We start from the raw sequence: 52,473 nt of genomic DNA, 5'->3' as shown, positions 1-52,473 counted from the left end.
AACTGTGGCCATCAGATACTGTTCCCCCACTGTAAAACAGGGGGAACACTATCTGATGGGTGATTTTAACATAGGGGGAACGCTATCTGATGGGTGAAATGTCTCCATCAGATACCGTTCCCCCAGTGTAAAACAGGGGGAACGCTATCTGATGGGTGATTTTAACATAGGGGGAACGCTATCTGATGGGTGAAATATGTCCATCACATAGCGTTCCCCCACTGTAAAACAGGGGGAACGTTATCTGATGTGAAATTTATGGCCATCAGATAGCGTTCCCCCACTTTAAAACAGGGGAAACGGTATCTGATGGGAGATTTATGGCCATCAGATAGCGTTCCCCCACTGTAAAACAGGGGTAACTGTATCTGATGGGAGATTTATGGCCATTAGATAGCGTTCCCCCACTGTAAAACAGGGAAAACGGTATCTGATGGGTAATATTGAGCATTAAATTGCATTGCCCTGTTTTTAATTCATATAGCATTATGCTATCTATCTATCTATTATAATTATAATATATACAACATATTATAATTATAATATATACAACATATATATATATTATAATTATAATATATAACATATATATATATATATATATATATATATATATATATATATATATTCATCACTTTCTCACCATATGTTAGGAATTAACCTTTGACACCCTTCAAAACTAATTTTGACTCCAATTCAAAATTAAAATAAAGAAACTAAATTGTTTTTACAAGCTGTTAAAAATGCCAACATTTATACCTATAAAAAACTAAAATAAAAAAATGCAATAAAATAAATTTTGAAACCACAAATAAGATAAAATGTTTACAGATTTTTTTTTTCTTTGCATGGTGAGACTAGATAATTAAGTTTTGGTTAATATTTAATTATCATCAGGACTTATACCCTAAGTCTTGATGTCCAATGGGATGGACATTCAGATTTGAAAGAAATCTTGCAATTTAATGATAAGAAACATTTTAAAAATAACTACAAATACTATCACTGGAAATATTTCCACATTTATTAGGCCATGTTGAGAACGAGAATCTCAATCGATGAATCATAATTTGTATTGACACACGGAGCATAAAATCAGCCAAGAAAAGCATTCAGACTTTACTTATTTTATTAACTTTCAGCGCTGAAAGGAGACGCTTTACCATTACATCCGAGAAGAGTTTCTAAAAAAAGTCTGTGCAGCGTCTCAGGAGAAAGAGGAGGGCAGCTGATTATATGGACGGAAGACACTCCCTGAAATCACACCATATCTCTGTGGCCTGATAAGTTTCCATTTCTCGTGAGAAATGGACCTTGGTGTCTAACAGAATCAAAAATGTAACTCTTTACTATGGGCCCTTTGTCTAACAGCGTTCTCGGCCTTGGTAAAGCATCTCAACAGCTACCATAAACTTAAATTTATATTTTTGATGGAAAAAAGACACTTTCTCCTCCTCATCTCTAGTTTCAGAGCAATGCTTGTCTTGTTTGATGCCTATGTTCAATATCACTGGTCGATAAGAAGCTAGTCAGTAACAGAAATCATTCAAATGACATAATCCCCATTTATTTTATTGGTTCAAACCCATAAAAATATATTATGTTCATTCCATTATTATTTTTGTTTGCTTTATTTTATATATTTTATTTTCTTTAAATAAAGAATAATGTGTAAAATAAAAAAGGAAGGCATATAAAAGGAAGGATTAAATACGTTTATACTTCTGCTCCCTCTTTTTCTAACAAATAGTTATATAAATATAATATATATTTTGGTATTTGATTTTTAAGAATGTTTGAATCAAATAAATAAAATAATAATCAATAAATTATTTACTAGACTAAAATAACTTTCATTGGTTTAACTAATAACGCGCGTTTAAACCTTCTTTCGGTGTTGTAGTTTGGCCACCATCCAGCAGAGGGCACCGCTGATCACCCAGTAGCGGACCCAACTGATTCAAAAACAAAGATGGCGGCGAAGTCTCATAACGGTAAAGAAACAGTCCAAACAGAATCCAAGAAGAGACGTAAAATTCATCTTATGCATTTCTCTTTTGAAATATAAGCACTCGACAAGCTCACTAAGTTTCCGCCGTAAATAGCGCTGATTCATGGCGGATAAGGCTCAACTTCTCAACCAAAAATTACTGGTGTGTAAAGCGAGGATAACGCAGATAAAAATGCAACAGGATAGAAAAAAGACGTGACGTCAATAAGGACGGTTTATTGTGAGGGCTGATTTTGAGTTAATACACTTCATGGAGCGAAGTTTTAACATTCCCTCAAGAACCACAATCAGCTGTATTACAGTAAACTTTAGATTAATTCATGTCTCCTACCTTTACTCGGGTTTCCCAGCACCGTGTTTTTGCTCCGACCGACAGTTAGTCCCTTCTCACAGAGAACAGGCAGCTGCAAGAGTAAAAAAAAAAAAAAAAACCTTAAAATTAAATAGACAATAGAAAAAGCTGAATTTGTTCTCTTTATTATGAAAACATCGCTGCTTATTTGTCCTACCTTGACTGAATTAGTCATCAGGAAGCAGTAGCTCTCCTCCAGCTCCTTATCCGTCCTTCCGTCTGCTTTCATCTCTCTCCGTTTTTCCGCGAACTGAAACATAAACCATCGATTTTCTCAGCAGGTAAAAACCAAGGAACTAGTGTAATTGAGCAAAAACTATTCTTAACTTTAACACGTTTATTTCTCTCCTTAAAGATCCTGTACACTTAACATAGGGCTGCACGATATGGCCAAAATACTTCTCAGGATATAAACATTTCATTTCAGTCCATATTGATAATTATTGATTTTTTTTTTTTTTTTTTTTTGGCTTATATATCTGAAATACTGCCATACTGGTGGAGCTATTCACAACACTTGGAATATATTAACCAAATGTTATTAACCAGCCTTTGCTTTATGAATTTTGTAATGACAACATATATGGTGCAGCTTTAATTTGGTATATTTCAGCCCTTTCTGTCAAGTCGCCAGAGTTCAAGTCCATCATGTGTTCCTGCTACTAACAGTTCAGCTGATCCCTTTGCTTCTGCAGCACCAGCTTGTTTGTTTTCAAGGCTTATATATGTTCAGGAAATCACTGAAAATATTTGAACCAAAACATCTTTTTTTAAAGCTGATAAGTAAAAAGAGACTTTTTGATGGATTCTAGTGAAACAAAAAGCAACAATGAGGTCGTTGCTCACTTCCTTCTCCAGCAGCTCGCTGTGGACGAGCCGAGGGTTGCTGTAAGTGAAGCAACCTGAAGAGTTGCTGTCGATGTAGCCGGACGTCAGGATGGTCTTCATGTCCTCATACTCCCTGGACTCGGTGGAGACGAACTGGAACAGAGCTGAAGAAGAAGAAACATTTATCATGTTATTGACTAAACTGCAACAACAGCATTCTTTAGTGAAAGCTGACCATCTGCAGCTATTAAATATTTCTACCATCATGAGAAAAACTCAGCTGTTTGTGCTGGACTGAACATCAAAACAGTTTGAGACTGATCTGATTATTTTGTAATTAAATGATTAATAGATAGCAAAAGGTGACTAATAGGAGATTTTTTTCACAGAATTTAAATCAGTTGAAGCTAAAACTGCCACTTGTGGAGTTTTGTGTAGTACATATTTACAGTCAAAAGCTTATTTTTTTTATCTTAAATGAAAATGTATATATTTCTGTACTGTATTTTTTTATACATTTGATTAGTTCTATATTTATTTTTGGTTTATTAAATTTGCTTATTTGTAGTGTGCCCACTAAAGCCGATAGCAGTAAAACTGGTCTGGTATAAAAAATTAAAAAAGAAATAAGCAAAACAATTTAAAAAATAAAAACAAATATAAAAATAAATTAAATGATGTAACTAAAAATCTATATAACTAAAACATTAAGTAAAAACTGAAATTATATATAAAAACCTTTTCTGGATGATTCTTTTGTCTTCCAACAAGACCAAAAACATTCATCACTACAGGTGAAAGACCAAAGTGAACATTTCTGACTGTTCATAACTCTCTGACTTGAATAACAGATCATTTGTGAGGTAAACTGAAGACAAATGATTATATGATGCCTGAAGGTCATCAAATCTGGGAAACCTTGAAAAATAAGGAGCAGCTTTGATTTCTCAAATGCAAAAATTGCAAAGCAGACACATGAATAATACCATCAGGCAGGGTCATAATATTAGTTTTTGTCTGCGTGCAAAGTAAAACTTAGGAAAATATATTTCCCTCAAGGTAAATAAAATAATCATGGCTTACATTGTTTATATGAGTTACTTAAAAAAATCAACAAAACTAGTTTCTCACATCCTTCCATGTGAATATAACCCATTTTAAGGCTAGCGTAATGTTTATTTGCCTATTATCAATTATTACATCTATGGTACAGCAAAATAAAAATGAATTTGAGATATTCTGTAATATCGTTTTGTCATTAGCTGCTGCATCCATAACCGGATACTCGTGCTGCTAACTGCTATAATAATGTAAACATGGAGGCGGTTACCTCCCTTTAGCTAGTAAAAACTACAATCTACATGAAGCCAAAAAACAAGCTTTACGGTAAAAATCAAAGTATAATTTAGTACCTACAACAGGAAAATAAGATATAATTTTAAATAAGTAAATATTACCACATGGTAAAACGTTTATAAGCTTGTAACTAAAGCGACTTACCGCTAGCTGTTAGCTTTGCATTATTCCGTTAGCCGCTAGTTTAACAACATTAAATCTTTGAACTGAACATAAAGATTGGAGACTAAACATAATCTTTTTACATAAGAGCAGAGTTACATAAATGACACCATGGTGATAAGCATCTAAATGCCTTGTGGCTAACCAAACTTGCAGGAAAGATGGAGGTGTCCGAGAATGGATACATACTTGTCTGATAATTGAACTCTTATAGATAGAACACCATTAATTCGGAGCATCATACCCTTTTTCTCTTTGGTTTTCCTCGGTATGTGGAACTTCTTGGGCTCACTCGGCATATGTCGCTGGTGGACCAGTTGCGGTGCCGATTTCCTCCGCTCCATGATCTTCCCCGCGGCCGCAGAGCTCAGCCTGGCCACGGCAGGGTAGCCTCCTCGGCCAGGGGTCGAACTGAGCAGCTCGCAGTCCCGGTAGCTAAAGTCCGCGGCAGCCGACACTCTGCTCATCGGGCAAGCCTCTCTCCGGCTAAAGCCGTCCTCCATTGTGAGCTCCTCCACTAGATCGACGCTTGCTCACTGCTGTTACCTCCAGAGCCCGCAGCGGAGGAAGGCATCCCCGCACAAAACCCGCGCCATGCTTCCGCCACCGAGAACGGATCTTCTTCAGTGTTAAAGCAGCAGCCAGTTCAATAAAAAGTGCTTTATTGCCACCTGCTGGACAAATGACGCCGCTGCAGTTTGATCTCAGAGTACTTCGTGAAAATAGAAACACAAAAATCAACTGATGTGAGCTTATTAATTGGTTCAAAAATGTTGAATATTTTTTTAAAATGTTTATATTCAGGATTTATCGTTTGAAAAATAATAAAATATCTCCGTGTATTTTATCTATTCTGATTCGTTTGAAAAACAATAAAATCTCACTATACATTTTAGCCAAACCACAAGGATAAAATAACACCAGAAATGTTATTTACAGGTCATTTGTTGAACTTTTTAAGGTAGTATCTTATATTTAAAAAAAACGTTTATTTTTGTGAGTGCTAAGAGTTCATTACAAAATTAAAGTTTATTTGTATTTGAGATGACTTCTTATGAAATTATCAATATCAATATTAGTTGAAAACAGTCTCAAAACAACAATTTTACCATTTATCAAAATCATTTCTGCGACATTACGTTGATTAGACTGATTCCAAATAATGTTTAGGATTGTCCTGGTGCTGTTACATATCAATCCCCTGGGGCGCGGCAAATCAAACTACGTGCGATTGCGTCAAAATCTTTCTGACGTGTAAATTGGTTAATTAACCACGTGCATTCACATCGATTGACACTGGCACAGCTGCATACTGTCTTTGTGACCAATTTCTTCGAAAACTGCGCGACATTGAGAAAAATTGCAAGAAATGGACCCGTTAATATTTGGCAATGTTATACAATATCTATCCTTTGGAAGATACCCTGAAGGCTCTTCTAAAACTCAAAAATACAAGATAAAAAATAAGGAGCAGCAGTTGACTTCGCAGTTGACGGTGATTACATTTTCAAAAATTAAATCTATTTTTTTTACAAATGAGGTCCAACCGACCCACACCCGTAAAACTTGGATCGTTTNTCACGCCTCTCCTTAGTAGCTAAAACTTAATTACTAACAACCACAGTAGCATCAGGGAACTGACTTTAGTTCTTTACAACATAAATATTCACAAAATCTAAACTCAGGTTGAGTTGACACAATCTCTGTGGAGTGAAAATAGTCTGAAAATATCTGTGCATGTGTAAAAGTATTTGCACATGTGTAAAAGTATTTGCGCATGTGTAAAAGTATTTGTGCGTGTGTAAAAGTTTTTGTATGTGTGTAAAAATATCTGTGTGTGTAATACTGGATTTGTAAACCTTAAATAAACCTTCTCCTACGCCTATAAATGTTGAAAAAGTACGCACAAGCCACCTTGTACACACATACAAACACACACACACACACACAAAACTGCATTTACACACAGATCCGGTTATGAGTGCATGAGTATTTTTGAGACTCATTTGTATGGAGTGAATGCATTATAATCTTTTTACCCATCCTTTTACGCATGCACAAATCTTTTTACACACGTACAGATATTTTCAGACTATTTTTACTCCATAAAGGGCAACCTTTGGAGAGTTCAACTCTCACTGGATGTGACTTTTTTTTATGTTTCTCCAATCCGAATGGTTCACAAATTCAACTTTTCTAAAAATAAATACTACATTTTTTGAGGACAATTTACAATGGTCAATCACCCCAATTTACATGATTTGGGAAATTTGGGGGGAACCGGAGCACCCGGAGAAAACCCCCACTAACACGAAGAGAACATACAAACGTCCACAGAAAGAGGCGTTGGTTAAGAACCAAGTCCTCTTTTCTGTGAAGATGCAGTGCTAACCACTGCAACACCGTGCTGCCCTTTTTTTTGGTTTAAAATATGAGATGTAATTTGAGGTTTTGGAAATGGTTCAGGACTGACCTGGACCAGTTCTGAACCAGTCTTGGTTCAAATGACACCATAATTCAAGTCTAAAACAAGAAGCTTTAGACTTCTTGCATTTCTCAAAAATCATTTGACTTTTTGCATTTCTCACTCCAAATTACTTTTTTTGCTTCTCTAATCTGAAATGTATGCAAATAAAATTTTCTAGAAATTAATACGACCTTTTTGAGGACAATTTACATCATTTTGGAAATTTAGAGGGAACCGGAGCACCCGAAGAAAACCCTCACTAACACGGGGAGAACATGCAAACTGTCAGGGAAGGTTTTTTTTAAGCAAAGGTGAGCCAAAAGACGAACGGCGTTGTGGCATCTTGCAGTTTAATTTTCCCTTTCTTCAGACACGAATTGGCAGTACAAGGGTGGCACCGGGTGGACCACAACACTGACAGACAAGAATCCTGCAACAGACAAGGACTCAAACTTAAATACCACAGGAAACAGGTGAGGGGAATAACTGATCAGGAGAGACAGGTGGCAAACATGAGCTAAATTAACAGAGCTGGAGAATGACCTAGATCCAAATAGACAACAAGTAGAACCTGACATCTGACAGAAAACTAAACCCATGAAACAAAAAAAAAAACATACAACACATCTCCAAACACTGACATTGTGGCACAAAGGTCCACAGAAAGAGAACAGTTCCTGGATTGAACCGGTTCAATCCGGTTCAATCCGGATTGAACCAGGACCGGATTGAACCGGTCCACCAGTCCTCCAAAACAAGCTCCTTGCTTTTCTCACTGCAAATGACTTTTTTTGTTTCTCCAGTCTGAACCATTTGAAATTAAATGTTCTAAAAATTAATACTATCTTTCTTGAGGACAATGTGCATTGGTCAATCATTTACTTGATTTTGGAAATTTGAGGGGAACCGGATCACCTGGAGAAAATCCCCACTAACACAGGGAGAACATCCAAACAGAAAGAGGACAGAAAAAGTCCTCTTTTCTGTGAAGATGCGGCACTAACCACTGCAACACCATGCTGTCATTTTTTTATTAGTCCAAAATATTACTAAAATATTTAAATGGTTCAGGACGACTGAACCAGGACTGAACCTGTCCTGGTTCAGTCAGGACAGATCCTCTACAACAAGCTTCTTGCTTTTCTCACTGCAAATCACTTTTTTTGTTTCTCCAATCTTAAACGTTTGCAAATTAAAATTTCTAGAAATTAATATGACCTTTTTTGAGGACAATTTACATCATTTTGGACATTCGTGGGAACCGGAGCACCCGGAGAAAACCCACAGACATTTTTTGTTTTGGTCCAAAATATTAGATGTAATTTCAAATGGTTCTGACCTGGAAACTTTTTGCTAGGTGCTGGAGGTTTTCTTGCTTCTCTTCCTTTTGTTGGTGTTTGAGTTTCAAAGGGTGTTGTATAGTTTTCCAAACTGAAGATTTTTCTTCGGCGACTGCCTCCACTGGTTCAGGCTCTTCTTTTTCTAGAAGAACCAGATGTTCTTCTAGAAGAACGTCTGGTTCTTAGCTCCTTGGGAGGTACATCTTGTACCTCAATGACCTTTGACGTGGATTCCTCCAAAAGACTGTCCATAGCCATGGATGCAGCGTCAGAGATGTCATTGTCAAGGGTAGCATCGTTCTCATTTGGTTCAGTTCGCCTGGCCACTTTCCTTCTTGGAGGTCCAAGTTCTTCCTTGTCTTGGAGCTCCGTTTTCAAATTTTCCAGCTGTGTTTTGTATTTAATCTCACAGCTGGAGTACATTTGTCGGAAGGCAGCCAGTTCTTTTTGGAGAGCAGAAACATCTCCTTCATATCGAGTTTGAAGTTCCTGGAAAGAAACTCTAGTCTGCTCCAGTTCACTTTTGAGATGTTGAATCGTCTCAGTCGATTGCTGCTGCAGGCAAGTGAACTCTTGTTCTGCTCTCTGCTGTACATTGTGCTTTTCTGATCTGAGAGTGTTGATCAGATGATGGTCATACTTTGCTCTTTCCAAATTTAGTTCTTTTTCACAATTCAGCTCGTACTGACAATGTTCGGCTTTTTGTCTCAGTACAGAAATATCTTCTTCATACCTCCTGTTAAGATCTTGGTATGACACCTGAATCTGTTCCACCTCAGTCTGTAGATTTCTCTCATTTTCCTGCAGGCAGGCGATTTCCTTGGCCATTTTGTCTTGGAGATCGTTCTTCTCCCCTCTCAAGTTTTCGACGAGTTTTTGCTCCTGCCTGATTTTATCTTCGTAGAGTACCTGCATGTCTGTTTGCAGGTTCCTCTTGTCTGCCGCTTCATATTTTGACTGAAGCTCCTCGTACCTAGTCTTCAGTTGATCCAGCTGTAGTTGAAGGACGTCACTTTTTTCTTTTTCTGCCCTCAATGCTTTCTCGCTGGCAATATGCGCTGCCTTTAACTGCTCGAATTCCTGCTGCAGCAGGATTTTCTGCTTCTGCTTTATTTCACTTTGCACCTGAGAAGCGAGAACACCAGGGCTCAGAGACTCTGACTTTGAAAGCTCTTCTGCTGTTGGTCGTCGTCTCTTCATTTCCTTTAGCTTTATCTGCCTTTGTAACTCTGCCTTGGTATTCTCCAGTTCTCTCTGGACGTAGGCGACCTTCTGGTGCTCCTCGAACCATCTTCCTGTCTGAATTTCTAGAAGAGAGCCAAGTCTTTGGATCTCTCTCTGGTATATGTTGTTATGATATTGTTCAGCTCTCCAATCCCTCGGCTGGGGTCTCATCCTGCCGTTAAAGTATTCTGGCCTTTCATGAGACATGTTTGGACAATACTTTTTCAAATTAGTCTTGCAAAAGAATCTCAGTGTTTGACTTTGAAAGGGCTTTGCGTATGTCTGAACTTGTCAGTACTGTAGCAAGCAATGACAAGAAGGTAGAAGTTTGCTACTTATATAGTGCTGATGACATCACAAGCATGACTCTAGCTGTGACATCACAGAGCTTTCCTTCATCTTTGGAATGATGATGTGAGTGTTTGAGAACTCTACTACACTCACCAACCAGCCTCCTCCCCTCCCCCCATATTGAAATTGGGCATGTGAGGGTTTAGAGGGGGAGGGTTATACAGTGTTAGGGTAAATCTGATTTATTCTTTCTGTAGACTTTTATTCATGGTCATTTTGTATTGAGGCATTGTGTCTTAGGACAGTTGTCCTGTCTTTTTTTGCTCCTACTTTTTTAGTTTCAGGCAGTTGTTATGATGCATATCCATGGCAAAGAAGTATTATTTTTACTGCTGGGAGAAGCTAATCATCATCTCAAAAGCTCAAAGTGAACTACTATCTCCTGTACTACAACCACAAATCTCATTAGACTTGAAAAGAAGGCTTTGTGTTTGTTTGCAGAGCAGAGAAAATTTCTTCTTCCACAGTTGTTTTGTGAAATTTTAGACAGGATCGGAGGTGATCGGCAACAAGAATGAGTCAACACGCTGGTCTGGTAGAATAAATGTGTCTTTTATTCCCCACAGATTACAGCAAAGCAATGCTGCACAGCAAAGCAATCATTCACACACTGATACGTGATGCTATATATATTGTCTTCTAATATATCTTTCCCTCTTATCTTGACACATGGACCAGAGAGCCGTCGATCCAGGCAGAGTAGCAATCACGTGGCCGGGCGTCCGTACGCGACCCACGGCAGACTCTGCCAAGACCGAGAACTCCTCGTCTATTATACCCTCTAATCGCGTGAGAGCGAGGAATGGCCATTTCCTCTCTCCCAGGCAGATTCTCCAGGAATAGTGCAGCCACTTCACACTTCATGTCTAGCCACCTACTCCCGCCATTGTTCGAATCAGGTCAAAATGACCCCTCATGGTCAAGGGACGACATGACCCTCACTATCGAACTCAGGGCGAGCAGACCATGAAACACAGAATAACCATTCTATTATCCATGCATCCAAAAATATCTAGCACGAACTTAGAACGTGATCAGCTACGTGACAACCGGCCACTGTCCACGCTCCCAAGTCGTGTACAACAATACCTATCACAAACTTAAAGCATGAACAGATTATGAAGGTTATATAAAGAGTACATAAGACATTATCAAAGAACAAATATAATATTTATTTATCATTCCACCCCTTGGTCTTTGATCATTAATTTTGAAAATACTGTCCCCAAGGCTCCTCAACTCCATACAGTCCATTATTCATAGACCACTGGGAGCTTGTATATTGATCCCATAAATTTACTACCCTATTCAAAAATTCCACTCTATCACTTTCCACAGACCCCAAAGTTATAAATTGATGCTGACCTACCCAATAGTCGATTTCAAACACATCTCTAAGCTCAGAAGAGTCCACTATTAGTGTCGCTACGTCAGTGCCATACCAACCGTCTCGAATACATAGAATAATTTTCATTCTAGGGCTACATTATAAATTCTATTAATTAGGGTCTTTTTAACATGCAATACATACAAACAAGTACAAAGGTTACATGTTGTCAAAAGCACCAAACATATTGCCAAAGCAAGGATGAGGGGGTATGAAGTACGTTTTGGCAGTTACTGACATTCCATTAAAAATGTCCCACCAATGATATGCAGAAGATTGCTCAATAATTTTTGCCGCATGCTTCACCTCTCCTGAGGTTATAAATGTGGATATTTTGAGACTGGAAACATTAGACATATGTGACTGGATCATTTTCTGCAGGACTGTGGATCCATTCAACGCGCGCTTAAATCGATCCAGAGAGACCTGCCACGGTACTTCCAGGACTTGCCATTGCACGTCTGTAAATCGGGAAGCACTAGTGAAATTGGTCAAACGACATGTCTGGTTATTCCAATGCCAAATATACACATTTTTCAAACACCCAGAAAATGGTACAGTAGGTAATTGAGGATGACTCTTTATTGTAGCTATGCACAGTGTATGTGGACTTATCTGCCATAGCATGTCCCTAGGTTTTTCGTGAGTCCAATCGCACAACACCTCGTCTTTGTTTAAGCATGGGTTCAAATGTCCTTGTTGTAACATACATACCACCCCTTGGTCAGCTTTATTACATTTTTGCAAGTCATAGGTGAGGTTTGTCTATGGCTCAAACCACTCACCAGTCATGTGTAAAAACCAATATCCCGAATATTTAGATGTTAGCATGTCATGACAGCAACACTGTCTTTAGATGACTGCTTGACACTGGAGATGATCCTTCCTGCCCACAGCTACAACATCCATAATAATCATATACCCTTTTCCATTCAATAATTTGTAACATAGTCTTCCCATTTCTCATATCCCTTCTAAATAGAAACAGCTCCTCAACCAGATGAAAAAAGTACATACACACAAATATACATATATATACACATACACATCTAACTGCATATATACATATATAATGTATAACTATATACGCAAACACACACATTTACACACATGTACACAAACGAACACAATCGAACCTGCGACGGCGTGTCGAGGACTCAGGCCTCCTTATGTGGGTTGTGCTTAACCACTGCACCAACACAGCACCCCCGTTTGTATATATTTCTTTGTTTTGCCATAATTATTGGTGCTATACGTTAAATATAACAAACTGCTTTGGATTTCTACTTTTCTTGTAATTAAGTTTATAAACGGGTCGTATAAGCACAGCATAGCACACAGACCTGGTTTTCTTAGCCAGTATTCAAAATGAGAAAGACAAAACAACATGCCGTTCAAGTAAAACTGTTAAAACAATATGTTGTACTTGCCAACATCACGTAAAATGAAACTTGTATTTCCTGATTTATTGTGTGACAATAAGTCAGACTTCAATTTTCATAAACGTCATTTCAAAAGTGAAGGAAACACATTTTTTAAGAGTTCTATTGAACTTAGGGCTGGATGATATAGCTGAAAAACTTATAGCAAGTTAAGTGTTTCACATCAGTCTGTAAGTAATTATTGATATTGATAATTTTTTATTAGTTTTTTGTTTTAATGATCTGAAATACTACCAAACTGGTGGCGTGAAATTTTCCCTTTTTATCCTGTTTTCACTCCACACAATTGTTTTTTAATTTGTTGCAAGTTACTCAACAGGTTGTTGCTAGGTAACCAAAGAATGTATAAGCTGCTAGGTAACCAAAGAAAGAGTGAGTTAGAGTCATAGACATGAATACAAATACATACAATACTAATACATAATAAAAAAGCACAGGGAATTAATGACTATGATGCAAAACTTTAGAGATTTTATAATGACTATAAAAATATAAAAATATGTAAAATAATTTTCTTTTTCAGATAAAATTATGGATGCTCCTGAAAACTGCCCTAAGATCAGGGTTTTGTCAGGACATCCAGTTCTAAACTGGTTAAACTGGTTTCTGTGATGGAAACTGAAGGTTCTCTGCAGTTCCCAGTAAAGCATCTTTTTATCTGTGGAGCTTTGAGGAACATTTTCATGTCATCAGAAGGAAGAAGCAGCACAGAAAAGAGGTTTGAAGTGTCTTTCATGATTCAAAGCTGAACTGAAAATGATTCCCATGTTTCCATTCTCAGAATATTTCTGGTTCCCGGATGGAAAAGAATCAGAGAGAAAAAAGATCAACTTTCCAGTTGAATCCAGTTCAGATCAAAACTCCATGGAGCCTGTAAATGGTGCAGAGTTTGAATTGGATCTTTATTGATCCAAAGAGACAAACAATATCAGACACTAAATGACAGACATGAGAAAATAAACAGGAAGAAAATCTTTAAGGTCAGAGGTCATGATCCAGTCAGAGTCTCTTCAGACTCAAAGTGCTGCAGGACCATCCTCTATTTTGCATAGATCACCATGTCTGCCACCTGCAGAGAGAAGAAGGATGGAGAGACATGTTGGACGTCCCTAGACATGGAATCCAGCTGGACTTAATGGAGACATGAACACAGCAACAACAATAATCTTCACATCAACACAAACACAGGAACAGAGCAAGCTGCTGTCTCCTCTGATTGGCTGATTGCTGTCTCTGTGTCCAATCAGGAAGCCTGAACCACTCTCCTCCTACTGAGAAGCTGCAGCTTTTCTGGGAACACTGGGTCTTTGGTTTGATGCTAACTTGGTTTAGTTCAATATGCTGACAGGAGCTAGACTCACTACAAATATTTACTTACTCTACAGTCTTTACAAGATCCTTCAGCTGCTGAACATCTGACTCTGTCAGGTCGTTGTATCCCAGGTTCAGTTTTGTCAGATGGAGGCGGTTGGACTTCAGAGCTGAGGCCAGATAATCACAGCTGATCTTTGACAAACTGCAGCTGAACAATCTGAATAAAGAATAAAAGATGTTTTCTGAAGCCAACAGGATGCAGGTTAACCAGTCCAACAGAACCAGTTAAAGATTCTCATGAATATTAAAGCCAACATGATGCTGCTTCAATAAAGACCTGCTGACTTCATAACTAGAACCTGGTACTGGGTCATGTTGTGTTGGAAGATTTTAGTCAGTACAATCATTCCAGGTGTTGAAGCATCAATCATTGATTATAGATTTGTTCCTGTCAGATTCCAGGAGCTAGAATTAACTTTTCTAGATTGGATTGAATGAAGGGGGATTTCTACACACTGGGGGGTCCGAACGCTGTGCTGTTCTGACTTCAGATCAGCGGGTCCAACTCAGTTACACAGAGGGACTAAATTAAACTCTGGATCCAAATCCAGAAACAAACTCAGAAAATATTTATTAGAACAGAAGATATGAACTTTTCAGATCAATTATACTTAATTATTCACATGTTATATATTTATATAATATTAATAATTATATAATTAGAATACCTCATATTCTTCAATGTGCAGCCTTCAGTCTGTAGAAAACCACAGAGCTCCTTCACTCCAGAATCTCCCAGGCTGGTGCCTGTCAGGTCCAGTTGTGTCAGATGTGAGGATTTGGACTTCAGAGCTGAGAACAGAGAAGCCCAGCTGGTCTTTGACAACCTGCAGTTAAACAATCTGAATAAAGAATAAAAGATGTGAGCTGAAGCCAACAAGATGCAGGTTAAAACTGAAATATGAACAAATAAATAAAAATGTAGAAAATTAATTTCCCAGAATGTAAAAGTCTCAGAAACTTGATGAACCAATGTCTAACATCTGATCCAGGCAAACTGTTTTAAAGAGTCCAAGCCAGCAGAACCAGAACATGTTATCATACCTTCAGTGGTTCTGGACTGGAATTAAAACGGACTTTCAGAACCAAACTGTCACATCACAGCATGAGGAAGGGTAGATGGGGGAGGGTCCCTTTAATGAACAGCGGGCCAAGTTAAGGAGGCAGGTGAGGTCAGAGGTTGTCCTCAAGGTCGTCCACAGCAGAAACCTCAAATGTGAAACCAAAGGAGCTGAATAGGCAACCTCTGCTCTCTTTTTGCATCTGTACCACATGAGAACTGAACTCCTCATCTGAAATTTTCATCATTTTTATGTTATATTTATTTTTTGTTTTTTGTTTTCTCTCACGAAAAATGCTGAAGGTAGTAAAAACATAGCTGAAATTGCCCTTTATAGATGACTCACAAATCAGATAAAAGTTTCACAAATCACAAACATGGTTGTAAATATTCTGCTATTAGTTGACAATAATCAGCTGGAGAGCCAACTTGGTAACTGGATCAGAACCACTCAGTTTCTTCATGAATGGCCTTGGGTTCTTATTAAAGCTGCTGAGAGCCAATGGAGGCCATTATTTCCTGAGGAGACGTGACCTGATGAAGCATTTCACAGAGACGAGGCTCCAACCAACTGACAGCTGTCAGACTGAAAGGATGGTTCCTCTCTGACCCGGCCCAACAGAACCACAGCTTCAGGACAAAGCTGAGGAACCTGCTACTGCCCTCATTTTCATTCATTTCATATAAATTTGCTTTTCTACAATCAGTCATTTCTTAGATGTCGTCATTAATGACTATTTGAACTTGTCAGTGTTTCTGGATGCCGCCCTGGCTCGACTCTGGCGGAAAACATGTCATTCTGGATCTAAAGATGTGAATTAGAAAGTAGAAATAAAACAATCTGAATCTTTCCCAAAACAAACTGAAACATCTCCATCATTAATTAACATCATGACTTATTTTTGTTCAGTGAGCAAAAACATTTTAAAGTGAAAAAAACTGAAAAACAAATAATCCTAAAGTCTGAAATAAGAAAATAATTCATTCATAAGGTATATTAGAGTTACTAAATCAACTAAGGATTAAAGTATCAATTAAGGATTTTATTGGATAAATAGAGAAAACAAACCTCAGGTCCTTTACTTTAGTGATTGAACTCTCCAGGATCTCACACACAGGCTTCGTATGAGAGTCAGCCAATTCAGTGATCCAACTTATTTCCAGTTCAGTCAGATCGGGGTTGGACTTCAGAGCTGAGGCCACAACTTCACATTCAGCCCCTTCAAGCATGCAGCTACCAAGTCTGTGATTAGAGAAGAAATAAAGTCAGTTCTAATAAAATCAATTTGGATCATAAACATATGCTTAATTGTAGCATGTAATATTTTTAAAATGATCAAAAATGTCTAAAAACCAAATGTTGCAGCTGTCCTGAATGGTTAAAATAGTCCAAAGGATGAAGGAAGTAGTCAAAGGCCAAAAACACCCAGAAGCAACTTGAAGAAAGGAGAAGAAACAGAAGGACAATAGTGCTGAATCAGCATTCACACAATGAAAACATCTGGACTCACCGAGCCTTTCTGCAATTCCTTATGGCTGGAAGCAGTCTCCGTCGTCCACCTGCTGATGTGTTGTACTTCTCTAGGTCCAACTCATCCAGAACCTTCTGTGACATCTGCAGCATGAAGGACAGAGCTGAGCAGTTGGACACCGAGAGATGCTTCCTTGATTTCAGCAGGCTTTGAATCTCCTGATAAAATGAGAGGTCGTTCATCTCCATCAGACAGTAGAAGATGTTGATGCTTCTGTTAGGAGAGATTCCATCATTGTTCATCTCCTTCAGCTTGGTGATGATTCTCTGGATGGTTTCTGGACTGTTCTCTGTCTGACCCAGCAGGCCTCCTAAGAGTCTCTGGTTGAACTCGACAGTGAGACCATGAAGGAAGCGGACAAACAGATCCAGGTGACCATTTTCACTGCTGAGGGATTTCTTCATGGCTTTCTCCATGAAGTCCTCCAGAGATGTTTCTCTGTATTCTTTTCCCACAAATCTCTTCATCACCTTTGACTTCCTGGTGATGAAACAGTGGAACATGTAGACGGCAGCCAGAAACTCCTGGATGCTCAAATGAACAAAGCAGTAGACTGATTTCTGAAAGATCACACTCTCTCTTTTGAAGATCTCTGTACAAACTCCTGAGTACACCAAGGCCTCTGTGACATCCAGACCACACTGCTCCAGGTCTTCTTGGTAGAACATGATGTTTCCTTTCTCCAGATGTTCAAATGCCAGCCTCCCCAACTTCAGAAGAACTTCCCTGTCAGCCTCCATCAGCTCCTGTGGACTTGTCTCATGTCCTCCATGGTATTTCTTGTTCTTCCTGTTCTTCTGGACCAGCAGGAAGTGTGAGTACATATCAGTCATGGTTTTGGGCAGCTCTCCTCTGTGTTCTGAGGTCAACATGTTCTCCAGAACCGTAGCAGTGATCCAGCAGAAGACTGGGATTCCACACATGATGTGGAGGCTCCTGCAGGTTTTGATGTAGGAGATGATTCTGATGGACAGCTCTTTATCACTGAACCTCCTGCTGAAGAACTCCTCCTTCTGGGTGTCAGTGAAGCCTCGTACTTCTGTTACCCTGGAAACACATGAAGGAGGGATCTGATTGGCTGCTGCAGGTCTGGTAGTTATCCAGATGAGAGCCGAGGGAAGCAGGTTCCCCTTGATGAGGTTTGTCAGCAGAACGTTGACTGATGACTTCTGTGTGACGTCAGAAACCAGCTGACTGTTGTTGAAGTCCAGTGAAAGTCTGCTTTCATCCAGGCCATCAAAGATGAAGAGCAGTTTGCATTTAGCCAGCTGCTCTGCTGGGATCTTCTGGAGTGTTGGATGGAAAACATGGAGCAGTGAGAGAAGACTGTGCTGCTCATCTCTGATCAAGTTCAGCTCCCTGAACGAAAGCAGAAGCACCACACTAATATCTTGGTTCTCCCAACCCTCTGCCCAGTCCAGAGTGAACTTCTGCACTGAGAAGGTTTTTCCAACACCAGCGACACCACAGGTCAGAACCACTCTGATGACTCCATCTTGGTCAGGGAAGGCTTTAAAGATGTCATGGCACCTAATTGCAGAGTCATGATGCTTCTGGATCCTGGAAGCTCTCTCCAGCTGCTTCACCTCATGCTGGGTGTTAACCTCTTCACTCTGTCCCTCTGTGATGTAGAGATCAGTGTAGATCGTGTTGAGGAGGGTTCTACTTCCTGTTTCATCACTTCCTTCAGTCACACATTCACATCTCATCCTCAGAATTATTTTATGTTCCTGAAGAACCTCCTGCAGACCAACATCTCCTGGAAGAAAGAAGACAACTGTAGTATAAAAAAGGCATAGTGATTAAGTTGGAACAAAACCATCTGGAACATTGAGCGCAGCAGCTTTAAGCAACATCAGCTCTTCTACATTATGTCAAAATTGTCCTAATTTTACTATTTCTACCTGACTTTCTTCCACAAACATCAGCAACAGAAGAGGTAGAGAGATAAAAATGTTTCCTTTGAGCGTTTTCCAGCCTTAAGCAGATGTTCAGATTTGCTATATTTAGCACAAAGGGCTGAAAACAAAGCTACTTCAAATCAAGGTTCTCTGAAGTATAATATACTGCATTCTACATTTACCACCATCTGCCAGGCTGAACCTCAACCAGAACTTGAACAGGGAACATTTCTACGACCTCTACCAGAGTTTAAATCACTTCCTGCCCAGTCTTCTGACCATGTCTGTGGTCCAGATGATTGCGGTCCAGATACAGACAAAGCACTGAAATCAACCTGTATTAAAGCTTCACAAATTGAATATAGGTTTCACAAGAAACTACAAACTACAAACATATTCTGGTCTAAGTGTACAATAATCTACACCACGTTTTAAGTCCAAGTATTTAAATTTTTTAAGTAGAACACATTAAAGTTGCTCAAGATAGAGTCAGATTAGGTGGAATCGCCCTTTTTGTCATTTCCCAAACTGGATGCTGCAGTCAGAAGACAACATCAGCTTCATTTGGGTTTTCCAGCTTCAATTTTCCAGCATAATCTTAAAGGCCTGGTGTAATAACCCCTAAAAGTAGATCAAAAGTTGTCTGCAAGGCTGGATTACCCACATGGGTAAATGGGCAGTTTGGTCACTCATAACTATTTCTTTTATTTTTTGTCTTCTTATACCTTTTATGTTTCATATCAACCAATACCACATTGGTGCTCTCCTTATCATTCCTCTAAACCTTGTAATGTGCCTGACCCAAAATAAATTAAATGTAAGCCTCATCATATTGATCCTACAACGTGTTTACTGTACATAGAGCTGGTGACATGGGTTGGTTTTCAACATGACCCTTCAGAATAAAAATCTTCACTCATAATTTTAAAAGCTAAAATAAAACATCTTTTTAACCCAAATAATATAACATGAAACATTGCATTGCTGTCTCTTAATGATCTTTAAAATATTTTGTCTGAAATGTTTTATCTATTGACCACTTGTCAAATAATATTCTGTGGCTATTTTTCTGAACAATAGCCAGAGTCATAATTTACCAACATTAAATGAGGACTATGTTAACCAGCGTTACCAACACATACGTTCCATTTACACCTGCTGGAAAAACACAGACTTAGTTGAAATAGTTGGTCACAAAAAGACTTTTAAACCTTGTATATCCAAATCTCAATTAAAGAATGGATCTGATCCAACAGATACGATTGGAGGTATTCAGTGTCACCTGGAGCACAGCTGCTCCTCTCCATCCATCCAGGAAGATCTTTCCTCCATCCATCCATCCATCGTCTATCACTTCTGATCTCTGCAGGATCATGGACGGGCCAATGTTCAGCAGTAATCGGGCTAGAGCTGGGGTTCACCCTGGACAAGTAAAGACATTTCTTCATCACTGAAATAGTTCACCAACAACAGGCTGGAGCTGTCCTACTGAAGCTGAAGATGTTCATGACCAGAAACTGGGTCAGAACAGAACCTCAGAATACTAATGACCTCTGGTTTGAAGAACGTCATTGTATTACATCTGGTACCATGATTGATCTTCCTTTCGTTGTATTTGTCCCTCTGAAATCTGTTCAGGGACAATAGTCATTATTCTGTCTGAGCCAGAGTAGAAAACTGATCCATCAGACGCTGAAAGAAATGAAGAACTGACTCCAATCTGGGGTGCAGTGGAGAAAGTTGGATCCTTCTTTAATGGTGGAACACCAGTAACACAACTCAGCCCCAGTTTGCATTGATCTGAGCTCTTTATAGCAAACCTTACACTGTGGAATGTTAGCAGAGCTAACAACAAGTTATCTAAAGTTCACTCACGTCTTTTCTAAGCCAAATAAATTTGGGTTTACTAAATCTGACTTCATGATGATCCTTTGGACTTAGGCTCTGTTCACTTTGTAGTTTTGTTGTCCTGATTTATTGTTTGCAGTTGTAGTCTTTAGTTACAGTCCATCTTTATTGAGCCCAGTTCCTGTTTTATTCAGGTGGTCTGGTTCCTTTTATGGACTTGGTTCTCATTTCCATCTGGTTCTAATCGTCTCATCTGTTTCTGGATTTCTTTGTCACCAAAAACATTAAATCAGGTTTTGTTCAGCCCGTCTGGTTTGTCTGAACAGAAACTAAACATTTTTTTTCAATCTGATCTGATTGGTTGAAGGTGTTGAAAATAAAATCGATTATTAAAATAATCAATCTCTACCGTCTAATATTATTAATCTTCACATTTTAACATTTTAAAATATCTGGATTTACTGATGAATTTACAAAAGAGATCAGAGTATAGAACAGGTACCGAGGACCACAAAGTTGACCCAAATGTCTGAATCAATATAAGTGAATTGTTTTATTCAGCTGTTACACTGAGGGATAACAGTTGATAAAACATTAATATGAAGACATTTTTGACACTAATGGCTGATATTTAAAAGTAATTTAACATGTATGAGGATGGAGAGAGTAGAGGAAGATATGAAGCAACTGGTCTGAGAACAGGAATCAAACCCACAACCTTCACATCAAGGATTAACCTGACCACCTCTTTATACTCTAAAACATCTTATTCTGCATTAAACAACAAGAGTCACTAATAACTATGTTTCCTGGGATTTAATATCTGAGCCTTTTAGGATATTATTTTACTTGTCATGAGCAAAATTCAGAGTTTTATCAGACTTTAGTCTCCAGTCTGACCTTTGACCTTCTGTCTGCAGCTGACTGATGTCAGTGAAATGAGCGTTGTGATTGGTTGAATGTGATGGTGGAACAGGAAGTGCCGGAAGCAGAACCTCAGAAACCGGAGACTGACCAAGTCCGCTAGAGTCACTTTGACCTTTGACCTTTTGTGTTTGGAGCTGCTGAGACTCGGTGGGTGTGGCCAGGGCATCAGCCTACCTGGATAAATTGGGCCCAGTGTTCCCAGTAAATAAACTGGGCCCAGTGTCTCCAGTATATAATCTGAGATGTTGCTTTTCACATTCTTGGTCTTTTTTTTTTTTTTTTTTTTTCATGAAATGTTTTCATCATTGATTTATTCAGACCTTCATTCAAACTCTGGTTTACTGACCAAAATCCTTCATGTTTATTTAACTTGAAGTTAATTTAAAATAAAAAATCTGACTTTTTATTCAAACAATGAGATCAACCAGTTAATATCATTTATATTTTATCTCTATAACATCACATGAATCAGTTAGAAACTGGTTTCTTACTTTCTGTCTGAGGGTCCAGGTTCATTACTGAAGTCTGGAATGTTTCCTCTGGACTGGTCACTCCTCATAGATGGACTGATGGATCCTGGAGGTTTTGCTCCGTCCTCCTTTAGATCCAGATATTCCATCTTCTGGAAGTCTGCAGAGAGAAACCAGAACCAGTCAGTCCCAGTGATCCAGTTCCAGCAACTGTCTTATGAAGCAGAAAGTGGTTCCCATCATGTGTTCAGAGGATCAGAGGAACCTGACTCCAGTAGGTAACATCTGGTTTGAATTGTCCTCTCCTTCACTCCTTCATGACCTTCTGAGGTCTGCTGGCTCATCTCCTCACAAACATCTGGAGAACTTATGAATTCAGGAAGAAAATGATTCCAGGTCTAAACAGGAATCATGTTTGTGTTTTCACTTTGTATCATCCATCCATTTTCTTTACACCCTTGTCCCTTAGCGGGGTCGGGAGTGGTGCTGGTGCCCATCTCCAGCTAACACCTAGGGGCAATTTGACCTGACAGTCATGTTTTTGGACTGTGGGAGCATCAGGTCACATTTTCCACCAATAGCTGTCTCTCTGCCACATTTACATGTTGAGATGTTTTCTGATGTTCTCCTGGTGGCCGTGCACCAGCATGATATCACACACTCCTTCATACAGTTGGAAGTTGACCTTGATGATGACCTCAGCTGGCAAATAGCAAACTTTCTCTGCAGACTCTGGAGGTTTGGTGTTTGTTCTGATGTTAGGAGGATATTTTTTTACAGCAGAACATTACATGCTGCTTTGGTAACTTGACTGTAAAATCAGATTTTAAGGGATTAAACCAGCAGAGAGGATTGTGGGTAGGACAGCTCCTCTCTCTCCTCCAGAACTGTTGGAGCAGATCAACCTCAGCAGGCAGACGGGATTTTAACAGATCATGTTCTGAATTCTGAGGATGCTTTACTGAACTCGGGGGCCGAGCGGCAAAGATTTCCTCTTTTTTTCCGCTACAAGCGTTCATTCCTTCCTTTATCAGGTAAATTTATCAATAAACAGAGTTTGAGAGGAACAGGTGCAGAAGAAAAAAACTACCAGATAACAAACTTCTCATTTTAGCTCCGCAATAAAGCATTTTGAGTTTGGAGCAGCTGTTTGGTTTCAATCTATTTAATGTCCATTATTAATCTATGAATGTAGTTATTATTTTGGTGGTAATATGGAAGAGTACAACACAAGCAGCGGAACCAAACTAAAGTCAAATTTCTCCAAGAGAGACGATTAAAGAATCAGGATAAACGAGTCAGTCCAAGATTCCCACTGAGGGGACAAAGGTTTGAACTTCCTGCTTCTCTGTTAGTTTGAGTCCATCTGTCAGAAAATCAAAGCTTCGTCTGTTTCCTGTGAAGATGTGAAGAGCTGAAGCTGAAGGAGAACCGGGCCGAGTTCTGGTTCTGGTTCCTCCAGAGAGAGAAAACCCAGAGAGAGGAAAACAAGAAGAAGTGAACACTCACCTTGATCCAAATTCTGCTCTGCTGCTAAATGAACTTTGACCCCATTTCTCCTGATCTGATACCTGACTCCACCTGAGGCTCCACCCCCTGCCCAGGTGATTTTAAACACCTTTAATGTTTTCTCTTTGAATCAACAGTGAGCTGAGCTGTAAAACTCTGAGCTCAGATTTAAACTTTTTCAGTTTTTTTTTTCTAACTTTCAGGTCATTTCCTGTTAACTTATCAATACAGGAGGTAGTTCAATAAAACAGGAAGTGATCAGCAGAAATCCTGGGAGATCTGATCGCTTTAGCTCAGCTTTAATATTTCTGTCTATTTCTAGTCTGGAAAATATTCGGCTCCATTTCTAGACAGATCATTTTCTGACTGCTTCCACTTCTTTAAACATTAACCTTTATGCTGACAAACCCACTACAAGGGTCAAAGGTCGATTCATCTTTATTATTCTGGTGGCAATTCATTTCACAGCAGGCAGTAAAAACAGCAGGAAGAACCTGCTGGAAGCCAGTGGGTCAAATGAGACCATTGCATTTTATTATTTTCTTTAGCTCCTCCAAGTTTTCTCCTACAGGAATCTCTGATATTATTTCTTTTGCTTCTCTTTCTTCCCAGCACTTTTTTTTCTACACACCATTTGTAATTTTAGGGCCTTAGTTTTTTGTTCAGCATTTTTACAAATGATAAGTAGGTTTCCATCCCTTAAGACTTTAGCAAGTTCTACATCTCCAACAGCTTTCTTTAATCAATTTGACTGATGGCTTACTCCAATCATATAGTGTCTTGCCTTAAATTTTAATGTAACTTTGAAATATTCCATCATTACTTTCTTTATTTCAACTCTTTGTTCCTCATCCTCAAGAGATCTTTTACCAGCATTTAACCCCTTTTTAACCATATCCTCCTCCCCTGCCCCTCTTGTATTTTCTACCATAGACCATCCTATGTCCATAATTTCATCTTCCAAAAGCCATCTTGATCCACTCACAATCCAGATTATGCCAAAATCACCTTTAAATTCAACTTAGTACTCGCCAGATAACGTGTAAGCGCTTTCACTTAAAAAAAAACCGCGTTCCAGCTCAGTCCTCTGCTATGAACAGGTGGTTTAATCTGCTATTCATCAAGCGTGCTGCGTTCTATCGCCATCTACTGGGGATTCTTTGCCACTATAAAAATAAATAAATAAAATTGACACTACTCCAGTTGGAAATGAATGAGGCTTTGCAGATCACAACAACTCAGATTAAAATACAAAGAGTAAATATGTTAAATTATAATGTAGGTGAGGCAAACAAGGCTTTTGAGTTAATAAGAACGTACGTTTGTTTATGGTGATATTTGAAATGGTAATAAAAATATTTTTTTGTATCTTCATGGAGCAGCTAAGATGACCAATTTTACATTATTATGGCCGGGGGTGTCAAACGTAAAAAAAAAAAAAATCTGGATTTTCTGTTCTCAACTGTATTTGCGCACAGGCAACCTCATGAGCCCCCTTTGAACATCTAGCTCGGGGTCCTACTCGGGAACACCCTTCCAAGATGGCAGCCAACAGTAGCAGCACGGGTAGCAAGACTAGCAGCAGTGGCGGCGGAGGAAAACAGTCCGGCCCGTCGGCTGAACAGGTACTCTCACCTGCACGCAGATTGCATTTTGTCGGTGTAGACACTGTTGTTGCCCATCTGAGTCTGGCGGAGGAAAAGCCGTCAATTGGACCCCCAGTTAGCTTACGCTAACGTTAGCTTCCCTCTCTTTCGCTATCATCTGAGCATCAGTCTGCTTCCTAAAACCTCTCAGTAGCGATTTTCACAGAGAAGTTGGTGTATTCAGTCTTTTAAATCTATTTACCTCAGGCTTATTGTTCTGGTTATTTTCTTTAAACTTTAACGTTACTGTAAGCTGTCGGCGCGGTTTGGTATGACGAGGCGAAAGTCTATTTTTAAACCCAAATGTGGGATTCTTGCAGTCCCCAATCTTTCACATGAGCTTCAATTATCTTTAATATGCTGCACGATGGCACTCTCTTGTCATAAAAGTTGAGAACTTTGTGTTGTGGGACTTTTTCATTTTGGTTGAAATATAACTAAAAAGTGAACAGATATTGGGACATTTTTAATTAAACAATGGCTCATCTTTGTTGCTGTCTTCTTCACATACAATGAAAGTACATGTTAAATTCTGTTTTATGCCTCTAATATGCATCTCGATAAGTTGAAGCATATAGTCAGAAAATATCCACATTTTTGCCCAACATTGCAATCTCAAATATAATTTTTATCTAAATTCGGTAAGAAAACGAAACACTTTTTTTTAACTGAAAAAAAAAAACAAAAAAAAAAAGAACCTGTTAACATTTTATTAACATTTCAAATTGACTGGGAGAGCTGTAGTTAAATAATAAAATGACTCCTAAAAGATGTATTTTCTTATAAATGTGCAGAAGGTTATTCATTTATTTGTTCAGTTCTGATGACTTTATCTTTTTTTACAGGTGGTTGCAACATTTCAGAGAATGCGCCAGGAACAGCGCAACATGGCGTCTAAAGCTGCAGAGCTGGAGATGGACATCAACGAGCACAGGTTTGTCACTGAGGTCTCCTCCTCTGCAGCCTTTTCTGCTTTCTTATGTTATAATAGTCTATATAGCAACAGCTGACTTAGGCAGTAGTAGAGCTGTGATATTACTATTTTGTATGGGATTCTGTGAAGAATAGTTTTTTCGTTTTAGTACTTTTTCATAGCTTAATTTCAGTGGTGTCGTTTTCAACTCGTGTTTGACTTCCTTCTTTTCTGTTCAGTTTAGTAATTGACACTCTAAAGGAAGTGGACCCTTCGAGGAAATGCTTTCGTCTGGTAGGAGGAGTGTTGGTGGAGAGAACAGTGAAAGAAGTTCTACCTGCACTGGAAAACAACAAAGAACAGGTAATCCAGAGGGTAGTGACTGTACCACTTTGTTCTTTTCACACAATTAAAAAAAAATATATCACATATAACCTGGTAATATCCCCCTGTGATAAAAGATTCTTTACTATGAGTTCTGGCCAAGATAGGCAGCGTAGCAAACAACAAAATTGAAAAAGTTACTTTAAAAAAAAAATCTAAATAATTCAATTTTAGTTTGAATAAAATGTAATTAAAATTGAAAAGAGAATTGTAAAAAATAAGTGCATGAAATGGAGTAATCCTGAAATACCCATAATTTCTATTCAAAAGCACTGACATAAATGCTGTTATTTTCCTAAACAGTCACATTGTACTCAACTTTTTATGTGTTAGAGCTATAATATTATACAAAGTCCGTCCATCCATCCATCCATCCATCCATCCATCCATCCATCCATCCATCCATCCATCCATTCATTCATTCATTCATTCATTCATTCATTCATTCATTCATTCATTCATTCATTCATTTTCTTTACACCCTTGTCCCTCAGTGGGGTCGGGAGGGTTTCTGGTGCCTATCTCCAGCTAACGTTCCAGGCGAGAGGCGGGGTCACTCTGGACAGGTCGCCAGTCTGTCGCAGGGCTAATTATACAAAGCGTATTTTGAATTACATTCTTGATAGTTTTAAGAAGACAGAACAGAATATGTAATTTAATGGCTAAAAGGACACTTTTGTTTCCTTAAAATTCCCAAAAAGGATTTTACTTTTTTTTTTTTTTCTATCACTCAAAATTTTAGATTCGACAAATGACTAATTCAACTTCTTTCTCTTTTCAGATCTCTAAAGTAATCGAGACCATCAACACGCAGATGCAAGCGAAAGGTCGGGAGCTAACGGAGTACAGGGAACGCTACAACATCCGTCTGGTCGGAGAGGGCGAAGGAGACACCCAGGGCCAGTCTGCGGCGCCGTCTGGCAACAGCGAGGGAGGCGGATCTAAAAGCGGAGCTGGAGTTTTAGTGTCGTAGCTTGTGAGGATGGACAGTGACGGAAGGGCCTTCTGATTACTGCATCACCAAACAAAGAAAATTTAAACCTTGACGAAAGAAAAAAAAAAAAAATCTGAACTCTTCACAGGAAATGTTTGGACCGGGGGTTTTACTGTAATTTCTACAAAATGTAATACACTTGGTTTTTCACATCCGATTCAAGCAAATGTATTCCGAGTCTCTATGTTTGGTTATAAATAATATTTGTCTTGCATTTATCTTTTTCCCCCCCCCTGAAATACTGTCATAAGCAACTACCAATTAAATGCATACCCTTTTTTATTTTAAGATGGCTGATTTTCTTACAGGCAGTTTGACATAATTTTCTTTTTTAGGATTAGGAAAAACACATTCTTAAATGTTAGAGTTCTGTAGTGCGGAGTTGAAAATAACCTAAAATATCTTGAACATCTAAGTGTCGTTTGTATGTAAACGTACATTGGTATTTCCAACACTTCAGCTTTTGCACTATGACCTTAAACAGATGGAGAAAAGTTGAATGTGTGGGAGCCTACAATAGTTTTTCAGTTGTACAAAATGTCATCCTTGGAATGAAGGAAGTGCCCCCTGTCAGGCAGTTTGACGCCATGTATTGAGCAGAAACTAGCGAAATGGCTTCAGAATTGTTAATAAAATAAATCTGTCTAATGCGGCTAACAGTTTTTATTTGTTTCACTATTTTGAAACCTACTGCAGAGACTTGTGTAGTTGTAAGTTTTAGTATTACTAAGGCCTTTTTCAGTCTGTTGAGAAGTAATGAGACATGATTTCCTCAGGGACTCGGTTACTGCCTCATTTAAGGTTTAAATGTAAAATTACTAGAGCCTCAAGTATACTGGCACCAAGGTGTATGTAGTAATGGCAACTTTTTTTTTTTAATGCATGAAATAAAAAAAAAAATCCTCTGATTCATTGGTTTAAAATTATTCTGACCATCGCACTATCAATTACTTCCATTTTTAAATGGAAGTAATTTTCCCCAAATACTTCAGGCATATTGTTCCTGGTAAAGATATTGCTACAGATAGTTTTTGTATCTCATCTATGCTGAACTATTCCTAAACCATTTTTGCATTGTTGCAGAACAATTTATTCCTTTGAATGAAGCCACAGAAATCAGGAAACCTTGTTTTTAAATAATACCACCTTATATTTGTTAAGACTATTCACGGGGAGCTTAGCAGAGTAAATTTTGTTGGTTTTCCACAGAAAGCAGCAAAAAAGAAAACCAGGTAACAGCCACAGTTCACACTTAATGACATGGCGCCCTAAAGACTTTAGAGAGTTAGCCACCGTCTTTAATTGTAGTCACATCTGATGTGTTTTTGTTATATATGTTTAGTGAGTCTGGGACGGTCAGGAAAAAAAAACATAAATTTCGACGAGGATGGGATTCGAACCCACGCGTGCAGAGCACAATGGATTAGCAGTCCATCGCCTTAACCACTCGGCCACCTCGTCAGGATGCCTACGTTTCACCTACGCAGTGAAATTTATAGATTCTTCGCGTGACAAAATACTTTCCCTGTAATTTTTTATGGGATTATATATATTGCTTATATATTATCATTAAGAACCCTGTCGTTATTTGTCAATGCGTAGATTGTTTGCACTGCTTAAAAGGACTGTAACATTAAACCCAGCTGCGCCTTTACTGCTGACTTTACGGCAGTTACACATCGACATGCGCCGCTGTCGCAGCCGCCGCTCAGCCAACCAGTGCTGTGTTTTGATTTAATGGATCACAGCATCTGGCACCTTTTCACTGATTTTCTGTGCTATTTTAAATCGTATTAAAGTCCTGTTTGATGTTTCTTTAATGCAACACAACAACCGGTGAAGTGTTCATCCCGACACAGCCCCGTTAGGCTGTGGTGTTTGCACTGTGGCTGGGATGTAGTCAACGCTAGCTGGAGCGCCTGGACGGAACCAGCTCCTGTGTTTTCGGACCTGCTTTGTTAACAGTGATTAGCCGGATCCAGTTTTCTCTGGAATGCATCTCTCCAAGAAGTGTTCCGTGTTCAAAGTGGTGCTGAGTGCCCTTCTGATCGTGGCGCTGCTGCAGCTCATTTACCTGTCCTTCCTGTCCAGGTTCCACGGGAAGCAGCAGCGCTACCGCTACTCGGAGCTCTTTGGAGGCTCCGCGGCCAAGAAGAATGCGCACCCCGAGAAAAACACGCGGAAGGAGCGGCTGAGGTACTCTCTGTCCAGTGGTGGGATCTTTGACAACAGCGGCCAGTACAGAGTATACAAAAACTTGATAAAGAGTGATTTCACAACGAATCAGAAACCAGGTTCCCACTCAAACTCTGACATCCTGACACTAGCCACTCATACCACCATCAACAACCTGCACCACCTGGAATCTCTGCTGGAAAGATGGCAGAATCCTCTCTCTGTGGCGATATTTGCACACGGGGAAGATGTTAAATTTGCCACGGCTCTGGTTTATGCACTCAGCTTCTTCTGCCCTCAAATCCAAGCCCTTGTGGACTTCCACTTGGTCTGCCTGTCAGGAGAGACAGCCAGTTTCCCTGAACAGGACCGGGAACACTTTGCTGGCCTGGAAGACTGCACTTCTGTGTTCTCCAGACTGGAAACCCACAGGGATAAATACCAAAACTACGCCATGAGCGGAAACATCTCATACCCAAACAACCTTCTCCGCAACGTCGCCCGAGGTGGCACAGAGTCGTCCTACATCCTGGTCATTGACATCGACATGATGCCGAGCGCTGACCTCCACCAGCAGTTCCTCGCCATGATCCTGAGGCGGGCACCGGCGGTCGATGAGGTGTTTGTCCTCCCTGCTTTTGAGATCCGCCATGCCAGGAAGATTCCCTCGACGAAGGCGGAGTTGGTACAGCTTTACCAGGTGGGAGAAGTCCGGCCGTTTTATGAGGAGTTGTGTCCACGCTGTCAGGCTCCCACCAACTACTCCCAGTGGGTCAACAGCCACGTTAGAGAGACAGGCACCCTGGACGTTGCTTACACACTCAACTGGGTGGACCCCTGGGAGCCCTTCTACATCGGGCCTCGAACTGTCCCCTTATATGACGAGAACTTCAAGCAGTATGGCTTCAATCGAATCAGCCAGGTTGGTAGAATCTGAACTTCAAATGTTCCTTAGTTTAAAACAAAAAGATTTTTACAAGTTTGTTAAAACCGTCACTATGTTGTGACACGATAGTACAAGACAAGTAATGTATAAAAAAATCAAGCTCCTCTGCTGTCTCCTAGTGGTTCCACTGCTAACTACAGCAATACACAGCTTGGTGAGAAACAACCAATCAGAGCCAGGAGGAGGGTCTTAGCGCTGTCAATTATGCTGGTGTAAGTGCTGTTCACGCTCTACCCGTTATTCTCTGTTATGCTACAGTTTCTCCCTGCTAGCAGAGCCTGCCATAAATGCTAATGCTAGTTAGCATAACCACCAATGACGGCGGACGAATGGTTTTCCTAGAAGGGTAATTGTTTCTCCACCATTAGCCCATGGAGCAGCATCTGTTGATTGACAGCACTAAGACCTTCCTCCTGGCTCCGGTTGGTGGTTTCTGACTGGGAACGGAGGATTTGGTGGAGGAGCTGGATTTTTATTTTATTTATATATTTTTTGTTTGTTTTTTCACGGATCTGTTTCATATTTTACTAGGACATAATGACAGTTTTAACAAATGTGTAAACAAACTTTTTTTTTTAATGAAAGTTGTATAAACCCTTAGGTGCATCTTACTATTTTGGAGTATAATTAAAATGGTAATTTATTTTGATAATTAAATTAAAAAAGGGGAACTCATATATATTATTATTACTACTGGAATATTTAGAGTGTTTCTGTACATTTTGATTACTTTAAAGCCAACAAAACCCAAAAATTAGCTTTCTCAGTAAGTAAGAATAACACAAAGCCAATAAAAAGGATGTTTCTTACAAAAATGCGGACTGACTTAAAGGCATGTCTATGCAATGTACAGTAAATGTGCTCAACACCTGTTTTGGCCTCCTTTTGCATGAATTACTACATGAATGCAGCTTACCATGAAGCCGATCATGGTAAGCAGGCCCAGGTTGCTATGGTGCGTCCTCAGAAGCCGAGCAACATGTTTATGCAATGCAGTGAACATTACAGGTATAAACTAGAAACTAAGCTTCATTTACAGGTTTCACTTTTTGAACTGAATTAGTGAAATAAATAAACTTTTTGAGCACAGTCTAATTTCTTTAAGGTGCACCTGCAGTTTTTACAGAAACACGCATCAACACCTGTTTTCCGGTGTTTATGTTTTTGTTTTGTTGTCCAGGCGTGCGAGCTGCATGTGGCTGGATTCAGGTTCTCTGTGCTGAGCTCGGCCTTCGTTGTTCACCGCGGCTTCAAGATCCACGGGGAGTTCCACGCCAAGAAAGAGGAGGAGAACAAACAGAACCGGATTTTGTTTCGCAGCTTCAAAGAGGGTCTGAAAACCAAATACCCGTCCTCTACCCGACGATGCTGAGGGGGGAAAAAAGATGACTGTCCAACTTTTAAAGTTACGACATAGATGTTTGGGGGGTTTTTCAGCTTGTTCTCCTACTTCCTATATATAATATTTAAAGTCTATCTAAAAAATAGACTGCACATAAAGTTTATAATAGGATTTAAAAAAAAAATGGGTCAATAATAATTCAGTTTATTGCATTCTGGTTCAAATGCAACCAGAATTAGCATAATAAAATTCACACAGATTGAATTTTATTGGGTAAAATCTAAACATATGAGGTCTTACTTTATACATTATGTTGATATCCAGATACAAAAGTAGAAAAAAATGCCTTAAATCACATTTGAAATGATATTTCTAGTCAAATATCTACTTTAGAGGCGTTGGCCTGAAGAGTTTAAACACAAAAAGCGAGAGCCAAGAGTAGGCAAGGACATGTTTTTACCTGTCATAAAAATGTGACGGTGTCCCATTATTGACACCAAAATTAAGAGAACCATAACATGATCTCATTATTTTCCCCTAAAACAGAAAAGCAACAACTATTCCCTCTTTGTATCAGTTTTTTATATTTAAAATGTTACTTATATCATTTATTTATTCATTTTTAATCATACATAGACTTAAACATAGTAAAAAAAAATAGAATAAACACATGCCAAATTTGAGTTTAGTTTTTATTGTGCATAATGTCTTCAGAATATTAAAACTTCCTGATGTTCTTCTCTTTATAGAGTCAAGATTAATTAGTTCGGTCGAGTCAACAGACACGCTGCTCTGAGCTTGCTTAGTTTAGTTATTATTTTTTTTAAAGTGTTTTTGTAACGAGAGTCAGTTTCTATATCTTGACTTTCTATTTTTTTCTTTTTTTATGACAGAAAAATGTTTTGAAACAGCCAACTTTGTTTTGTAAGGAGCAGAATTATGTCGTAACCTAATTTCAGCCAGCTGACATGCAGTGCACTGCAGCAGCTGGAGAAGTGGCACTGTGGCTACTCTATGATTGCTGTAGAGTAATTATCCAACAATGTTTCTTTAGTATCTCCTTAAAAGTATTTTAAACAGTAGAGACGGTATGACAGGAGATTTGTAGTCCTTTCTTTATTTTCTTCTTTTTTTAACTTTTTGTATTTTTATAGCCATTACAGGCAGTTGCTTAGCAACCCAATGCTATAAAAAGACATTTGTCCCTTACAGCTTTTATCTGCTTTTGAATGTTGTCAGACTTAAATGATTATTAAGGTTTAACATCAGGCAACAACAACCTGAGTAAATGCAAAATACTGTTTTAAATAATAATTTTGTTAGCCATTCAAGCTGCACTCTTTTTAAAGTGAGAATTAACTGTGATTATAAACATTTTTTGGCACAGTTTTACTAAATAGGAATTGTCTGAGAATATGAAGTAGCGGGATTATAATCCAAGGCAAGTTTTTTTCTTTACTATTAAAATTTGTTTCAGACTCTGAAACTATTAAATGTGACAAATGAGCAAAAACAGAATAAATTCTTACATCTAAACTGAACAAGCTATTATTATTAATATTATTAATATTTTTTAATATAATCTGCTAGTGAAGGTAGTGGTGTCCCCCAGTACTGATAGACTGAAAATGAAAAATATGAACGTCTTGGTTTGTCTTGGCTAAGATGTGGGGCAAAACAAGGAAGAAAAAGCTATATTTCCTATTTAAATGAGAATTTTTGAAACGCTTGTACACGGCTTTAGTATCAATGTAGGATATCCACACAAGCCTGATTAAAAATCAACAGATCAAGCCATCAACTTGTTCTCTGGCCACTAGAGGGCGGTAGTCTTTGCATCTCAACTGTAAGCTGTTTTATTTAGTGAGAGCGGTACATTTATGCACAAGTTTGGCGCTCTGAAGCATGATCATTTCCTCCACACCTCGACCGCGTACACCTCTTTGTGACAGTTTCTTTAATATGAATAGAAATGACTTTTAACAACAAGCACTGGAAACTTTACAATATACACAACACTGACATTGTACAAAAACTTTAAAACTGCTGTATTCCAACACCAAGGACTGGAAACCGAACTGTTTACTTTTTACATCGTTTTATTTATTAATTTATCGCGTTAACCCTTGAAAATGTATTGTGTGTGAATATAATGCATTGTCAAGGTGTGCACCAGACTCAATCATTGTGTTATGATCTACTGCATTAAACACACCTTTATTTTTAGTGTATGGATAAATAAAGGTGCTGTTTGATTACTGATAATGTTAAATATGTTCTGTAATACTTATTTTTGAAGGGATTTCCCCCCCCTTCTTACTTGTAGTGCAGTTTGGTATATTTATTGTGATCTTTTCCTAAAATAAAAATAGTTTGAACCTTTTTTTTTAAACCCAAAGCAAGAACACTGTAGCATGAAATTGTGTTAGATTTTTTTTCATCTCTAGTAAATAATTTATCAGATATTTACAGATGGGGAAATTTATATGAAATCATGATCTACTGTGGTTATGTAATATCTTTGTATTTTTCTCATTTGTTCACTTATTTAAAAAAAATGATGCCGTATTTTTTTTCTCCTTTTCTTTATCAGATAAAATGCCTGATTTGTGTTGGACTTGCTATTAAATCCCTCTTGGACAACGTTTGTTAACTTGACTCCTACAAGTTTGATTCGTTCCCGTTTTAGCCGTTATGCAAGGTCGAGTTCGTCGTGACAGGCGCGCTCATCGGAAAGCCCTCTGAGCGCTTGGAAATGGACAAATCCAATCAATTAACTTCACCAGAGGGATTTGTATTGGCAAGTAATGCCAAGGGTGTTTCTGTAAGTATCACTTAAACAGGAGGGGAAGAACCTAAGGCGAGGATAAGGAATACTTTAACTCAGAGAAACATAATACAGCTTTTAGACTCAAACGGTGCCACGGGTTACACAAGAACGAGATCTTTGCAGTGTTACCGCACCCAAGGATAACTGGTGCTACTGTTCATTGATGCTGTGCTGTAACTAGACTTAGAGCTGAAGTTTAAAGGCATCCCTGCTTCAGGTGGTGGACGATTACATAGTAGGCAGGGCCAGCATCCCATTAAAAGGCCCTACTTAGTGATTAAGATCTGCTTTAAAGTAGAGTCCAGTAAGTTCTCAGTAAAGGCTTCGATAGGGACTGAATTATTTATGGAGACGAAGTTTCCATAAGGGAATTGAAGTTTCCACTCCTCCAGTGACCAAATAAGACCTGATGGAGTGCCGCGCTGCTCTAGCGGCGACGGGGCCATCTGCTGGTAAAGCAGAGCACGTGTGACATTCGGCACTTGACGACAGTCCGAGGCGCTGTGGCGTTTTGTGGCTAAGCCTGCATTACCGGGCTGGATAATGAGCCCAGGCACACGAGAGCCACAGGCACGCAACACTGCGCCTCAGCTCTGGGTCGGCTTTCCTGGGCACATCTAATCATCGTCAATCTTATAAAGTCCTGTGTTGTTTTAATTTGTGATTAATTTATCTCACCCTCGCCTTCTAAAATCGGTTATTGCTCCATCTGTAAGGGAAGTCTAAGCTACTCCTAACACAATAAGGGAGAGTATTCATGCGCCTGAAGACTTACTTACCTTCGGTTCTCTAGCTTAAGTTTACATTTCAATGAAGCTAATGTACAAGAAGCCATTTTACTTGGGAAGTGTAAAAGTATAACAGTTACTTCTTTCCCATGTATGAGATCAGGTTTTATCAGTAAATGTAGTTCATTAGTCTCGTCCCCGCCGCCCCCGCTCAGGGTGCTAATAATGTGGCAGAAGGTGCAGAAATGTTGGGAGGGGGCGGTGGATCAGCAGAGGCAGGTTTGGTGAGGTAAAGTGGGGTTTATCCCAGCAGCTTTGGGGAGTGAAGGCTTATCTGGGTCAGAGATCTTTGTGACATAAGCAATTAGGGTTGCCCTCTCTTGTGTATGCTAGCAGGAGGGAGGCCTCCCGCCACCTAGATTAGCCATACTAAGGCTCGGGGAGCTTGGCAGCTTCTGGACAGAGGGAGAGGGAGGGAACCGGCTGGAGGGCGAGATGAGCAGGCGGTGAGGTGGGGGCGTACTTTATTTATTTTTTAAGAGAAAAGGAGGGGAAGGATGAGAGCGAGAGGTCAGCCAACTTGCAACATAGAGACCCAGGCTCCTCTGTGTGGTTCACTGGACGGGTGAAAAAACAAAGAGTCAGTGACCCAAAGAATTTGTTCTATGAACCTCTGGGCCAAAACGGGGCATCGTTACTACAAAAACAGACAATAAAGGCCGTCTATGTCACTTAACGTCTGTGGTTTCTGTTCATCAGCCACTTACCTGGAAGGATTTACGAGTTGTTACGCTACTTGGTTCACAAAACAGCTTTTTTTTCTTACAAAGTGAACAGCTTGTTAACAAACCGAGCCTTTTTGTTGCCACAAAGACTCAATATATTTGTAATAAATGTCACAAATATCGTAAATTAAAAAAAAACAGGAAGATCTGACAATATGAAGTCAGAATTTGTTCTCATAAAAATTAGTTCAATTAAAAATAACTCATCTTTATGAGTTATTATTATTTGAGACACTAAGAGAACCAGAGAAATGACCTTCCCAGTGGCTAGCTGAACATAAAAACGTCTTTCTGATCGTGAATGCACCACATGACGTGTTGGGAGGTTGAACAAACAAAAACAACTTTTGGAGTAGAAACTTTATCTGAAGAAAGAAGAGTCTGTTAGCTAATTTCCAGTATCAGTAGCTGCATTTAAAATTGATCATAAAATTGCACAAAATGGAATTAGGAAAATAAATTCAATTAATGGCAGAGCAATTAAAAAAAAAATCACGTTTTTTGATTGAATAAATTTAGCTGGCAACGTCTCCGATGAGCGCTAGCTTTGTTTCGACTTCAATCTGCTTTCAAAAATGACGAAGCGTAAACCTTAAACTTTTATTTTTAATATAAAATGTATCAAACACAAAATGCTCATGTTTTATTAACCTCAATTTTGGTAATTTTAACATCAAAGTAATGAGGAGCTCAAATTTCCACCTTATTCTTATACTTTGCTAAATATGTTTTTTTTTTATAAGAAGTTAATATCCAGCTGTTTTTGCAGAAAACTGATTAAATATTTTCTTGACGTAGAAAACAGGTAACACTCAAGAAATGTCAGAAATGGAATAACTCTTAATTATGAAAACATGAAACCTTTTTTTATCCTTCTAATCTGCGAATATTTTAAGTCGCCTCTCCTACAACATTTCAATGTCTTTGTTTATTTTATTAAAACTGTGTAGTTTACTGTTGGAAAATAATGTTGTACTTCCCACAGTTTCCTGCTTTGCCTTCATTATTTCTTTTTCTATTCACAAATGCACAATCAGATGCAACTTGAGTGCGTATTTGTTATCCTAAAAATACAACTATTTATTAATAAGAGAACCAGAATAACAGACCAAATACGTGAGGCTAGCCTTGCCCTTCTCTCCGAGATGCCGGGATCCATTTCACTTAAACAAATGAGGGCTTATCGGCCATCAGCGTCAGCTTTGGGGCAAGTTTACATGTGCGCTTACTGAATAAAAGCCTCTCAGGCACAGTACAGACATATCACTCTGCTCTAAACCTGGAGTTCTTGGAGCGCCAGGTTAGCTGGCATTTTAAATGTATCCCAGCTAAAGCCAGACTATCCGGCCTGGAGGACAGAAGTAATGAGACATGACACTGCCTGGGGGAGAGAAAAGGAGGCCTAACAGATATAGGTAATCCCTCTCACCAAGCTAACACCTCCCACCCCTGCTGTCCCAGGAACCCAGCAGGAAGCAGAGCTACAGATACACACACAATGAAAACAGAGTGATCGATAAAAGTCATCATGATTCCATCCGTATCAATGTCTTTCAACAGGTGTATGTTCAGATGACACATATGCTGTAACCATTTGCTCTCACACACTGAGCTTTAGCTTCCACTGAAGTTATCACAGTTCTTCAGGAACAGACGACGGCGGCCATGATACCAGAGTCACCACGTCTGAAAAACACAACTGGGCGAAAGCCTAACATTTTTCTAATGGAGTCGCAGTTTTGTTTTTTTCTTTACAAGCGCTGCAAGAAAAAGAACAAAACAAATGTTATATTCTTATTTTTATACCTGTAACGTTAGAGTAACTCGGCAGGAGCAGCTCTGTCGATTTCAGCACGCGGGCCTTTGCAGCTGTTGTTAGGAGATTAGCTCGGATTTATATGACAGATTAAACTTGGGTTGAGCTGTCGCAAAAGGATCACACAATACGACTTGATTCAAAATCAATATAAGCCACGAGTGAGGGTGATAGTATTTGTTTTCACTAAGTTTGTAACCCTTATGCGAGTATGGCGTCAGTTTTTGTAAAATGTTCACTTGGGCTCAAGAAAACTCTGTCGAAAGCTAAAGACAGGAATACAGAGCAGTGAAAAGCTATTTAGCTCTTAAAAACTTCTTCTGTTTTAGCTTTTCTACGTCAAATGATTCAGATAATCAAAGTGCTTTCAAATGATAATTTATTTAAGGGACTAAAGTGATTCAGCCCAACAGTGTCCAGAGTGAAAAAGTAATTATCCTCTACACTTACTCTACTGTTAAACTCTTGGCAGAAACAACTTTAAAACCACTATGGACTAATTTTAGCTCACTCTGATTAGAAGAATTGTGTAAATTAGCTGAGCTGGACGGTTTTCCTGAATGAGCCTCTCTGTCAGATCTAATACTTGGATTTCAACTGGCCACTCCAAAAATGTTCATCTTATGGACTTCTTGGTGAGCTTTGGATCAGAACCAAAGTTTTTATGAACAGGACACTTTGTAGAATTGAACTGTAGCATTCACAGGATGTCCAATTCCTGATCCCAGATCATCACACCACCACCACCATGTTTAACTGTAGGTACGATGTTGTTTTTCTGAAATGCTGATTGTTGTACGCCAGATGTGAAGACACACACCTTCCAGAGACTTTTACTTCCACAGAATATTCTCAAAAGTTTTGGTGATCGTCAAGGTTTGTTTTGGTCAATTTGGTAAACACCTTTGCGACGCTTTGGTTGGTACTGGTTTTAGCTTTGGTCTCTACCATGGAAACCATTTTGCCCAGTCTCTTTCTTGCTGAACCATGAAATATGAATTTAACAGGATGAATTGTGAATCAAGTAAATTTGGAGATCGGCCACTCCTGAACGATTCTCCAGCGATCCATATTTTCTTCATTTGTGGATAATGGTTCTGACTGTCATTCTGGAGAGAGTCAAAGTCTTACAAATGGTTTTCTTACTGTTCCTAGATTGATACATGTCAATTACATCTGTTCTCATTTGTTCTTGAGTTTATTTAGATTGGAGTACAGAGAGCTTTTAGCCTGTTTTATGTTGTGAGACATGGGGACAGTGAAATTCTTTCCAGATAAAGGTAAATAATCACGGTTCACACATAATTTCACAAGGGGGTAATTACTTTTTTTCACACAATTCTTTTTTAAAGCATTTTATTAATTTGAAAACTGCTTTTCATATTTATTCGGGTTTGACATTAACATTAGATCGATGATCTGAAACATTTAAGTGTCACAGAAAAGCAAAAGTAGGAGGTGAATACTTTCATTTGTACTTTTTCACAGCACTGCGTAATTTAAAACATTAGGTGGATCATTTAGGATGATTTGCTATGAAAAGCTAAAATCACTGAGAAGCTTCTAAATCTACAACTGTGACCTCTGAGATAACTAAATCCAAATATCACATTTTTTTAAATTTTTTTTTATAATGTTAGACAATTTAAAGTTAAATTCAGCATCAATAGTTGTTGGTGTGTGACCCATTGGAGCGCATCTCTGCCACTCTGTCCTCCTTCAACTTTTAAAGGACAGAAGCACAGAACAGCTGAGTAGTCGTCTCCTCTGGGCCGTGTGTGTTTCAGTGGAGTGTTTGGAGAAGCTGGACTGGGAAATCCAGAGATCAGGGGAGGTAAGACACCAAAGCAGGAATTAATGAGCATTATGGTATTAGGCAAAAATAAGACCCAGATTAAATCCCTGTGGATCTCTTAACAATTCCAGTAACACCTGTCAGATGATAAAGCAACAGACTATCTGAATATTAAACAAGTTGTCCTGATTAACAGGGTAATAGAAATATCTGTAGCAATGACAATGTTTTATTAATACGGTTTATAAATATTTAGTAGAAGTTCTGAGACTTTCTGCTTGTTAAAATAAAATTTAGCTTAATTGAAAGGTAATGAATGAAAAAGCACAAGTACATTAAGATACAGATACTTGTAAATCTGAAAATAACTTCAATAAATCTTCAATGATGTCAATAAAAATATGTTTCTGTCACAGAACACTTCATAGATTGTAGATTAATAATAATAATAATAATAATAATAAAGCTCTTGTTTTCTGGTGGTTCTCAATGAATCAGTGCCTGAACATGATCCATACTGTCATTAAAGATTCTTTAAAAACACAAAAAACCTGCAGTGCAGTGTATTCAAGCAGAAATACATATATTTTTTCTGAGAGTTAGAGGTTGATGCAAACATCTGCACCATTACGGCATCACTCCCTGATTTTCTATTGAAATCCGGCTGAACAATAAATGGAAAACATCACAACACTGATGTTGACTACTGCGATGATGCTGAGCATTGTGAAAAAAACCTACATTTTCCTTAATACTACCAATGTTTTTATACATTAAAAGTAAACTTGGTGAGTATTTTTCCTGTTTGTTCTGTGTTTTTGAAATAAGAAAAAGACTCGTAAGCTTTGGAAGCAGCAGATCCACAAACCCAGAAGACACCCGGTCCTGAGCAGGCAGTGATTTGCTGTTCTATTTTTTAAAGGCTTAAACTGGAGCTTGTCAGATAACTGTGAGCTTGTGGTTAAGCCGATCCTTCAAACAGTGAACATGATACCGTCTGGAGGGTGAACTATAACACTGACGCAAACACACTCTGACTCGCATATCAAAGGCTTTTGTTTCAGAAATCAAAATGAAGACAAACAAAAACTACTGTAGAGAATTATAATTAGTTATCAGATTGTAAATAAATGTATGAGAAGCAATTATTTCCTTAATATCAGACTTTAAAGACCACAGAAAGATGAACTTATACAGTCAGTTTTCTTCTTATTAATGCCAATGTAAACACAGTGAGTAAAATATTAATTTGTAGGGATGTTTCTTTGTTATTTTAGCACATAAAATGGACAGAAGCTTGCTGTACTTAATGCCAAAAGAAAGAGTTAATCTCTCTGTTTTCCAGCCTTCACTCAGGAATAAAGTCCAGCACCAACTCCTGATAAATCTGAAGCATTTCCAGCCATAAACTCACAGTCATTCATAGCGCTTACACTGTGAAACTAAGTTAAAATCACTTGAAAATCAGAGGGAGTTTTTAACATTCATAAAGATTCACTAAACAAAACTGAGTCAAAAGTGTCCCTATGAGGAATTAGGCACAAAAGATTAACACAAAATTAGCTGATTTTATCATTGATCTGTCGGGTTTGTGGTTGTTTAAAATGTGCCTCAGAACGTGTTCAAACCCCTAAAATATGACTTTGAATTGAAGACATATTTTCTCTTTTGTCAGAGACTGTAATAAAGAAATGCAATTTAATTAAAATATATTAAAGTTTTAAGTTACAGTAAATATTATGCAAACAATTTTAACCTGATATGACTGAATTACAATGTTTAAAATTCAAAGGGCTTATTAAGACTCTCCCTTTACAAAACTAAACCTCCAAACCAGGGGCCTTGTCTTACTGTGGAACATTGTTCTGGTAAAAACTGTCCAAAGACACTGGGACAGTGCTGGACACAGTTCCCTGGTTGGAACAGGCTTTTGTTCTGGAAACACATTTTAACCTTGGGAGTCGTTTTCTGAGTCCTCCTGGCCTGAGCGGTACAGCAAACCGCATTGTGGAGACGAGGGGAGGATGCAGGGGGATAGACCTGTCTGAGAGGATGCTCCCATTGAGTTGTAAATGAGCTTGTAATTAGCTCTTACACATTAGCCATGAGGGAATTAAGTAAGTGTGTGTGTGTGTGTGTGTGTGTGTGTGTGTGTGTGTGTGTGGGTGTAAATGTCACTGTGGGTTTTGTAACCCCTTTTCCTTCAAATAGGGGTAACGATGATAAGCAGATAATACTAATTACTTCTCCTCCCCAATTGCTTGTTAATTGTGCTTGGTGTGGATTTATACCCCCAGTTCCTGCGTGGCACACCACAGTGCATGACCCCTGCTTTGTCTGATGACAAAATCAACAAGTGCCTTTTTTTAAGAGAGAATATTATGCCAAGTAGGGATACATCCAAATCATTCAAGTATAATTAGCTGATTTTGTCGTTTATGTGAAAAAGTTTTTTTTTTCTCATGCCAAAAAGATTTTATTTTTTCTATGAATAATCTGAGAGGTCTCAAGTTAAGACTAAACTGGATTTCTGTATATTCAGAAAGAAAATTATCAAATACTGTTAATCTGCTGTAGATAATAGAACTGAGGGTTAGATTATCTATACTCCCACATGATGCTAAGCTAAGGTTTTGGCTAATAGCTTCCAGAAAAATACATTGGTGGTGGAAAACTGATGTTTCATACCTGTGTGTATTATTATACACAACAAAAACTATGGGGAAAAGGTAAAATGTCACTAGTTACAAGGTGCATGAAGATTTAATTGAAAACTGGATTATTTGCAAAGTTACAGGTTATGAATGCCAAAACTTGGAGTTTGGTGCCATTTTAACTATATCACACTGTAATGCATATTGTAAACAGTCAACATCAAACATACACAGGAACACATAAAAGACCAATGATTTAATCAGGTTGGAAGTATTCAACGTGTGTCCACATTGTGAAAAAATAGTTTATGCTGAAAATCAAAACAGTTTTATATGTGATGTGTATTTGCTATCTAATTATAGCATTAAAGTATAATCAAGCTTTTCGTCTCACCCTTTACCCCCCTGCCCTTCTACAAACACATCATCTGTTCATCAACCATCTTATTATTCGTCTTATTCTAACGGCTTGAGTGTGTGCTTAAGCAGATTTTGATTCAGTCTGCTCTTAAAAATGTTAAACAGATTGGGAGGTGGGGCACTGGGGGGTGGACTCCTTCTAATGAAGGTAAATGTTTGTCTATGCGAGTCTGCGTGGCGGTGGAGGTGCAAAGTGTCTAAAACTTGGAGGAGTTAGATTAAATGGCAGCATGATCTTCACTGAGCTCATTTCTCCTCTTCTGTGCCAAACAGTGTTACTGACACACACACACACACACATGCAACACAGCTTGTCCCCTTCGTTTTGTTAACCCACCGCCCCACTGGTGAAGTTAATCTAGACTTAGGATCCAACAGGCATCAATTGACTCCCAACTGTTTGTACAATAACCCTGCAGGTTTTTACGCCTCCCACTTGAAATGCTGCGAGGCGTCTGTAAAATAACTGATTTCTGATGTTTCACAAAGTTTTGTTATTCATTCTTTCAACTTGTTCTGCCTTTTCACTTTATTCAATTTAGAAAATGGTTTTATCCATCTTCCAATATTTTGTTTTCTCACTTTTATGCTTAGTAAAAATCTCATTCGGCTTCTGCTCACTTTTTGTCTGGAAATAAAATGTTTCTTTCAGAAACTAATTATAATTTGTCATCAACACAATTAACTGCATTTATAAAACAATAACAAAGCTCTTGGTCTCTTCTTCAGCAGCAGGATCATATTTTGTAGTTTAAGAATACTGAAGGCATTTAAACTAAACTCATAGACAAGTTTAGTTTATGAATTTAACTAAACTCATAAACTAGTTTAATTAGAGTTGAGTGGCTCCAATCTCAAATCTCAAGCAGATTTGAGATTGGAGCCACTTTAAGATGGCAGCTCTCCATTAATATTGGGCCCGCTCTGACTAGCAGTTAGCATTAGCCTCCATAGAAACTAATCAGAGTTTACCCAGATGAAAACTTTACCCATTACAGGCAAGACAGTAGTTAACAACAACTTTCCCCATAGACCCCAACATTGAGTTTAATAAACTATTTTGCAAAACCTATCGGGTCACTATGACAAACCAACTAATAATAACCTATTTTTGATAATAAAATACTTTAACAAGATGTTTAAGAGCTTTAGCTCTTCTAAACTGGCTTTCTACAAGGTTCAGAAGTCTGTTTATGTAAATTGTTTATAATTTTTTTCAGGGCAGCAATTATGAAGTCAGACAATCATGTTTGATGCTCTAATTTATCCCAAAGATGCTTTATAGACTTAGGTTGGGTCTCTGTGCGGGCCAAGCATTTTCTTCCACATTTTCTTTGACACTTGATGCAATAAAGGATGAACATAAAAACTACCTTTGGAATTTCGCAAGAAAAACACTAAATTTTCATTTTTGGATCATTTGGAAAATGCGCTTCCATTTCAAATGTGCGCAAAACTTTGTCGATATTTGGCTAATGTAAAAAAAACCCCACAATTTCACAATTGCTGTGTTTCTAATCCCAGATGAATAAGTTTGTTCATGTGATGTCACTAAAAAAACATGCTGCCGCATCATCCTCCTACCACTTCCTGTCGATTTCTTCATCTTTTCCGCCAGTAGTAACATCTGGTTGTTGATGACATGACTTGTGAGATGCAAAGAAAGTATCTCTGTTGCAGTTTTGCAAAATGCACTTATTTAATTACCACCGAAAAAATCACTTCATCCTAAAATATCTTACCAAAAATGTTTACATTTTTCAAAATTGACACAAATAACGGTATTTATTTTTGTAATTCCAGTTTGAGTAATTTCAAGGTGAATGGAAATGCAGCTTTTCAGTTTATTTGATCTTATATGCATGTATTGCTCTAACATAGGACTTCACAAAATGTCCCCATTTACATTTAAAATGATTTCTGAGTGACAACTTGAAGTAGTTGATGTACAATGTGAAAACAAGTCAGGGTTTCAGTTGCTTATTGATCTATTGTTTTCCAGCCTCCTAATACCTGGATTCTCGACAGATTTCTACGTTTTTTGTTTGTTTTTTTTACTTCGTTTTAAGCCAGACAAACCTTCACCTGACTGCAACCTTTGCTCAAATCCTTAATCACTCTGGAAATAATCAATATCTGGCTTCCGGGTTACCTGTTGCAAAATAAACGTCACCTCCACACTGATGTTGTTGGGAGCACATTTGTTTCCCTTTAGGCTACTTTGGGTAAATGAAGTGTAACATGTTTGAGCATTAGCCAACAGATGCTTACAGGATCTGTTGTCTGATTAATAGGAAAATTGTCCTTAGACTGATTAATGAGCTACTGAGATAAGAAGGACTGAACCAGTTTGCAGATTAATAACATGGTGTCCTGACTTGCTCTGTATGGACGTCCAGGAGCGTTCCCAGTTTGAACTGGTGTGAGGAGAGGTCACCGGGGATAGAATATCTGTAACCCATGTCTGCTTTAATTACATGGGTATTAGCTGGTGGGGGTGAGGGGGTTCTATCCCAACATTTACCCTTGGGCAAATGTCAAGAAAACATACTTAGTCAATTATGCAAAATATTATTTAAGAGGATTCTTTTAAGTTCTCAATTTTCTAAGAAATCAGCTGCCTCTAAACTTTCTGCCTCTTGTTCTTTTTAGTGTTTATTTCCTTTTTCTTCACACATTTTCTTCTCTCCATCATCTGCTCCTGAGATGGACATGTATCTCCTAAAGATCAGACCTTTTAAATAATCTTTCCTCACTTGTTTGCTCACTGCAGTCATCCTGGCAGTCGGTGTATCCTCAGGCTAAGCCAAACAAGCTGATCAGCCAGGCACCTCTGTACACACTACCCCCCACTAAGAGGCTAATGGCCAGGACGTATAATCCTTCTCAAAACAACCACAGAGATGCTAATTGTATCTAGCTATAAATACTAGCAACTGCTTGTCCTCTTTCTTCATTTGTCTCTGCTGTTGCCTGTAATGGTGGAGCCAACAGCATCTTCCCAGAAGTACCCACACCTAAATACCAGGAGAGGCTGCTGAAGTTGTGGCGAAACCTTTCCAACAGGCCTACGGAGATTCAACACACGGATATACCGTCCCATGTGGATTGTGAACATATCTCAGCCGAGCTACCGTGAAGCGACGAGGTGAGATGTTCCCACTGCCGATGTTCACGCCCGACCAGGTCGCCCGGGTGTGCGAGAACCTGGAGGAGACCGGGGATATCGAGCGCCTGGGTCGGTTCCTCTGGTCGCTGCCTGCCGCCGTGCCCGGCTCTGCGGGGGAGGCGCTCAATCGGCACGAGTCTGTGATGCGAGCGAGAGCTCTGGTCGCCTTCCACACCGGGAACTTCGAGGCGCTTTATCAGATCCTCCAGAGCCACAGGTTTACCCGCGAGTCGCATGCCAAGCTGCAAGACCTCTGGCTGGATGCGCACTACAGAGAGGCGGAAAGGCTGAGGGGGCGGCCGCTGGGCCCGGTGGAGAAGTATCGGATCAGGAAGAAGTTTCCATTGCCCCGCACCATTTGGGATGGCGAGCAAAAGACGCACTGCTTTAAGGTAAGAACTTACACAGACGTTGTAAACTTGTATTTTATACTTACGATAAAGATGTTCAATTCATCAATTAGAAGAAAACAATGGGCACGTAGAGAGCACAAACATTAAGTGGATATTTTAAAAACACCAGTCCAGATAATTTTTTCTCTGACTTTGAGATCAAACAGGCTTGACTTTGAGCTCTTAAGATGATCGTCCTTATCCTTCGGCCTGCATGTCTAAACGACTCCAGGCTGTTGCACAAGTATGCTCCATCTCAGTGACTCTCTAAGCTGTAGCTGCAAATCAACCATCAACTGTGAGGTCTTGTAAATCCTTCTTGGAAATACTGCTAAATATCAAGAATCAAAATGGTAACATAGCAACTATGTTATAGATGTTACAACAAATAAAAACAATACTGACAAACAGAGAAAAAAATATATTTTAGTTGTTTCTGTGGTCATTTTAACTATTTGTTTGACTTACTAGCAATGATCTCACCTGTGGTTATTTTGTGTGGCGAAAAAACAAAAGTTACTTTATCTAACATCTTCATACTTTAAAGTACTTTATATAACGTCAAATTAACTGAGAAGCCAAGCTTTTATCATTGCTTTTTGTGCATTAAATTTGTCTTTGACATAAAAAAAAAGCTATATAGTGGAATTTATTTTAATATGTTGGAAAAACGAAATAAATCTCATTCATCTTTATTCCATAAAGGAATTCAACTTTTAAGATTGCAGTTTTGGTCACGTTTGCATTCTTCTGTACAAAATGTCTTCTTAAAACATTTTCTGTCACTAGAACAAATATTCTCAATAATTCTAGATATAATATAAAATTAAAATATTCTTTTAAACTACTAAAGCCTTTGGGTATATTTTATGCTTATTATAAAAAATATCAGATGAATATAAATTGCTTCAACAGCATGTTAGAGGAAAAGGAGCGTGAACTTTGCCTCCACATTTGTGTGTGTGAGCTCCCTCTTGTGGCCAGTGGAAGTATTGCTCATAATCGTATAATCTTTAATCCAAACCTCTGTGGGGATGACCAGTCTGTCATCTTACTAAGCCCCTTAGCATGATCCAATTTAGTAGATATACATGGTCATGTATACGTCAACTGTAAACAGTGTTTATCTGTTTATAAATCTAGTCTAATCTGTTCAACGACCGCATCATACAAGAGGGACAAGCCAGTTTCATTAGAGACTAAAACGTAAGGATTGAAGATGAAATATCTCCCATTTTCCAGGAACGGACTCGGAGCTTGTTGAGAGAGTGGTATCTCCAAGATCCCTACCCCAACCCGTCCAGGAAACGCCACCTGGCCCAGGCCACGGGTCTCACGCCTACACAAGTCGGTAACTGGTTCAAGAACCGCCGTCAAAGAGACCGCGCCGCATCGGCAAAAAACAGGCAGGTTCCCACATCGTTTTAAAGAGAGGAATAATAGAGTTGAAATTTCCTAAATACTGAATTTCGTGGGGGAGGTGGGCATTTCCATTTAAACTGAGGAGAGGTACAATAACTAATTTCTGTCCCCCACCTCAGGCTTCAACAGGATCCGTCTGTCCTGCCGTCGGAGGGCTCCCCTGACGGTGCCCTGCAAGAGCGGCACCCCCACCCCCACCTGCTGCCTACTTCCCCTCGCCACCTCGGCAGCCCAGAGGCAAGCGACTGCAGCACAGAGACTGAGCGCAGAGGGACAGGGGCGTCTACACCAGAGATCTCCGTCAGCAGCGACGGCGAGTTTGAGTCTTGAGATGATAATTTTTTTTTTTCTTTTCTTTTTACACGGGTACAAAAACGCAACATTATAGATGGTGGACATGCTACAGCTGCTTAATCAGAGAAGAAAAGCGGCGGGGGAACTTCTGCCTCTGAACAGACTTTGTTCAAGGAATTATGCACTTAAAAACAGCACTGAAAAGGGTGCTGGTCATTTCGCCCCTTTGCTGTGTCGTACTTTTTCAGTTTTGGTCTTTTTCTGGCAGGAAAACAAGGCGTCTTCCACAGGACGCTTCATGCCGATGGAATTCATTTATACTGGTCCCGGGGACAAATGATTAAAAGAAATGTACTACAATTTACTTACAGGTGGATATATGGAAATGTGGTTATGTGACACTGTCGATACTATTGACCAGCAGAAGTTTGTTCACATTTATTTTGGTTTGAGGCGAGGTGATAATTCAGCTGCTTTTTTAAGAGTCAAAAAGACCAAATGGCATTGGGAACAAGGTATTAATTTTTACATTTTTAAAATGAATACCCATTTAGATGATAGATTATTACCAAGTGGAATAAACAGATAAGCAATGGTTTTCTACAATAGATTGTTTACATGTAAGCTGGCAAAGAGGCAAACTGAACCTGGAGCTCAACGAAACCCATAAGCTTGGTTGTTGTTGATGTGTAGAATGATAATCAACTACTGGCTAACAGTATGTTTAAGTCTCAGGTTCAGACTTTAGAGCTAATCCTAATGTCCGTTAGCTCATGTGAATATTAGTACTGTCGTGTTTTTTCTACTGTTTCAAATAAATCTGTAAATATAAATGATCCTGTAATAGTTTAAAGGGAAGTTGCATGCATTTGTGTGGAAATTGTGGAAAAAAAAAACAAACAAAAAAAAAACTTTAAGAACAATGCCTTGTGTAGGCAATAGCTGTATGTGAATATGTCACCATGGACAATAATGAATTAATACTTATGTGCCCTTACAGATTTAAAGTAGTGTAAAACCATATATTGTCAGTGGTACACTAATGTTTATGTGCGTCTCATTGTTGTCTTCTACAACACTGGTTAAAATGTGCGCGCAAACATCGTCATTACGAACTACTTTGACTCTTTTCACTGCCTTAAATGGAGCTAAGGGCATTCCTATAACACAGGTTGTGAGTCTATGCAAACCGTCTGTGACTACAACATGCTAGAGCACAAACTACAGCCATTTTAACTGTTCACCTTTCCTGCTGTCCCTCAATGGAAGATGCTGTCAGAGGTTTCCAAGCTGCTTCGAGTTCAAAGTTTAGGCTACACTCACTGGTTCTTATCTCCATGTGCCTAATGCATTTCAGAACAGTAAAAGCTAATCAAATGTGTCTTCATTAACACTCTGCTGTATGACATAACTTTCTTACAACTATCATTTCTCACAATGTTTCTGTAATTCAGTGAAAATGTGAATTTTGTAAATGTTTTGTGCGAATAAGTAAAACTATTTTCATCCAACGTGGTCATGAGTTTTTGTACACAAAAAATTACAAGAATAACCAACAATGCAACATCATTATGGATCTAAATACATTTTAGCAAAAATTATTTTAATGAAATTTGTGGAAATTAAGAAATGCAACCTGAAAAAAATATATACATGTATAATTTTTTTTCCTTCTGTTTTTTTTACATGGACATCAAAAGAATATTGTTTTATTGTTATGAGGCAGACTATTCTAAGTTTTTAAATATATTTTGTGAATTTAAGTCACAACTCTTATGTTTTTAGGAAGTTTTTAATGTAAATGATCACAAATTGCTTTTTTATATGAAAACCTTTCTTTGATATACAACTCTTAAAAGTTTTAACTTTGCTCATAAAATCTGTGGTAATGTTTTTGACAGCATAACTATATTAAATACAAAAGAATATATAAAAAAATAATATAAAAAATGTAAATTTAACCTGATTTTGAAATGTGTGTTGTATTATTTCAACTAAATATGGGTAAGTTTGTTCAATAACATGAATTTCTCTTTGGCATCAATAAAGTATTTTGAACTGAACTGAATTAAATTTGAATCAGAATTCAAAATAATTTGAATTCTGATTCAGATTATTTGTTTTGCAAATTTTAAATGACTATACTAAGAATTGTTTCAATAAAAGTAAAATAACTTCCAATAAATTTGTCTAAGGCAAAAATATAAAGCATAACAAAAACAACTTATCTTAAGCTTTGAGACACCACGAGTAAATTTTAAAAAACGACACTGTTGTTGTAGTTGGTGTTAATACTGCAAAATAGCAGCTTTAAGCTATTTTGTACGAACATGTTTTTATGACCATTACAACTCCATCGAACAGCTGACGAAAAAAAGTTCTTACCTGTTTCTGACGACATTTTTATAACATTTTAGCAATATTTCTGATTCTTTTGAAACCGCAGCAGTCCCAAAGATGGCGCCCGGTTTCTTTCCCAGAACCACTACGGTCAAAAGATGAAAAAACAGTTACCATTCTGGGAAAAACAGGCTTACCGAACTTAACAAAAAATAATGAATAATTAATAAAAATGCGGTGTTGAATTTGTTACCATGAAGTTGAAAACGAGCTGTCCGTTTGGAGGATCAGTACGGTAACGTCACAAATCCGCCATTACTACAAAGTTTAATTGCAAGGCTGCAATGTTCACCCTTAATAAGACGCACTACTGCATCTCACCGCCAGAGGGCTGTATAATAACCTTATTTGTGTTCATCTCAGTTCTTGTATCGTTTGTTTGGCATCTTTATGAGGACGAGGCGAGTTCCAATTTTTATCTCTAAATATGTAAACGGATGTGTAAAGTACACTATCATAATATTTCATAAATAATAAAATTATGATAAAAGCAAATTATTTAACTCATGTATTGATTTATATTTTGTTGCACCTCCTCTGGATTTCATGATAAACTAGAAGTTTAATTCTGGGTCAAATATTATTGTATTATTTAGTTCCATCATTGTCATTCTCCCAAAGCAGCAGATAAATTAGTACTGCAAAGATGAGCCTTTTCTTTCACAATTCTTTTGTTTTATTATTTTCAGCTATGATCAGACTGTTTTCAGGTCACACCTGTCTTTCCTGAATAAAGGTTTTAACATTTTCTGATGATTGGACTGATAAAGTGTCAACAATTCCAATGTCCACATGCTGGTTTACTGTAGAGGTAATAACAGAAGGTTGTATAGCCAAATATCGTAGCTTATGTTCAGATTCAATATCAAAGTTGTGGAGGATCAACAAACCTGCATAAATGGTAAATAGTAATCTCTGCAGAGTGCACCACAAAATGCTGAACTGATCCAAAAGGTCATTTGTGGAAGTTCTGCTTTCATAAACGAGACAAAACCTTTCCTGCTTCAATAAAAAAATTAAAAACTCCACCCCTCCTCATCCTCCTTCGCCATAAAACGGGTGTTTTTACTTTGTGTAACCCCACCCACGCTTCAAGAGCAGACTTCTGCCTACCTGTCAGTTGTGATCCCAGTTTAACTCATGCATGTTTACCTTCACTATTAAGCTTAATCAGGCTCTCGTCGGACAAGTGGGAGTATCTTGAACTGTTAGCGAAGGCATGGACAGCCAAGGGAGGAAGGTGGTGGTTTGTGACAATGGGACGGGGGTGAGTAAGTGCTTCAAACTCTTTCACACAGTAATCATCATAACATCACAGGTTGTTTTTTTCTTTTTCTTTTTTGGCATGATGTTTTATGTAGCCTTCATCTTTCCAAGTCATCCCAACGTTGGTGATACTGTCATCCAAATCAGGTGTGCTGCATCTCTAACAGCGTTTTGATTTCTGGGTTTCCAGTCAAACAGATGCAGAAATCCTGCAGGGTGTGTAACACGGCGCTTACTGCAGTCTCGTTGCACGAGTCTGGACTTGTCACTCCTGCTTTTACAAACATCCATAAATGGTTGTGGTGGTTTGAAGGGAGCATGCAATTGGATGAAAAACAGGGAGAAGTATGAGGTGTTAAGATGTTCAAAGAGGCGCCTTGATGTAACATTATAGGATTTACATGTTTATTTCTAAGAATACTGGCAAATAAAATTCATACCAACCTGTTGACCTACATTTCTTTCTTATTTATTGATTTTTTTTTTTTTTTTTTTTTTTTTAGGGGAATTTGTTTCGTTGTTTTGGGCTAAGGATGGGGTGTTTGACCGAACAGCAATGTT

At 38.5% G+C, this 52,473-nt stretch overlaps 6 protein-coding genes and 1 non-coding gene across 7 annotated transcripts in view; 4 read left to right on the top strand and 3 right to left on the bottom strand.

Annotated features, from left to right (window-relative positions):
* Window positions 1–2,060: 2,060 nt before the first annotated feature.
* On the bottom strand, window positions 2,061–5,505 carry LOC106946468 (protein TASOR-like). The gene is made up of 4 exons (XM_015030801.1): window positions 4,954–5,505; window positions 3,210–3,355; window positions 2,521–2,613; window positions 2,061–2,415 (listed from the first exon to the last, which is right to left on the bottom strand). The coding sequence occupies exons 1-4, from the start codon at window positions 5,210–5,212 to the stop codon at window positions 2,320–2,322; spliced, it is 594 nt and encodes a 197-aa protein (XP_014886287.1). The 5' UTR covers window positions 5,213–5,505; the 3' UTR covers window positions 2,061–2,319.
* An 8,454-nt stretch (window positions 5,506–13,959) lies between these two features.
* Window positions 13,960–20,207, bottom strand: LOC106946459 (protein NLRC3-like). The gene is made up of 5 exons (XM_015030786.1): window positions 20,070–20,207; window positions 16,866–18,645; window positions 16,424–16,597; window positions 14,313–14,451; window positions 13,960–13,989 (listed from the first exon to the last, which is right to left on the bottom strand). Exons 1-5 carry the CDS (start codon window positions 20,125–20,127, stop codon window positions 13,960–13,962), a joined length of 2,181 nt encoding a protein of 726 aa, XP_014886272.1. The 5' UTR covers window positions 20,128–20,207.
* Window positions 20,208–25,052: 4,845 nt separating this feature from the next.
* Window positions 25,053–27,766, top strand: pfdn2 (prefoldin subunit 2). The gene is made up of 4 exons (XM_015030800.1): window positions 25,053–25,166; window positions 26,033–26,121; window positions 26,340–26,463; window positions 27,266–27,766. The coding sequence occupies exons 1-4, from the start codon at window positions 25,083–25,085 to the stop codon at window positions 27,455–27,457; spliced, it is 489 nt and encodes a 162-aa protein (XP_014886286.1). The 5' UTR covers window positions 25,053–25,082; the 3' UTR covers window positions 27,458–27,766.
* A 1,091-nt stretch (window positions 27,767–28,857) lies between these two features.
* On the bottom strand, window positions 28,858–28,939 carry trnas-gcu (transfer RNA serine (anticodon GCU)). The gene has a single exon. It is a non-coding gene; the product is annotated as a tRNA-Ser (tRNA).
* A 213-nt stretch (window positions 28,940–29,152) lies between these two features.
* Window positions 29,153–32,276, top strand: b4gat1 (beta-1,4-glucuronyltransferase 1). The gene is made up of 2 exons (XM_015030798.1): window positions 29,153–30,575; window positions 31,780–32,276. The coding sequence occupies exons 1-2, from the start codon at window positions 29,472–29,474 to the stop codon at window positions 31,969–31,971; spliced, it is 1,296 nt and encodes a 431-aa protein (XP_014886284.1). The 5' UTR covers window positions 29,153–29,471; the 3' UTR covers window positions 31,972–32,276.
* Window positions 32,277–45,293: 13,017 nt separating this feature from the next.
* six7 (SIX homeobox 7) lies at window positions 45,294–49,082 on the top strand. The gene is made up of 3 exons (XM_015030797.1): window positions 45,294–46,530; window positions 47,773–47,936; window positions 48,072–49,082. Exons 1-3 carry the CDS (start codon window positions 46,123–46,125, stop codon window positions 48,280–48,282), a joined length of 783 nt encoding a protein of 260 aa, XP_014886283.1. The 5' UTR covers window positions 45,294–46,122; the 3' UTR covers window positions 48,283–49,082.
* A 2,634-nt stretch (window positions 49,083–51,716) lies between these two features.
* Window positions 51,717–52,473, top strand: part of LOC106946464 (actin-related protein 2) — a 7,165-nt gene continuing 6,408 nt past the window's right edge. Inside the window, exon 1 of the mRNA XM_015030796.1 lies at window positions 51,717–51,913. Coding sequence (XP_014886282.1) covers window positions 51,866–51,913 — 48 coding nt within the window. The 5' untranslated portion in view covers window positions 51,717–51,865. The remainder of the gene's footprint in view (window positions 51,914–52,473) is intronic.

The sequence above is a fragment of the Poecilia latipinna genome, unplaced genomic scaffold (assembly GCF_001443285.1).
Source record: "Poecilia latipinna isolate Pla-1442-1.1 unplaced genomic scaffold, P_latipinna-1.0 Scaffold193, whole genome shotgun sequence".
NCBI classification, from domain to species: Eukaryota; Metazoa; Chordata; class Actinopteri; order Cyprinodontiformes; family Poeciliidae; genus Poecilia; species Poecilia latipinna.
The sequence above is the reverse complement of the archived record's forward strand: the minus strand, read 5'-3'. Positions and strand labels throughout refer to the sequence as shown.

Excerpts from the sequence above, each read along its gene's own strand:
- LOC106946468 (XM_015030801.1), bottom strand. The coding sequence starts at position 5,212 with ATGGAGGACGGCTTTAGCCGGAGAGAGGCTTGCCCGATGAGCAGAGTG. Across the intron at positions 3,356-4,953 it reads GAAAACCAAAGAGAAAAAGG|CTCTGTTCCAGTTCGTCTCC; the intron begins GTATGATGCTCC and ends CTTCTTCTTCAG. Across the intron at positions 2,614-3,209 it reads GCGAGCTGCTGGAGAAGGAA|TTCGCGGAAAAACGGAGAGA; the intron begins GTGAGCAACGAC and ends TTTATGTTTCAG.
- LOC106946459 (XM_015030786.1), bottom strand. The coding sequence starts at position 20,127 with ATGGATGGATGGAGGAAAGATCTTCCTGGATGGATGGAGAGGAGCAGC. Across the intron at positions 18,646-20,069 it reads GAGGAGCAGCTGTGCTCCAG|GAGATGTTGGTCTGCAGGAG; the intron begins GTGACACTGAAT and ends TCTTTCTTCCAG. Across the intron at positions 16,598-16,865 it reads AGGAATTGCAGAAAGGCTCG|ACTTGGTAGCTGCATGCTTG; the intron begins GTGAGTCCAGAT and ends CTCTAATCACAG.
- pfdn2 (XM_015030800.1), top strand. The coding sequence starts at position 25,083 with ATGGCAGCCAACAGTAGCAGCACGGGTAGCAAGACTAGCAGCAGTGGC. Across the intron at positions 25,167-26,032 it reads CCGGCCCGTCGGCTGAACAG|GTGGTTGCAACATTTCAGAG; the intron begins GTACTCTCACCT and ends CTTTTTTTACAG. Across the intron at positions 26,464-27,265 it reads TGGAAAACAACAAAGAACAG|ATCTCTAAAGTAATCGAGAC; the intron begins GTAATCCAGAGG and ends TTCTCTTTTCAG.
- b4gat1 (XM_015030798.1), top strand. The coding sequence starts at position 29,472 with ATGCATCTCTCCAAGAAGTGTTCCGTGTTCAAAGTGGTGCTGAGTGCC. Across the intron at positions 30,576-31,779 it reads GCTTCAATCGAATCAGCCAG|GCGTGCGAGCTGCATGTGGC; the intron begins GTTGGTAGAATC and ends TTTGTTGTCCAG.
- six7 (XM_015030797.1), top strand. The coding sequence starts at position 46,123 with ATGTTCCCACTGCCGATGTTCACGCCCGACCAGGTCGCCCGGGTGTGC. Across the intron at positions 46,531-47,772 it reads AAAAGACGCACTGCTTTAAG|GAACGGACTCGGAGCTTGTT; the intron begins GTAAGAACTTAC and ends CCCATTTTCCAG. Across the intron at positions 47,937-48,071 it reads GCCGCATCGGCAAAAAACAG|GCTTCAACAGGATCCGTCTG; the intron begins GCAGGTTCCCAC and ends CCCCCACCTCAG.